The sequence below is a fragment of the Leucopleurus acutus genome, assembly GCF_964270905.1.
Source record: "Leucopleurus acutus genome assembly, chromosome: 17".
Classification (NCBI taxonomy): domain Eukaryota; kingdom Metazoa; phylum Chordata; class Mammalia; order Artiodactyla; family Delphinidae; genus Leucopleurus; species Leucopleurus acutus.
The window spans coordinates 40,047,213-40,119,301 of NC_139159.1; the positions used below are offsets into that span (position 1 = coordinate 40,047,213).

Sequence of the window (72,089 nt, forward strand, 5' to 3'; positions counted from 1 at the left end):
TCTGCTGTGAATTTCTCTGTCTTCTCATTTTGCTTAATTTACTGTGTTTGGGGTCTCCTTTTCGCAGGCTGCACGTTCATAGTTCTTCTTGTTTTTTGTGTCTGCACCCAGTGGATATGGTTGGTTCAGTGGGTTGTGTAGGCTTCCTGGTGGAGGGGACTGGTGCCTGTGTTCTAGTGGATAAAGCTAGATCTCATCTTTTTGTTAGGCAAGGCCGAGTCTGGTGGTGTGTTTTGCAGTGTCTGTGAACTTATTATGATTTTAGGCAGCCTCTCTGCTAATGGGTGGGATTGTGTTCCTGTCTTGCTAGTTGTTTTGTATGGGGTTGTCCAGCACTGAAGTGTGCTGGTCATTGGGTGGATTTGGGTCTTAGTGTTGAGATGGAGATCTCTGGGAGAGCTCTGGTTGATTGATATTAAGTGGGGCTGAGAGGTCTCTGGTGGTCCAATGTCCTGAACTCAGCTCTCCCACCTCAGGGGCTTAGGCCTGACACCTGGCCAGAGCACAAAGACCCTGTCAGCCACACGGCTTTAGGGAAGTGTGAAGTCTTCTGCCATCTTTCAGTAGGTGTTCTGTAGGAGTTTTTCCATATGTAGATGTATTTTGATGTATTTGTGGGGAGGAAGGTGATCTCCATGTCTTACTCCTCTGCCATCTTGAAGGTCCTCTCTACAATCATGTTTTTAAGTTTCTCTTTCTATTCAAGATCCTCATCATTTTATATGAATGTTTTTCTAGAGAGATCATGGCTATATAGACAGCTATGTTCCTTTTCAAAAAATTGGGTCTTAATTATTTGAATATGATAATCAACCTCCAGTTTCTTTGTTTCTTCATCTTGGATATCCTAGATCATGTGTACAGTAGTAGCTGTAGGCTTTTGGACTTCATCATGAGCAAACTTTTTATGAGCCTCTTGTTACACTCTTTATCTTGAGATTCATCAAAGTAAGTAACACTGCTGGTTCTGTAAGAATCTCTTTTTACATGAACATTTTACAACAAAGAGGAGTTACTTTATTAAAAGGATCTCATGCTCCAGAGGCTCTTGTGATGTCAAAGATCTAAGGGTTGACATTACTACATGAGAAAAAATACATGTTTATTAATGAGAAATAAAACAGTTTGTCAATTGATTGGGTAGTCCTCAATTTTTTATATTCCTCTTCCTTTGCTTCCTTCTCCTAATCAATTTCATTTATTTACTCAACAAATATTTCTTGAATGTTACAATGTCCTAGGCCTTGCTAAAGAGGCAAGTAAAACAGGCAGAGCCTCTGTTGTCAATGAACTGCTAATGATTCTCACAGTGGGCTTCACATTAGAATGATTGGGGTTTTGTTTTTAAAAAGATACACACCCAAAGATTATATCTGGGTCATCTGGGGTGGGTGAAGAGGCAGGTGGAATCTACTACTTCAGAGGGTCTGACAAAGGCAGTGTGTCACACTATAGTGGTCAAGAGGTAGAGGGTAGGAGATGGATGTGGTGGAGAAGCAGGAGTCTGAGCTCGGAGCAAACTCCCCAGAAGCTGCTACTTAAATAAAACTGTGTTTGGGCTTCCCTGGTGGCGCAGTGGTTGAGAGTCTGCCTGCCAGTGCAGAGGACATGGGTTCGAGCCCTGGTCTGGGAAGATCCCGCATACCGCGGAGCAGCTAGGCCTGTGAGCCACAATTACTGAGCCTGCGCCTCTGGAGCCTGTGCTGTGCAACAAGAGAGGCTGCAATAGTGAGAGGCCCGCGCACCGCGATGAAGAGTGGCCCCTGCTTGCCGCAACTGGAGAAAGCCCTCGCACAGAAACGAAGACCCAACACAGCCAAAAATAAATAAAATAAATAAAAAATTATTCTAAGAAAAAAAATAAAACTGGGTTTAACAAAACATTTATTCAGATTATCAAATGCAATCCTTTTTCAGGAACCCTCCTACACTGTTGGTGGGAATGTAAATTGGTACAACTGCTATGGACAACAGTATGGAGGTTCCTTAAGAAACTAAAAACTGAGCTGCCATATGACCCAGCAATCCCACTCCTGGGAATATATCCAGAGAAACACATGGTTCAAAAGTATACATGTACCCCAATATTCATTGCAATGCTCTTTACACTAGCCAAGACTTGGAAGCAGCTTAAATGTCCATTGACAGATGAATGGATAAAGAAGATGTGGTACATATATACAATGGAATATTACTCAACCATTAAAAATAATGAAATAATGCCATTTGCAGCAACATGGATGGACCTGGAGATTATTATACTAAGTGAAGTAAGTCAAACAGAGAAAGACAAATATGATACTGCTTATATGCAGAGTCTTAAAAAAATAATAGAGATGAACTTATTTACAAAACAGAAACAGACTCACAGACTTAGAGAACCAACTTATGGTTACCGGGGTTGCGGGAAAAGGGAGGAGGAGAGGGATACATTGGGAGTTTTGGACTGACATGTACACACTGCTATATTTAAATTAGATAACCAACAAGGACCTACTGTATAGCACAGGGAACTCTGCTCAATGCTCTGTAATAACATAAATGTGAAAAGAATTTGAAAAAGAATAGGTACATGTATATGTATAACTGAATCACTCTGTTGTACACTTGAAACTAGTACAACATTGTTAATCAACTATAATCCAATATGAAATAAAAATTAAAAAAAATAAAATGCAATCCTTTTTCAATTTTACAATGAGAGTCGGATATTAAAAAGAGCCTTTGAAGGACTTGTGCTTCATTCCAAATATATACTACAATTTGAAATCTGCATAATGTCTTATATGGTCTTCACGTTAGTTTTTCAAAGCAGGAAAAATGGGCCTCAAATGTCTATAGTAACATTTTCTTAATCACTTGAACCACAGATACTAATTCTTTCATCTCCTTTCTCTTGCAACATTTTGTTAGTAGAATATTTCATGCATCCAAATGCCATGAATTATTCACTAAAGGTTATGAACACACACTTCCTTTTTACTTGGCTATTTATATATAGTTTTCTAAGTCCATTGGTTAACTTATCATGTGACTTCAATATCATCACTTAGTTACAACAAAGATGGGATGACAGAGTAGAGTAAAATGACAGTGGTAAAAGCGTGAGAATTTTGAAATTCATCAGTATCATTGGCATGTATATTTCCTGAAACTTACTTAAAATTATATCTGGATAAAGTTATGAGTTGTGATGCTTCTAATCTGCAGCCATAATGTGGATCTGACTTCATTTTATTGCATGTTTAGAAGGATGGATGCATGCATGAAAAAGTCATCTAATGGTCTATTAAAACATTGATTTGTTTGATTCATTAATGCATAATCAAATGTATACTGTAAGGAACTACTGAAACATATTTCTTTGGCTATAATTCAAGAATGCTTATGTGATTGGAGAGAATTATTTTTCCAGGAGAATAAAGTTTAATAGTAATCAGATGTTCATTCTGGAAACACAAGGATAATAATCATATTTTTGGAAATGATATTCCAATGTTTGCCTTATATTGAGCCTGTTGTTTTTGTTGGTGCAGAACCACACTTATAACCACAATACATAGGGAAGCAAATCTTGCTTTTTTGTGTATTTTTAATTCTTCTTCTTTTACAGTTTGGCAGTTCTAGAAGCCAGAATGAACTTCCATAGAGAAGCCCAAGGACGTCATGGTAATACTTGTTCACTGTTCTAGCAACCTGAACCTAAGTGTAGGTCTGCTGTATCATACAGCTCTGTTGACCTGTGTTTGAGTGATACCCCCATTTGTGCAAAATGGCAGTGTTACTTACGCAAAAACATTTGAGTTCTGTGGCATATTCAAATCTGTGAGATTTTTACACTGAGGAGAGTGGTTTTAAAGACTTTTTGAATGTTGTACTATAGTCAATAAGCTATTAGGTAAATATATGAGCTATATTTCCTTCATTTAATTGGAGGAAGTGCAAAAGAGACATACTTGACAGTAGAGAGGCTGGTGAGTTTTAGAAATATTAAGTGGAAGAGAAAGTCAAGCTAAGAAAATATCCTGAGCTGGAAACTGACAGAAGGAAGAATGAATTAAATCTTGTCAATTCTTATCTCCTTGAATCTCTTGATTCTGTGTCCTTCCATACCTCCTCACTGCCATTGTTTTAGTTCTTTCATATTTTTATCATTTTATGTAGTTGCTCTTGCAGCCTCTCATCTTAAATCAATCTTTACCCTGAACTCTTCTTCCAGAGTCATCTTTCAGGATAAAAATCCAAACATATTAGTGGTGTATTCAGATTCCTTTATGACCTGATTCTGGTTACCTTTCCAGCTTCATTTACTCTTAGCATTCTAGGCTTCAAGAATACTTTTTTGGACTTTTCCTAAAACTGATATTCCTCCTTTCTCCCAGTCCTTTGTAAACTTCCTACCTTTAGTTACTATGACTAGAACTTTAAGACTTGGCTTTGACATCACTTCCACTAGCAAGTGTTCCCTGACAATTCCATACCTCCAATAAGAGGTCTGTACAATCCTCTTGTAACTCTTGCTAAGAGGCATTTTAATCAAGTACTGACTGGTGTGTCTCATCTCACTGGATTTAATCTCATGAAGACTAGGATTGTGTATTTTTAGTCTTTCATTCCCAGGATCCAATATAGTGCTTGACATCTACCAATTGCTTAAAACTAATGTGTAAAATGAATGAACAGGTAAGTGAATAAATAAATAACTAAGGAGTGAATGAAGGAGCCAGAAAGGAACGGGAAGATTTGGGAAAGCAAAGGGAATAAAAGCCCACAGTTTTATTTTTAATATTTAAATTTTTTCCTTTAATTATTTTAGTTAAAAATTTCTTGATATTTTTGATTCTGTCATGCCAGTTATAGTATCTTCTCCCTTGATTCAAACCAATAAAGAACACTTAGGAGATATATATATATATACACACACACACACATATATATATATATATGAAGTAGCAATCATATCCCTCATTTTTATCTTGTCCTATTAGAATCCTACACTATCTACATATCATTTGTTTTTTCTACATAAACCTTAATATAGAATTGATTGTTCAGAAGAAGATTATTAAATCTTTACTGGTAAAGTTATACTGTGGGGCTAGCAGCCTGTGAAAAGGCAGATGAGTGAGCTAAACGTGGTGGGAGACAGTCCCGGTATATAAGTCACAGGGCTATCTGCCTGGTCATCAAAGATTGCTCTTTAAAAAATAGAACTCTTGGGGCTTCCCTGGTGGCGCAGTGGTTGAGAGTCCGCCTGCCGATGCAGGGGACACGGGTTCGTGCCCTGGTCCGGGAAGATCCCACATGCCGCAGAGCGGCTGGATCCGTGAGCCATGGCCGCTGAGCCTGCGCGTCCGGAGCCTGTGCTCCACAATGGGAGAGGCCACAACAGTGAGAGGCCTGCGTACCGCAAAAACAGAAACAAAGCAAAACAAAACAAAACAAATAGAACTCTTGAAAGGCTAAGATCAAGAAAGATTCTGCATGTAAGAACATGCAGCAGATCCGTTTATTGGAAGTTGCATAGTTTGAATTTGCTTATTGCCTATGAAAGCTCCACGAATGGCAGATTAGTACAGTTGGGTAAATCCACGATCATGGAGTCTACTGTGATAAAGGTCAATTGGCTTAGCTCTGGTGTGACATTTTCCATGTGTTAGGCAAACTATAAAGCATGGTCCTGATAAAAATGTTGAAAAGAGAGGACGCAGATTCAGATAAGCATCATTTTCACTTCAATTTACTCCTAACCTAGTAATCAAGCAGATTAAAAAAAAATGAGGATGGACATAGCTTTTCAAAGGCTCCCCATTTCCTCTCCTCTCAGAGGAGCACCTAAAGTTCAGGGATCAGTGTGTTTAGCCCAGAGAGGAATTCACTATGAAGCTTGGGATCAAAGATGGCTTACTTGACTTCCTATAGGCTGGGGATGTGGCCATGACAGTGCACAAGTACTCAACTTACTACTCTATAAGACAATTTTTACTGCACCACAGTTATATACTTCTGGGGGTCTAGTTCTTGCTGTATCACCAAGGCTGGAATAGGTCTGACTATGGCTACACACCTGCCCAGGTATTTCATGAATATATTTTGTTATTTAAAAACTTTCCTTAGGTCAGGGAATAGGACAGATAAGCAGAAATTGACCTTGGCTCCTAAAACAAAACAAGCTAAGGGAAACTGTACTCATTATAGTTTTATTTTAACTGGGTTTTTTTGGTTATCCAATATCCTTACTTCCCAGTTTTCATTTGGGTATCTTGCTCTCCCCAAATCCTGCCCTCAGCTCTATGGTGAATGCTTTAAGAAGGAACCTGTAATCCTGTTTAGTCAGTAGAACTTTAAGACTCAATCTCAGACCCTTAATTGGCACCCTCTCACTCACTCTTTCTTACTGGCTTTGTACAGGGTGTGATGTGAGGCTGGAGCTGTGGTGGCCAATCTGTCAAGAGGATGAACCTTTTTGAGAATGAAAAGAAGAAAATTCCAATGGCAGAGGCAGAAAACCAGTATCTTGGTATCAACATTTGAGTCTTTATCCACCCAGTTCTACCTCTGCATTTGCACTTACACGGGTGGATAAATCCTGTTGGCTTAAGAAAGTTTGTGTTGAATTTTTGTCTTTTGAATCTTCTAGAGTTCTGATAACACAGCATGCTCAGTTGAAGAAGAATCAGTGGGTCTGGTTAATGCACAAAAGTGCCCTATGTGTGCAGTAAATATTTGTGGTCCTATTTGTGACCTTGCTTTTTGCCTTCCACCTAAGGCAGTAGTTGTACACTCCCACTAACCATAATCATATACATGCACTTCGTAAATGAGTGTGTCTCATGGTCTTTGTGACTCATGAATGTTACTGCTTGAAAGCTTTCAGGGTTTTAGGTGGCTCTACCTCCTATTAGTGCTGCTGTGTCCAGCAATCAAGGCCTCATCCCACTACAGAGGCAGCATATGTACTGGCGTGTGAAAACTCTAGCAATCGTATTCTGTGAGAGTCAGAGATGGTCCGAGTCATCTGAACAGTCCTCCAGTGCATCTGTCTCATATGCTGCATACGATTTGTGAGAAGTATCCCTCCAGTTTTCCTATAAAACTAACATCAGTGTTTACCTATAAACAGACACAGAAGTCACTGCCGACTGTACTCTGCTTTGTATACAATCCTATTATATAAAGAGCTCAAGCAGCATGTCTGTCTGCCTAGATGTGTGTGTTCTCCTTCTCCAGCTGCCAACCACCTAAATTATTCAGCAAACCCTGGTCATGCCAAGTTTTTAGTCAACAATGGAGATCTTGCCAAAGAGCTAATAATGTTAAAAAAAAAAAAAAGCAATGTTTGTGACAATTAACAGAGCCTGCAGCCTGCAACGCACGTTGGACTCATTTGTAAAGGAAAATTTAAATGATATGCTTCATTATAAATGGTCCCATGCAGCACATTGCTAATCAACCAAAGCAGCTTCTTCTTCTCCCCCCGCCCTTCTTTCCTATCTGATAAACCCAAATGGCAGCACTGTGTCAAGGCTCTTGGCCACTGCTTGCTGTAGCTATAAACATGGTGTGGTTACCTATCAGTATTCTAATCAGCTTAGCTCAAACTGAATAATTATCTCTAACATGGATGAATAGAGCACTAGCCTCTTATCTTGTCTATTAATAATCACAAATATAACTTCATGGCCAAATCAAGAGGTATGTTACTGTACCCCTGGGAGCCTGTTTGGGTAAAACCCCTGTGACTGCACCAGTCTAAGGAGTGCAGATGGGACAGTGAGCCAATAATGATGGGCTGACAGCTGCCAAACCCAGCAAGTCCTCCCCCACTCTTGGCAGAGAGAAAGACATTGATTGGGGAAGTGGGGCTGATTCTCCATACTAAATAACAATTATTTCTCAAATAATGTTTTGAGATAAAGGGAGAGGAAAGAGGACAGAAGACTGTTGCTGGATCTCCAAATTTCAGTCTCAGCGAAATAAAACTCCATAGCCCAGACCAGCCCAGCTAATGGGCAGCACATGAGCACCAGTTACCTTCACTTCTAAAGCATGTCTCTGTTCCTTCTGCTAAGACACCTCACATAACTAAATCCTTCAGGCCATTAAAATGTTTCATTTGTAGAAATGATCCCTCTGTAAGTTTGCCTTTTTAACACAAAGGGTCAAAAGTGTTTGTAAGAAAGGGCACAATAATATTTTTAGTATCTTATATTTTTTCTTCCTGTTTTATTGAGATATAATTGACATACAGCTCTGTATAGGTTTAATGATTTGACCTGATTACCACAATGAAATGATTACTACAATAAGTTTAGTGAACATTCATCATACCATATAGATACAAAATAAAAGAGAGAGAGAAAAATTTTTTCCTTGTGATGAGAACTCAGGATTTCCTCTCTTGACAACTTTCATATATAACATACAGCAGTGTTCATTATATTAATCATGTTTGTAGTCATTACATTCCCAGTAATCATTTATCTTATAACTGGAATTTTGTAGCTTTTCATGGCCTTCATCAAGTGCCTCCTTCCCTCACCCCCCACTTCTGGAAGTAATAAATCTGATCTCTTTTTCTATGAGTTTGTTTGTTTGTTTTTGAAGTATAATTGACCTACATCACTATGTTAGTTCCCTGTGCACAACAAAGTGATTCAATGTGTCTATATATTACAAAATGATCACCATGATTAGTCTAGTTACCCTCTGTCACCGTAAGATATTTACATAAGAGATTACATTAATATTGCCTGTATTCCCCATGCTGTACATTTCATTCCCATGACTCATTTATTTTGCAACTGGAATTTTGTACCTCTTTATCTCCTCCGTCCATTTCACTCACAGCACCCCACTTCTGGCACCCTTCTGTTTGTTATCTGTATCTATACGCCTGTTTCTGGTTTGTTATGCTGGTTCATTTGTTTTGTTTTCTAGATTCCACACATAAGGGAATCATATGTTATCTGTCTTTCTCTGGCTTATTTCACTTGGCATAAAACCCTCTAGGTCCATCTATGTTGTCGCAAATGGCAGGATTTCATTCTTTTTTATGGTTGAGTAATATTCCATTGTGCATATGTGTGTGTGTGTGTGTGTGTGTGTGTGTGTGTGTGTGTGTGTATAAAACTTCTTTATTCATTTATCTATGTGCACTTAGGTTGTTTCCATATCTTGACTATTGTAAATAATGCTGCAATGAACATAAGGGTGCATATATTTTTTTTGAATTAGTGTTTTTGTTATCTTCAGAAAAAAAGCCAGAAGTGGAGTTACTGAATCATATGGTAGTTCTACTTTTAATTCTTTGAGGAATCTCCATACTGTTTTTCATAGTGGCTGCACCAGTTTACCTCCCCACCAACAGTGCACAACAGTTCCTCCCTTTTTTTTTAACAGATTTATTTATTTTAGTATTTTATTTTATTTATTTATTGTTTCTGGCTGTGTTGGGTCGTCGTTGCTCTGCATGGGCTTTTCTCTGGTTGAGGCAAGTGGGGGCTACTCTTCATTGCAGTGTGTGGGCTTCTCATTGTGGTGGTTTCTCTTGTCATGGAGAACGGGCTCTAGGCACATGGGCTTCAGTAGTTGTGGCACGAGGGCTCAGTAGTTGTGTCTCGTGGGCTCTAGAGAGCAGGCTCAGTAGTTGCGGTGCATGGGCTTAGCTGCTCACTGGCATGTGGGATCTTCCCAGACCAGGGATCAAACCCATGTCCGCTGCACTGGCAGGAGGATTCTCAACCACTGTGCCACCAGGGAAGCCCAAGAGTTACCCTTTCTCCAACATTCTCACCAACACTTGTTATGTGTTGTCTATTTGATGATAGCCATTCTGACAGGTGTGAAGTGATATCTCATTGTTTTTTTTGTTTGTTTTTTTTTTTTTGTGGTGTGCAGGCCTCTCACTGTTGTGGCCTCTCCTGTTGCGGAGCACAGGCTCTAGATGCACAGGCTCAGCAGCCTGGCTCATGGGCCCAGCCGCTCCTTGGCATGTGGGATCTTCCTGGACCGGGGCATGAACCCATGTCCCCTGCATCGACAGACAGACTCTCAACCACTGTGCCACCAGGGAAGCCCCTCTCATTGTGGTTTTGATTTGCATTTCCCAGAAGATCAGAGATGTTAAGCATGTTTTCATGTGTCTGTTGGCCATCTGTATGTCTTCTTTGGTAAAATATCTATTGAGGTCCTCTGCCCATTTTTTAATTTGTTTTTGTGTGTGTGTGTGTTTGTGTGTGTCTGTTTTTTGATGTTGAGTTGTATGAGTTCTTTGTGTATTTTGGATATTAACCCCTTATCAGATATATCTTATCCCATTCAGTAAGTGGCCTTTTTGTTTTGTTGATGATTTCCTTTGCTATGCAAAAGGATTTGCTTTATGTAGTCCCAGTTTTAAATTTTTGCTTTTTTGTCCTTGCCTGAGGAATCAGATCCAAAAAAAATATTACTAAGACCAATGTCAAAGAGCATATTACATATGTTTTCCTCTAGAAGTTTTACGGTTTCAGGTTTTACATTTAAGTCTTTAATCTATTTTGAGTTTATTTTTGTATATGGTATGAGACTGTAGTCTAGTTTGGCTCTTTTATATGTAGCTGTCCAGTTTTCCTAACACCATTTATTGAAGAGGCTATCTTTTCCCCATTGCATATTCTTGCCTTTTTTGTCATGGATTAATTGGCCTTATAAATGTGTGTTCATTTCTGAGCATTTTATCCTGTTCCATTGATCTATGTGTCTGTTTTTGTGCCTATACAACAATGTTTTGATTACTGTAGCTTCATAGTATAGTTTCAAATCAGGGAGAATGATACCTCCAGCTTTGATCTTCCATCTCAAGATTTTTTTTAGCTAATTGGGGTCTTTTGTGTTTCCATACAAATTTTAGAATTATTTTTTCTAGTTCTGTGAAAAATATTGTTGGTATTTTGATAGGGATTGTGTTGAATCTGTAGATTGCCTTGGGTAGTATGGTTATTTTAACAATATTAATTCTTCCAATCCATGAGCACAACATATTCTTCCATTTGTTTGTGTCATCCTTAATTTATTTCCTCAATGTCTTATAGTTTTCTGAGTGCAGGTCCTTTACCTCCTTTGTTAGATTTATTCCTTGGTATTTTATTGTTTTTGACACAATTGGAAATGAGATTGTTCTCTTAATTTCTCTTTCTGATAGTTTGTTGTTAGTGTATAGAAATGCAACAGATTTCTATATATTAATTTTGTATCCTGCAACTTTACTTAATTCATTAATATTTCTAGTAGTTTTTTGGGGATACTTTTAGGATTTTTTATATATAGTATCATGTTATCTGCAAATGGTGACAGTTTTACTTCTTCCTTTCCAAATTGGATTCCTTTTATTTGTTTTTCTTGTCTGATTGCTGTGGCTAGTAGGACATTATACTTTTAAAAACAAGCTCTCATGTGCACTGTGGTGCCCCCCCAACCTTGCTTTAATTCATGTATGTCAATTTGTTTAAAGCTGTGGGACTTCTCCCCATAAAAATAATACTCATTGGTAAATTTATACAAAATCTGCATAAGAATTAAGGGGGTTGACAGTCTTTCTAAAGACCACTTGTGAATTCTTAAGGGGTCTAATAGGCACCAGCTTAAAAATACCTGGCTTAAACACAGAAACTAAACAACGAAGACTTCAAGAATAGAAGTAGAGCCCCTAATTGTGAAATGAACTATGTTTTCATAGAATTAGTTGGTCCATAGAACATTGTTAAATCAGAGTTCCTGTAAGACAATGAAAAGAGGGCTAGGACTTCCTATTCTGCCATTTTGTTGACACCATTCTCAGTGAACTGTGTTTTAAAGTAACAAGGCTAAGTTTGTCTTATAAATATTATTTTGAAAACTCTGTTGTGGCTGTGGGTCTTTTAACAGGCAATTGCTTTAGGTTATCCCCACAGAAGTCTATTTAACCCCAATAAATCCAAAATAGGGTATACACCCTGTGGACTCTGTAATCATTTTTGTTAGGCAAAAGGGTAGAGTGTGAAGAGAGACAGATGATTGTATTTGGGAAGATGGAAGTGGTTGAAGACATTAACAGAGAGTTTTCAGTGGCTTGCTGGGAGAAAAATCTAACAAGTGGGTTGAGGATAGAAAGAGGGATGAGGAAGTAAATGCAGATGGGAAAAAAAGACAATATGTTTTAATGTTGATGAGATGAACCAACAGAAAAAGAAAGATGATAATGCAGGGGAAAAAAAAGTATACTTGCAAGAGCAAAAACATTGACTATAAGGGGGCCAGGCTAGAATTCACATGTAGAAATATAAGGATTGTTTTAGATAGGAACAGGTATATTTTGTTCACTTCTTACAACTAATGGGAAAAATCCTATCTAGAATTACAGGATTTATGTGTTTCTTTATCTGTCAGCTTCAATTTCCTGGACTGGCTGAAACCTCTATAGGGGATTTAGTGATTGGTAGCTCCAAACTTGCATCTTTACAGTGTCTTGAGCATCCAAATTACAGATGATGGAAACGGAGAGAGAAACAAGCAGGTTCTTAACTTAAAAATAATAGAACAAGAAGGCAGTTCAGAAACCAGAAGTGACTCTGACTTCCACAGTGCTTTGCTAATCCTTCAAATTCCCATGCTAGTCCCCCATACCCTCCTAAAGCTTTCCCTAGGCAAGGAGAATTACCATTAGTTGCTGTGATTACTCTTTCTGTGAAAAGTTAAAGGCTTTGTACAACTCATTTCCAGGTTGAAGTTTATTGTGGAGAAATCTGAGGCTAACCTGAATTTCTCTCCCTATAGATGATTTGATCTTTTTGCCAATATGCATAAGGGAATCTTTATATTTGAAGTTTATCCTCTTTACCAGGATATGACCATTTGTATCATCTTTTCCCCAATCTGGGACATAGTGTGCTTTTTTTTCTATTTGAAAAGCATATTTTCCTGGAAATCTTTCTTTTGTAAAAACTTTGAAATATATTTTTCTATTTCATTTGTTGAGATTTCATATTTCAGGAATACCAATTATACATATATTGAATCTCCTTTGTCTCATTTGTCATACTTCATATCTATTATCTCTTTAAAAAAATTAAAATCTAAGTTCATTTCCATTTTTTTAAGAATTTTTATTTTACTTTATTTATTTAATTATTTTTGGCTGTGTTGGGTCTTCATTGTTGTACATGGGCTTTCTCTAGTTGCAGCGAGCATGGGCTACTCTTTGTTGTGGTGTGTGGGCTTCTCATTGCCATGGCCTCTCTTGTTGCAGAGCATGGGCTCTAGGTGCATGGGCTTCAGTAGTTGTGGCTCATGGGCTTTAGAGTGCAGGCTCAGTACTTGTGGCACAGGGGCTTAGTTGCTCAATGGCATGTGGGATCTTCCCAGACCAGGGCTTAAACCCATGTCCCCTGCATGGCAGGCGGATTCTTAACCACTGCAACACCAGGGAAGCCCCATTTCCATATACTTTTGTTCATTTTTCTCATTCCTAACTATCCATAGGTCTAACTGTATCATCAGCAGTGTTTGTTCTCTTTTGTGTTGCCTACAATAAGATCTTTGATTTTAGTTCTCACTTCCATTTCTTATCCTAGCTTTTGCTGCTTTGTGTTTATATATCCTTCATGTATTGCTTTATTTTCCTTTTCCTAAGCTCTTCTACTGAGTTTATGGAAAGATATTTAATCATGGTTTTTAACTGCTCAATGGTAATTTTTTTGTTTATATATATGTATGTATGTGTGTGTATACATATATATATATATAAAAAATGCTGACTGTTCTTTGCCATTTGTTTATCCTTTTATTTGTAATATTTGTATATAGATACTGCCTTGATAATTTTAATTAGTCATTTTTGAATTATAAGAATTCTACATGAATCTTTTATTTATAGGAGCTTCATGGAGGAGAGGGGCTAATGAGGTGTTCTGGGCTAATGTTCTTGGCTCATGCTCAAGATTCTCTTGTGTATGTGTATGTGTATTGGGGTGGGGATTGTCTTACTCTTTATTTATTCCCAGCCAACAAAAATATGCAACTCTAGGGCTGCTTGAAATTTAGAATAGCTTTCCTCTTTGATGTCTCATGTATACACTGGTTCCAGCAAAAATAGTCTGACCATACATTTCCTCATTCTGCTCAGCATTGCCTCCTTCTTTTCATGTCAGTGAAGTCCTAAACAAGTTACGAGTTGTAATCCATACATTCAATATCATTATCTCAATAAGTGTTTTTGCTTCCTTGTTTTCATCTTCAGGGTATTTTGACTTATTTTGGAGAACTAGCTCCTTCTTTCTTTGTTTGATATCAGTAGTTGCAAGTGACTTTCTGTTCCTCTACTTGATCTTTATCTTTGTCATTTATTATATTTGGTGCAATAGGCAACACTCGATTTTGTTTAAGATAGAGCTTGTGTTCGCACTCTTACTCCCAGAGACCCTTAAACTTATAAAAATAAAATTCCTTAGCACATATAAATTAAAAATCTTCTAATAGTTTTATATATAACATTGTATTTATTCTGACATCCTGAAGCCAGAAGTCAGAAGTAATTTCTTAATGCTTGTTTATTACAAGCATTGAGGACATTTACACTTGAACTAGAATCTCAAGGTTTTCCTAGTATCATGAAAAACTGATGGAAGAGAGATTTGGGCCAGGTGCACTTTCAATCTTTCTAAATTGACATCTGGCAGAAGCTAATTATATTCATCCATCCATTGTTCAGGATTATTTTGCTGAAAAAGAAAGAAACCCAAGTCAAAATATTTTAGCTAAAATGAGGGATTTGTTTCCTCACATGACCAGATTATGGGAAAGTGAGGAGTAGAGCTGGCTTTGTGGACAAATGGAAGTGGGGACTTAAGTACCATCAGATTTCCTTTTGCTTCATCTCTTCTCTTTGCTCCTTTATGTGTCAGCTTCAATTTCCTGGACTGGCTGAAATCACTTTAGGGGATTCAGTCACTTGTAGCTCCAAACTTGCATTTTTATAGTGTCTTGAACACCCCAAAGAAAGAGATTTTTTCTCCATCAGAACCAGTGTGAAAAATCACGTGGGAAATAATTCTGATCAAGCTGGCTGAATACTGGTTCCTGTCCCTTGCAGCTCTCATCCTAGCCAGGCTTTGCCTTGCCTATGTGTCCAACCTATGCACAAGAGAAGCAGGGTCGATGATTGGAAGAAAGAAGTGGGGAGGAAGGACATGGAAGGGCACAAACAATAGTCACTACACAAATCTAATTGTGATTACAAGGTACTATGTAGAAGTTTTTCACGTTGCCTTTCCATGAACAATGTTATATCATTTTTTAAAAAATACCTCTATTAGAGTATAATTGCTTTACAGTGGTGTGTTAGTTTCTGTTTTATAACAAAGTGAATCAGTTATACATATACATATGTCCCCATATCTCTTCCCTCTTGCATCTCCCTCCTTCACACTCTCCCTATCCCACCCCTCTAGGTGATCACAAAGCACCTAGCTGATCTCCCTCTGCTATGCGGCTGCTTCCCACTAGCTATCTATTTTACGTTTGGTAGTGTATATATGTCCATGCCACTCTCTCACTTTGTCCCAGCTTACACTTCCCCCTCCCCGGATCCTCAAATCCATTCCCTAGTAGATCTGCATCTTTATTCCCATATTGACCCTAGGTTCTTCTGACCTTTTTTTCTTTTTTCTTTTTTTTAGATTCCATATATATGTGTTAGCATACAGTATTTGTTTTCCTCTTTCTGACTTACTTCACTCTGTATGACAGTTTCAAAATCCATCCACCTCACTACAAATAACTCAGCTTCATTCCTTTTTATGGCTGAGTAATATTCCATTGTATATATGTACCACATCTTCTTTATCCATTCATCTATCGATGGACACGTAGGTTGCTTGCATGTCCTGGCTATTGTAAATAGAGCTGCAATGAACCTTTAGGTACATGAGTCCTTTTTTTTTTTTTAACATCTTTATTGGGGTATAATTGCGTTACGATGGTGTGTTAGTTTCTGCTTTATAACAAAGTGAATCAGTTATACATATACATATGTTCCCATATGTCTTCCCTCCTGCATCTCCCTCCCTCCCACCCTCCCTATCCCACCCCTCCAGGCTGTCACAAAGCACCGAGCCAATATCCCTGTGCCATGTGGCTGCTTCCCACTAGCTATCAACCTTACGTTTGTTAGTGTGTATATGTCCATGACTCTCTCTCACCCTGTCACAGCTCACACTTCCCCCTCCCCATATCCTCAAGTCCGTTCTCCAGTAGATCTGCGTCTTTATTCCTGTCTTACCCCAGGTTCTTCATGACATTTTTTTCCCTTAAATTCCATATATATGTGTTAGCATACAGTATTTGTCTTTTTCTTTCTGACATACTTCACTCTGTATGACAGACTCTAGGTCTATCCACCTCATTACAAATAGCTCAATTTCGTTTCTTTTTATGGCTGAGTAATATTCCATTGTATATATGTGCCACATCTTTATCCATTCATCCGATGATGGGCACTTAGGTTGTTTCCATCTCCGGGCTATTGTAAATAGAGCTGCAATGAACATTTTGGTACATGACTCTTTTTGAATTTTGGTTGTCTCAGGGTATATGCCCAGTAGTGGGATTGCTGGGTCATATGGTAGTTCTATTTGTAGTTTTTAAGGAACCTCCATATTGTTCTCCATAGTGGCTGAAACAATTCACATTCCCACCAGCAGTGCAAGAGGGTTCCCTTTTCTCCACACCCTCTCCAGCATTTATTGTTTCTAGATTTTTTGATGATGGCTATTCTGACTGGTGTGAGATGATATCTCATTGTAGTTTTGATTTGCATTTCTCTAATGATTAATGATGTTGAGCATTCTTTCATGTGTTTGTTGGCAGTCTGTATATCTTCTTTGGAGAAATGTCTATTTAGGTCTTCTGCCCAGTTTTGGATTGGGTTGTTTGTTTTTTTGTTATTGAGCTGCATGAGCTGCTTGTAAATTTTGCAGATTAATCCTTTGTCAGTTGCTTCATTTGAAAATATTTTCTCCCATTCTGAGGGTTGTCTTTTGGTCTTGTTTATGGTTTCCTTTGCTGTGCAAAAGCTTTTAAGTCTCATTAGGTTCCATTTGTTTATTTTTGTTTTTATTTCCATTACTCTAGGAGGTGGGTCAGAAAGGATCTTGCTGTGATTTATGTCATAGAGTGTTCTGCCTATGTTTTCCTCTAAGAGTTTGATAGTTTCTTGCCTTACATTTAGGTCTTTAATCCATTTTGAGCTTATTTTTGTGTATGGTTTTAGGGAGTGATCTAATCTCATACTTTTACATGTACCTGTCCAGTTTTCCCAGCACCACTTATTGAAGCCGCTGTCTTTTCTCCACTGTGTATTCTTGCCTCCTTTATCAAAGATAAGGTAACCATATGTGGGTGGGTTTATCTCTGGGATTTCTATCCTGTTCAATTGATCTATATTTATGTTTCTGTGTCAGTACCATACTGTCTTGATTACTGTAGTTTTGTGATATAGTCTGAATTCAGGGAACCTGATTCCTCCAGCTCCATTTTTATTTCTCAAGATTGCTTTGGCTATATGGTGTCTTTTGTGTTTCCATACAAATTGTGACATTTTTTGTTCTAGTTCTGTGAAAAATGCCATTGGTAGTTTGATAGGGATTGCATTGAATCTGTAGGTTGCTTGAGTAGTAGAGTCATTTTCACAATGTTGATTCTTCCAATCCAAGAACATGGTATATCTCTCCATCTTTTTGTATCATCCTTAATTTCTTTCATCAGTGCCTTATAATTTTCTGCATACAGGTCTTTTGTCTCCTTAGGTAGGTTTATTCCTAGGTATTTTATTCTTTTTGTTGCAGTGGTAAATGGGAGTGTTTTCTCAATTTCACATTCAGATTTTTCATCATTAGTGTATAGGAATACCAGAGAATTCTGTTCATTAATTTTGTATCCAGCTACTTTATCAAATCCATTGATTAGGTCTACTAGTTTTCAGGTAGCATCTTTAGGATTCTCTATGTATAGTATCGTGTCATCTGCAAACAGTGACAGCTTTACTTCTTCTTTTCCAATTTGGATTCCTTTTATTTTTTTTCTTCTCTGTTTGCTATAGCTAAAACTTCTGAACCTATGTTGAATAATAGTGGTGAGAGTTGACAACCTTGTCTTGTTCCTGATCTTAGTGGAAATGGTTTCAGTTTTTCACCATTGAGTATGATGTTGTCATATATGGCCTTTATTATGTTGAGGAAAGTTCCCTCTATGCCTACTTTCTGCAGGGTTTTTATCATAAATGGGTGTTGAATTTTGTTGAAAGTTTTCCCTGCATCTATTGAGATGATCATTTGATTTTTCTCCTTCAATTTGGTAATATGGTTTATCACGTTGATTGATTTGCGTATATTGAAGAATCCTTGCATTCCTAGGATAAACCCCACTTGATGATGGTGTATGGTCCTTTTAATGTGCTGTTGGATTCTGTTTGCTAGCATTTTGTTGAGGATTTTTGCATCTATGTTCATCAGTGATATTGGCCTGTAGTTTTCTTTCTTTGTGACATCTTTTTCTGGTTTTGGTATCAGGGTGATGGTGGCCTCATAGAATGAGTTTGGGAGTGTTCCTCTCTCTACTATATTTTGGAAGAGTTTGAGAAGCATAGGTGTTAGCTCTTTTCTAAATGTTTGATAGAATTCGCCTGTGAAGCCATCTGGTCCTGGGCTTTTGTTTGTTGGAAGATTTTTAATCACAATTTCAATTTCAGTGCTTGTAATTGGTCTGTTCATATTTTCTATTTCTTCCTGGTTCAGTCTTGGAAGGTTGTGCGTTTCTAAGAATTTGTCGATTTCTTCCAGATTGTCCATTTTATTGGCATATAGTTGCTTGTAGTAATCTCTCAGGATTCTTTGTGTTTCTGCAGTGTCAATTGTTACTTCTCCTTTTTCATTTCTAATTCTATTGATTTGAGTCTTCTCCCTTTTTTTCTTGATAAGTCTGGCTAATCGTTTATCAATTTTTTTTATCTTATCAAAGAATCATCTTTTAGTTTTATTGATCTTTGCTATTATTTCCTTCATTTCTTTTTCATTTATTTCTGATCTGATCTTTATGATTTCTTTCCTTCTGCTAACTTTGGGGTTTTTCTTTGTTTGTTTGTTCTTCTGTCTGTGATTGCTTCAGGAGTAAGGTTAGGTTGTTTATTTGAGATGTTTCTTGTTTCTTAAGGTAGACTTGTATTGCTATAAACTTCTCTCTTAGAACTGCTTTGGATTCATTCCATAGGTTTTGGGTCATTTTGTTTTCATTGTCATTTGTTTCTAGGTATTTTTTGATTTCTTTTTTGATTTCTTCAGTGATCTCTTGGTTATTAAGTAGTGTGTTGTTTAGCCTCCATGTATTTTTTATTTCTTACAAATTTTTTCCTGTAATTGATATCTAGTCTCATAGCGTTGTTGTCGGTAAAGATACTTGATATGATTTCAATTTTCTTAAATTTACCAAGGCTTCATTTGTGAACCAAGATATGATCTATATCGAGGATGTTCCATGAGCACTTGAGAAGAATGTATATTCTGCTGTTTATGGATGGAATATCCTATAAATATTAATTAAGTCTATCTTGTTTAATGTATCATTTAAGGCTTGTGTTTCCTTATTTATTTTCGTTTTGGATGATCTGCCCATTGGTGAAAGTGGGGTGTTAAAGCCCCCTAGTATGACTGTGTTACTGTCAATTTCCCCTTTTATGGCTGTTAGTATTTACCTTATGTATTGAGGTGCTCCTATGTTGGGTGTTTAAATATTTACCATTATTATATCTTCTTCTTGGATTGATCTCATGATCATTATGTAGTGTCCTTCTTTGTCTCTTGTAATAGTTGTTGTTTTAAAGTCTATTTTGTCTGACATGAGAATTGCTATTCCAGCTTTCTTTTGATTCCCATTTACAAGGAATAACTTTTTCCATCCCTTCACATTCAGTCTGTATGTGTTCCTAGATCTGAAGTGGGTCTCTTGTAGACAGCACATATATGGATCTTGTTTTTGTATCCATTCAGCCAGTCTATTATTTGGAGCATTTAGGAGCTGCTAACCTTATGGGGAATCCTTATGTGTTATTTGAAGTTTTTCACTTGCTGCTTTTAATATTTGTTCTTTGTATTTAATTTTTGATAGTTTGATTAATATGCATCTTTGTGTGTTTTTCCTTGGATTTATTCTGTATGGGACTCTCTGTGCTTCCTGGACTTGATTAACTATTTCCTTTCCCATATTAGGGAAGTTTTCCACTATAATCTCTTCAAATATTTTCTCAGTCCCTTTCTTTTTCTCTTCTTCTTCTGGGATCCCTATAATTCAAATGTTGGTGTGTTTAATGTTTTCCCAGAGGCTTCTGAGACTGTCCTCAAGTCTTTTCCTTCTCTTTTCTTTATTCTGCTCTGCACTAGTTATTTCCAGTATTTTATCTTCCAAGTCACTTATCCATTCTTCTCCCTCAGTTATTCTGCTATTGATCCCTTCTAGAGAATTTTTATTTCATTTATTGTGTTGTTCATCACTGTTTTCTCTTTAGTTCTTCTAGGTGCTTGTTAAACGTTTCTTGTATTTTCTCCATTCTTTTTCCCAGATTTTTGATCATCTTTACTATCATTATTCTGAATTCTTTTTCAGGTAGACTGCCTATTTCCTCTTCATTTGTTAGGTCTAGTGGGTTTTTGCCTTGCTCCTTCATCTGGTGTGTGTTTCTCTGTCTTCTCATTTTGCTTAACTTACTGTGTTTGGGGTCTCCTTTTTGTAGGCTGCAGGTTGGTAGTTTCTGTTGTTTTTAGTGTCTGTCCCCAGTGGCTAAGGTTGGTTCAGTGGGTTGTGTAGGCTTCCTGGTGTAGGGGACTGGTGCCTGTGTTCTGGTGGATGAGGCTGGATCGTGTCTGTCTGGTGGGCAGGTCCAGGTCTGGTGGTGTGTTTTTTGTTGTCTGTGGCCTTATTATGATTTTAGGCAGCCTCTGTGCTAATGGATGGTGTTGTGTTCCTGCCTTGCTAGTTGTTTGGCATGGCGTGTCCTGCACTGTAGCTTACTGGTTATTGAGTGGAGCTGGGTTTTGGCATTGAAATGGAGATCTCTGGGAGATTTTCACCATTTGATATTATGTGGAGCTGGGAGGTCTCTTGTGGACCAGTGTCCTGACTCGTCTCTCCCACCTCCATGGCACAGCTCTGACACCTGGCTGCAGCACAAAGAGCCTGTCCTCCACATGGCTCAGAATAAAAGGGAGAAAAAATAAAGAAAGAAAGATGAAGATAAAATAAAATAAAGTAAAATAAAATAAAGTTATTAAAATAAAAAATATAAAATAATTATTAAGAAAAAATTTTTAAGAAAAACACCCCCAGAAAACCAGAGAGCACCCTAGGTCAAATGGTAAAAGCAAAGCTATACAGACAAAATCACACACAGAAGCATACACATACACACTCACAAAAAGAGAGAAAGGGAAAAAAATATATGTATCGTTGCTCCCAAAGTCCGCCTCCTCAATTTGGGATGATTCATTGTCTATTCAGCTATTCCACAGATGCAGGGTACATCAAGTTGATCGTGGAGATTTAATCCGCTGCTCCTGAGGCTGCTGGGAGAGACTTCCCTTTCTCTTCTTTGTTCACACAGCTTCCAGGGTTCAGCTTTGGATTTGTCCCCGCCTCTGCGTGTATGTCGCCTGAGGGCGTCTGTCTTTTGCTCAGACAGGACAGGGTAAAAGGAGCCGCTGATTTGGCGGCTCTGGCTCACTCAGGCCTGGGGGATTCTGGGGTATGGATGCGGGGTGAGCCTGCAGCGGCAGAGGCCAGCATGACGTTGCACCAGCCTGAGGCGTGCCGTGCATTCTCCCAGGGAAGTTGTCCCTGGATCACGGGCCCCTGGCAGTGGTGGGCTGCACAGGCTCCCGGGAGGGGAGGTGTGGATAGTGACCTGTGCTTGCAGACAGGTTTCTTGGTGGCGGCAGCAGCAACTTTAGCATGTCATGCCCGTCTCTGGGGTCCTCGCTGATAGCTGCAGCTCGCGCCCATCTCAGGAGCTCCTTTAAGCAACGCTTTTAATCCCCTCTCCTCATGCACCAGGTAACAAAGAGGCAAGAAAAAGTCTCTTGCTTCTTTGGCAGCTCCAGACTTTCTGGGACTCCCTCCCGGCCAGCTGTGGCATGCTAGTCCCTTCAGGCTGTGTTCACGCAGTCAACCCCAGTCCTCTCCCTGGGATCCAACGTCCGAAGCCAGAGCCCCAGCTCCCAGCCCCCGCCCGCCCGGGTGGGTGAGCAGACAAGCCTCTCGGGCTGGTGAGTGTTGGTTGGCACTGATCCTCTGTGCGGAATCTCTCTGCTTTGCCCTCTGCACCCCTGTTACTGCACTCTCCTCTGTGGCTCCGAAGCTTCCCCCCTCCACCACCCACAGTCTCCTCCCGAGAATTGGCTTCCTAGTGTGTGGAAACCTTTCCTCCTTCGCAGCTCCCTCCCACTGTTGCAGGTCCTGTCCCTATTGTTTTTTTCTGTTTTCTTTTACCCTACCAAGGTACGTGGGAAGTTTCTTGCCTTCTGGGAGGTCTGAGGTCTTCTGCCAGAGTTCGGTAGGTGTTTTGTAGGAGTTGTTCCACATGTAGATGTATTTCTGATGTATCTGTGGGGAGGAAGGTGATCCCCGCGTCTTACTCTTCTGCCATCTTGAAGCTCCTCCATGTTATATCATTTATAAAATATCATAGTCAAGCTTCCTCTGCATACTTACACAAATTCGCAGGACAATTTGTGATTATCTCATACACACGTGACATAGCTATTTTATTGTGAGACAACAGAAAAAGCATAAATGTATAAATGTGTATTCATTCTGCTATTTCTCTATTACTTTTAAAAGTATTTAGACAGGGTAGTTTCTGGATAGACTGCCCATTAATTAATGGAGACAAAGGCTAAAGGGGTTCCTTTGTGAAAGGGATGCTTGGTTCCTACACATCTAGGGAAGTCCTTTATTAATTACACACATTTTATTTAGTTTACCTCAGTAGATAAGAATTAAACAGGAATAAAATGATTACACCACTCTGGGGTTGTGGGGGAGAAAAGCACTAATGCAAGAACCCACTCTGTTTAATTATCCAGGATAGTTGCCCTTCACTGAGACATCAAGGATATCAATGCTTTTTTGCACTATAAGAGCAAAAGGTGACCTACGGAATTTATAAACCATATTATCTTTCTTGAATCTCTTTAAGTATATTTCCAAAGTATTGATGTTTATATGAAATACTTTAATTTCAAAGTGTGTGACAAATCAGCTGCTAAAAGGAGGGATGATTGCCAGCTTTCAAAAGAAAGACATATTTCAATTTTATTTTATTTTATTTTGCTCTTTTCATGGCAGTGCAACTTCTTCCCAATCAGTTGTGGAGTAGTTTCATTCTGTTTATCAGGATAGTGAAAGTCTCAACATTTCTTTTTCCAGGGAAAAGAAGCTGGAAAGAAGTAAAATGAGCAATGTTTTCTTGTTCTTTTTGTGAATTTTATAGAGACAGTAACTTGGCACAGACCCATGTTTCCAACATCTTACCCCTAAGGAGCTAGTTAGTGTAAAAAAAGAGAAAAAGAAAAAGAAAAAAACCCACTTGGGCAAATGCAGGCCCCAATTCCATCTCTCAAAAACTGGAGGAGAGAAAACAGTCCATGTTTTATAGTGTATTACCTGCAAGTGCAGACGTGACTGTGGTAATCACACTTTCGTTGCCCACAGACTGTAAAATATTTATGGAGACAATGTGATTTGGGTCAAGACATTAAATAAAGTAAAAGTTGCTTTATTCAATATGTGATGAACAATATCCATGTTAAAAACCATTGGGAAAAGTGTTCAAATGAAAAAAATATTCTTAAAACAAATTAATCTGTTCAATGTTCATAAATGTTTTAAGAAATGCAGACAAACGAGTCTTGAAATCCATATTTATTGTACACAGTTGAAAAACTAATAGTATTTATTTAATCCAGAGGGGAAAGCAACTCAAAATTTGGCTTTAAATGGTCAACAGGAAATATTTTTCCTAAGAAATTACCAAAGTGTTTGTTGTTAACCAAGCTACAATAGGGTTATAACTCTTCTGGCAAATAGCTAATGTTATTAGTCTAACATTGATTTATAAAGAATAGGTTCCTTCCAAAACTGCAGAAAATCTTAAGTTCTGACTAAAAATACTGTCTAGATTGAAAGAATGTGTGTGTGAGAAGTGCAAAGCCGAGTGTTGACTTGAGACTTGTGTATTGCTCTGTCGGTATTATGCAGCAAATTAGGTAATATATTCACTCAAGGATATTATCTGGTGCTGATTAGGGTCAAACTGTGGGGTCTTGCTCTACTGGATCATTCTCTAATCTGTATTCATGATGAAAAAAAAAACCTTCATAATTTAAACAGAGAAGTAAAACACAGCTACCTAGTTTAATGGTCTTTATGAAATCTGCCCCTTGAAGCCTACGTTCTGGGTTAGTCAGTGAACTTAAGGTCAAGTTGATGGTGACAGTTTCACTCACTCACTCATTCAATGTTTGCTAATTATTTATAAATTCCTTCCTTGAGAAGAAACAGAGATATCCATTTTCACCAAAGCAAACTTCATATAGGTATGAATCCAAATTCAGTCTCAAGCATTATGCAAATGAGTGTACACTTTGCTTTCTTGTTTGTGTAAATGAAAGATGTGGAAAATCCTACATGACCCAGTTCAGATAAACTTGAGTCTAACTTCAAGGTAATATTAATAATAAAGCTGACATTTATTAATAGCCAACAAGATAATACATATTGGGCCTGTACTAACTGCCAGGCACTGTACTAGGTGCTTTCTTTAAGTTATTGAAGTGGTTTAAATAATTTTTGGCTTTGAGTAAAGAATAAAATGTAATATAATATAACATGGCAAAGAAATCTGTTTGTTTCTTCTGTTCTTTATGGGCACGAGGCTTTGTAAAGCATCACCAACTAATCATAGACATGATGCCTACCAGTGAGAAGGTTTCATGGAAGACTAAAAGAATATATGCAAAAATAGTGCTAAAATTATTAAAATCATTACAGTTCAAAGGAAATTGAAATGTTAAATGCCAATAATTGTCCTTTTAGTGGTACATTTCCTTCTCATTCATATAGCACTCTAGATTATGAAACAGACAAACTGAACATTAGAATCTGAGGTTGGAAAATGAAGGGTTAAGTGAAAATAAATTTTTATATTCTACTTATAAAAATATTTCCTATCCCAAATGCTCCATGTGCTTATGGTTCTTCCAGATCAATTAAAACAGAAAGAACAACAAATAAACTAATATCTTTAATTTTTTTTGACAGTCTTTTTCTATTCCAGTGGTTGGTTCACCCTGACACTTGCTTTTATACAACCTGTGAGCTAATTGCGGTTTTAAATTTTTTAAACGGTTGGAAAAAAATTTAAGAAAAATAATACTTAATTACATGTGGAATTATAGAAAATTCAAAGTTAAGTATCTACAAATAAAGTTTTATAGGAATACAGCCATGCTTATTCATGTACATATTATCTATGGTGATTTTGTACTATAATAGCAGAGTTGTGTAGCAGCAACAGGGAATGTAAGACCCCAGAAGCCTAAAATATTTATTAACAAGACCATTAAGAAAAAGTTGGCTATCTCTATTCTAACCCAATAAAATGATAGGCTCATTGCTAACTTGTACTAAGTCCAACTAGTTGTTTGAGACCCATCTTCAGTGCAACACACCTGCTTGTCAACAACTACGAAGGGTTTGATATTTTACTCATAAGCTTGAAAGTTTGCCTGACACATTTCATGAATACAAGTAGAGGACATGAAATTCCTGGGTCAGGGACAAAAGACAGTTTACTACTCAGCATTAGCAGTAGTCAGAGTATCAGCATTTCTGAGCTGGTTTCCCAAGCCCCAAAGGGTCAGATGATTACTGCATACAGAGTGCGTGGGTTGAATTGCAGGAAAAGAACTCTGAGCTTGAAGATCTGGAATCTTTCATACTTGATAGTAGGTATGCCTGCATTTTGCTCCAGAAAAGAATGCTATCTATATCCTCCAAAGCCATTTACACTACAATCATCATTGAAAACAAAGGAACAATGGTAAGTCAGTGCCTCACTTGCAAGACATGGAGAAATACAAAAGAGTTATTCTGAACCATTTCCAACACTGATTATTTATGTTACCTTTAGTTATGAAACCAAATAAATATTGCAAAACTGTTTAGGAAAATAACTGAAAACTCAGAATTGTACTTGAAAAGCTTCAACAATGCAAATACTTCTAATTTTTTTTTTTTTTTTTTTTTTGCGGCACGCACCCTCTCACCACTGTGGCCTCTCCTGCCACGGAGCACAGGCTCCGGACGTGCAGGCCCAATGGGCCCAGCCGCCCGGCAGCATGTGGGACCCTACCAGACCGGGGCACGAACCCGCGTCCCCTGCATCTGCAGGCGGACTCCCAACCACCACGCCACAAGGGAAGCCCCAATAATTTTAATTTTTTTTTTTTTTTTTTTTTTTTTGCGGTACGTGGGCCTCTCACTGCTTTGGCCTCTCCTGTTGCGGAGCACAGGCTCCGGACGCGCAGGCTCAGCGGCCATGGCTCACGGGCTCAGCTGCTCCACGGCATGTGGGATCCTCCCGGACCGGGGCACGAACCCGTGTTCCCTGCATCGGCAGGCGGACTCTCAACCACTGTGCCACCAGGGAAGCCCAATAATTTTAATTTTTATCTATAATTGTTAAAAGTCATTTAGATAGGTAACACAAAATGGGAGATTGATTTTTTTTATCATTTTGGGAATACACATTCAGGCCTGTATAGCTCAAAATCAAATCTCTCATTCTTTCAAATATACAGTAAGCTGTACTGTTTACTTTATAGTGGAATTGTTTACCTTCTCTGTGGTTTGATTTTCAGAATGGAATTTTATTATTTGATAGAATTTAGCAATCTTCTGAAATTGTGGTTTTAAAGATTACTCATGCTATTGTGTTTTCCTGTGGCTATTAGAATTCTCATGGAAACGTTTCATTCCCTTATCTCCAAAGTAGAAATTCATTGTTAGCTCACTGTTTACCAGCAGTTTGCAAGGGCACTAAACTATAGCCCTAGACTGGAATCCATGATCAGGGAAGTCAGGCTGTCAAGGAGGCTGCATCAGAATCATAAAATTAGAGAAGAAACATCTTTTGAAAGTACAATGCACTCCTTCACAAACACTGGCTTCCTTCTACCAGTTTCTGTCTTAGAAGGTAAATCATCTTGAATTCAGAGAGGTAAATGTTATTAAGGGTTTGACGAAACAGCTCTGGGAATCCAAGTCCATTTAAAGAAAGTAACGTATTATCTTCTAAATATGTTGAAAAATAAGTTAAGAATTTAAAATAATAGAATGTGGCTTTGCTAAACATGTTATCTTCTTGTTGTCTAAGGATCAGTCGTTTCTGAATGAGCCAGTTGGACAATACATTTTGTATTCCTTTCGATTGGGCTGTCCAAAGACTCTAAAAGACTGACTGCTTTGGGATTTGCTTTTCTCGAATAGACATCAGTAGGGTATAACCCCAAACTGTTTTATTTATACATATATTTTTTTCTTTTTTGCCAGCATTTTCTTTTCCAATTAATTATTACTAGAAGTAAATACAACAATTTTTAAAACAAATTAGTCTCAATCACAAATAACATACTATCAAAATGTCCTTTTAAAATGGCTGTTTTACTTTATTTTTACTGAAAGTGAAAAAAAAGAAAAAGAGATGTTACAAACTGAAACTGCCTGAAGTCAGGTAATTGGTGAGGCAAATACTTTTTTTCTCATCACTGTTACTGATTGAAGGCAAGTTTTGAGATGTTTTAAATCACAAAGCCTTTAAGATATACTGAATTAAATTTTTTGGATCACCTTGGTGACAGTGCTCTGAAAGGAATTTTACATCATCAGTCCCCCCAAATTTAGTGGTAGAAATAGCTTCTGATCAGTTCTTTGGAACACTGACAGGTGAGAAGTGAAAGTGAGACATCTGGGACACCATATTTAGGTAGTTTTTTAATCTTGAAGTTGTGAAATGTCATTTATACATAACATCTTGTATTTTGTGGTAATGCGACTTTGGGGTAGTATTTTCCAGTTAAATACACTGACCTCCTCCAACTCCCAGAAATCCTGCTCCTGACAGATAGCAGAAGTTGGATGACTATAGCTTCATGTATTTCACTTTCCAAAAGGTAGACAGTATTCTTTTTGTTTCCTTCCAGATTTATTGAGATATAACTGACACATAGAACTGTATAAGTTTAAGGTGTACAGCATAATGATTTGATTTACATACATCATGAAATAATTACCACAATAAGTTTAGTGAACATTCATCATTTCATATAGATACAAAATTAAAGAAATAGAAATTTTTTTTCCTTGTGATGAGAACTCTCAGAATTTACTCTCTTAGCTTTCATTTATAATATAGTGTTAATTATATTTATCATACTGTACATTACATCCCTAATACTTATATATCTTATAACTGGAACTTTGTACCATTTGAACTACCCTCTCCCCCACCTCCTCCTCTGGAAATCACAAATCTGATCTTTTTCCATGAGTTTGTTTGTTTTTGAAGTATAAGTGGCTTCCAACACTCTGATAGTTCCTTGAACACAATATAGTGATTAGATATTTCTATACATTTGAAAATGATCACCATTATAATTTAAGTTATCTGTCACCACAGAAGAATGTTACATAGTTATTGACTATTTTCCCCACACTGTACATTTCATACCAGTCACTTATATTGGAGTAACTGGAAGTTTGTACCTCTTAATCTCCCTCACCTATTTCTCTCCTTCCCCAAACCTCCTCCTCTTTAATTATCACCTATTTGTTCTCTGTATATATAACTGTTTCCATTTGTTCATTTGTTTTTCTTTTTAGATTCCACATATAAGTGAAAACATACAGTATTTTTCTTTATCTGTCTAACTTACTTCACTTAACATAATACCTTTTAGGTCCATCCATATTATTACAAATGGCAAGATTTCATTCTTTTTTTATGGCTGAGTAATATTCCACCACATCAATCCATCTATCTATCATCTATCTATTTAATCTTCTTTATTCATTTATTAATTGATGGGCACTTAAGTTGCTTCAATATCTTGGCTATTGTAAATAATGCAGCAGTGAACATAAGGGTGCATATATCTTTTCAATTTTTCTTCCAATAAATATCTTGAAGTGGAATTGTTGGATTGTATGATACTTCTATTTTTAATTTTTTGAGGAACCCATACTGTTTTCCATAATGGATGCTCCAACTTACAGTCACACCAACAGTGAACAAGGGTTCCCTTTTATCCACATCCTCATCAACACTTCTTTTTTCTTGTCTTTTTTGATAATGGCCATTCTAACAGGTGTGAGGTGATATCTCATGATGATTTTGATTTGCATTTCCCTGATGACTAATTATGTTGAACATCTTTTCATGTGCCTGTTAGCAATCTATATATCTTCTTTGGAAAAATGTCTATTCAGGTCCTCTGCCCATTTTTTTAATCAGATTTTTTTTTTTTTTTTTTACTGTACGCAGGCCTCTTACTGTTGTGGCCTCTCCCGTTGTGGAGCACAGGCTCCGGACTCACAGGCTCAGCGGCCATGGCTCACGGGCCCAGCCGCTCCACGGCATGTGGGATCTTCCTGGACCGGGGCACAAACCCATGTCCCCTGCATTGGCAGGCGGACTCTCAACCACTGCGCCACCAGGGAAGCCCTGTTTTCATTTTTTGATGTTGACTTGTATGAGTTCTTTGTATATTTTGTATATCAACCCCTTGTCAGGTATATTATTTTCAAATATCATTTTCCATTACGTAGGCAAGATTTTCTTTCTGTTGATAAGTTTCTTTTGCTGTGAAAAAGGTTTTTAGTTTGAGGTAGTCTCACTATTTTGCTTTTGTTTCCCTTGCCTGAGGAAACAGATCGAAAATAGTATTACTAAGACCAATGTCAAAGAGTGTACTGCATGTATTTTTTTCTAGGAGTTTTATGGTTTCAGGTATTAACTTAAAGTCTTTAATCCATTTTGAGTTTATTTTTGTGGTGTGAGAGAGTTGTCCAGTTTGGTTATTTTGCATGTAACTGTCCAGTTTTCCCAATACCATTTATTGAAGAGGTTATATTCTTCCTATTGTATATTCTTGCCTCTTTTGTCATAGATTAATTGCCTGTGTAAATGTGTGTTCATTTCTGAACTATTCTGTTCTGCTCTCTATTCTGTTCCATTGGTCTATGTGTCTGTTTTTGTGCCAGTACCACACTGTTTTGATTCCTGTAGCTTTGTGGTATAGTTTGAAATCAGAGAGCATGATACCTCCAGCTTTGTTCTTCTTTTCAAGATTTTTTTTTTTTGGCTATTTGGGGTCTTCTGTGTTTCCATACAAATTTTAGAATTATTTGTTCTAGTTCTGTGAAAAATGCCATTGGTATTTTGATAGAGATTGCATTCAATCTGTAGATTGCCATGGGTAGTATGGTCATTTTAATAATATTGATTCTTGCAATCCATGAGCACAGTATATCTTTTCATTTGTCTGTGTCATCTTTAATTTCTTTCCTCAATGTCTTTTAGTTTTCTGAGTACAGGTCTTTTACCTCCTTAGTTAGATTATTACCAGGTATTTTATTCTTTTTTATGAGATTGCGAATGGGATTGTTTTCTTAACTTTTGTTTCTAATAGTTCATTGTTAGTGTATGGAAATGCAATAGATTTCTGTATATTAATTTTGTATCCTGCAAATTTACTGAATTCATTGATGAGTTTCAGTAGTTTTATGGTGACATCTTTAGGATTTTTTTATGTATAATAATGCATCATCTGCAAACAGTGATAGTTTTACTTTTCTTTTCCAATTTGGATTCCTTTTATTTATTTTTCTTGTCTGATTGCTGTGACTAGGACTTCCAATACTCTTTTAAATAAAAGTGGTGAATGTGGGCATCCTTGTCTTGTTCCTGATCTTAGAGGAAATACTTTCAGCTTTTTACCACTGTGTATGATGTTAGATGTAGGCCTTTATTATGCCATACATGGCCTTTATTATGCTGAAGTATGTTCCCTCTATACCCCTTTTGTTGAGAGTTTTTTTTTTTATCAAAAATGGATGTTGAATTTTGTCAAAATCTTGTTCTGCATCTATTGAGATGATCATATGGCTGTTATTCTTTAATTTGTTAATGTGGTGTATCACATTGATAGATTTGCAGATATTGAAAAATCCTTGCATTCCTGGGTTAAATTCCACTTGATCATGGTATGTAATCCTTTTAGTGTACTTTTGGTTCCAATTTGCTAATATTTTGTTGAAGATTCTTGCATCTATGTTCACCAGTGATATTGGCCTGTAATTTTCTTTTAGTGCTGTCTTCATTGGGGTTTTGTACCAAGGTGATGCTGACCTCATAGAATGACTTGGGAAACCTTCCTTCCTCTGCATTTTTTGGAATAGTTTGAGAAGGATAGGTGTTAACTCTTCTCTAAATGTTTGGTAGAATTCACCTGTGAAGTCTTCTGGTCCTGAACTTTTGTTTTTTGGGCATTTTAAATTACTGATTTGATTTAATTACTGATAATTATTCTCTTCATATTTTCTATGTCTTCCTTATTTAATCTTGGGAGATTGTACATTTCTAGGATTGGCTCATTTCTTCTAGGTTACTCATTTTATTGGTGGATGATTGGTTGTAGTAGTCTCTTATGATCTTTTGTATTTCTTTGGTGTTGGTTATAACTTCTCTTTCATTTTTGACTTTGTTGATATGGACCCTTTTTTTTTGATGAGTCTGGCTAAAGTTTTGTTAGTTTTGTTTGTCTTTTCAAAGAACCAACTCTTAGTTTCATCAGTCTTTTCTTTCTTTTTCTTTTTTTTTAGTCTCTATTTCATTTATTTCTGCTCTGATCTTTATGATTTCTTTCCTTCTATTAACTTTGGATCTTGGTTGTTCTTTTTCTCTTCCATTTAGGTGTAAGGTTAAGTTGTTCATTTGAGAATTTTCATGTTTCCTGAGGTAAGCTTGTATTGCTATTAATTCCCTCTTAGAACTGCTTTTAACACTTCCCATAGATTTTGGATCATTTTTTTCGGTTTTTATTTGTCTCCAGATGTTGTTGGATTTCTTCTTTGTTTTCTTCAGTAATGCATTTGTTGTTTAGTATCATATTGTTTAGTCTTCAAGTGTTTGTGTTTTTTGCAGTTTTGTTCTTGTGGTTGATTTCTAATCTCATTGTATTTTGGTTAGGAAAGATGCTTGATATAATTTCAGTATTCTTAAATTTACTGGGACTTGTTTTTTGGCCTACCATGTGATCCATCCTGGAGAATGTTCCATGTATAATTGAGAAGAATGTATATTCTGCTGCTTTTGGATGGAAAGTTCTACATGTGTCTATTAAGTCTATCTTGTCTAATGTATGTTTTAAGGTCAGTGTTTCTGTGCTGATTTTATGTTTGGATGGCTTGTTCATTGCTGTAAGTGGGGTGTTAAAGTTTCCTACTATTTTCGGGTTACTTTTAATTTTTCCCTTTATGTCTGTTAATATTTGCTTTATGTATTTAGATGGTCCTATGTTAGGTGCATATATATTTACAATAATTATATTTTCTTCTTGGATTTATCCCTTGATCATTATGTAATGTTCTTCTTTGTCTCTTTTTATAGTCTTTGTTTTAAAGTCTATTTTGTCTGATGTATGTAGTGCTATCCCATCTTTCTTTTCATTTCCATTTGCATAAAATATCTTTTTCCAACCCTTCATTTTCAGGCTGTGTTTTTCTTTAGATCATTAATGAGTCTCTTGTAAGCAGCATATATATGAGTGTTGTTTTTGTATCTATTTAGCTACTCTATGTCTTTTGGTTGGAGCATTTAGTCCATTTATATTTAAAGTAATTACTGATATGTATGTACTTATTACCATTTTGATAATTGTTTTTACTTTGTTTTTGTGGTTCTTTTATTTTCCTTTCTTCTTCTTTTGCTCTCTTCCCTGTGATTTGATGACAACCTTTAGCAATAATGTTTGGATTTTTTTCTTGTGTGTGTGTGTGTGTGTGTGTGTGTGTGTGTATCTAGTATAGATTTTTGGCTTGTGGACACCAGGAGTTTATATATAGCAATCAATATCTATTTCTATATCTATATGGTTATTTTAAGTTGCTTATCTCTTAAGTTCAAATGCATTTTAACAACCCTTTATTTTTACTCCCCACCCTACCAATTTACTGTTTGTGACATTAAATTTTACATCCTTTTGTTTTGTGTATCCCTTAACTACTTATTGTGGATATAAAAGATTTTACTACTTTTGTCTTTTAACCATCCTACTAGCTTTATAAGTTGATTTATCTACTACATTTACTGTATATTTCCCTTTAACAATGAGATTTTTCCTTTCATAATTTAATATTTCTAGTTTCAGCCTTTTCTTTTTAGTTTGGAGAAGTCCCTTTAACTTCTTGTAAAACTGCTTTGGTGGTGCTTTTAGCTTTTGCTTGTTTGTAAAACTTTTAATCTCTCCTTCAAATCTGAATAAAGCCTTGCCAAGTAGAATACTCTTGGTTGAAGGTTTTTTTTTTCTTTCTTTCATCACTTTAAGTATATTGTGCCACTCCCTTCTGTCCTGCAGATTTTCTACTGAAAATCAGCTGATAGCCCTTTATGAGTTTCATTGTACACAATGTTGCATTTTCCTTGTTGTTATTAATATTTTCTCTTTATCTTTAATTTTTGTCATTTTAATTATGACGTATCTTGGTGTGGTTTTCTTTGGAAACCTGTTCGGGACTCTCTGTGCTTCCTGGACTTGGATGTTTGTTTTCTTTCCCAGGTTAGGAAAATTTTCAGCTATTATGCCTTTAAATATGTTTTCTGCCCCTTTCTCTCTCTCTTCTTCTTTTGGGACCCCTATAATGCCAATGTTAGTTCACTTGATGTTGTCCTAGAACATCTCAAACTACCCTCATTTTTTTCTTCTGTTCAGCTTAAGTAATATCCACTACTCTGCCTTCTTGTTTGCTGATCTGTTCCTCTGTATCATCTAATCTACTCCTTCTTCCTTCTAGTGTATTTTTTATTTCAGTTATGTATTCTTCAACTTTGATTGGTTCTTCATTACATTTTCTAATGCTTTGTTAAAAACTTCTAACTTCTTACTCTGTTCATATAATCTTCTTCCAAGTCCTTTGGACATCTTTATGATCATTGCTTTAAACACTTTATTGGGTAGATTCCTTCTCTACTTCACTTAGTTCTCCTTCTGGGTTTTATCTTGTTCCTTCATTTGGAATACATTTCTCTGTTGCCTCATTTTGTCTTATTTGCTGTTTTTATTTCTATGTATTTTTATGTAGATTGGTTACATTTCTTGATCATGGAGGAGTGGTCTTATGTAAGAAATGTACTATGGGGCCCAGCAGCACCCTCACCCCTGATTATGAGAGCTATATATTTTGGGGGTGCTCTTTATGTGGGCTGCATGTATCCTTCTGCTGTGGCCAGGCCAACTCCTGTGAGAATGCTGATAGGTGTGGCTGGGCCCTGGTCCAATTTGTTGTCAGGCCTTGCCTTGTGTGGAGACTGCCTGCTGCTGGTGTGTGGGCCTGGATCCTGGCACTAATAAGCTTAAGGAAGGATTTCAAAATGGCACTTAACAGCATTAGTGTTCTTGTGGTGGGATGAGCTTCTCAACATGGCTGCTGCCAGCACGTATGTCCCCAGGGTGAGTTTTAATTGCATCCTGCCTCACTGGGAGGCTCTGCAGGATCACCAAGTGGGTATGTCCCAGATTCCTTTCAGATTACTGCTGCCCTGGGTCTCACAGTGTGTAAGATTTTATGCATTCCTTTTAAGAGAGGAGTTTCTATTACTCATAGACCAGTGGCTCTCCTGAATGTAAGTCACACTGGCCTTCAGTGTCAAATATTCTGGGGGTTCCTCTTCCTGGTGCCAGATCCCCTGGCTGGGGAGCCTTATGTGGAGCTTGGATCCCTTGCTCCTTGGGGAGAACCACTTCAATTGTAATTATTCTGCCCTTTGTGGGTTGCCTACCCAGAAGTGTGGGTCTTAACTATATGTGTCTCTGCCCCCTCCTACCTGTTTTATTGTGGTTCCTTCTTTATATCTTTAGCTGTAGAAGATCTTTTCTGATAGTATTCAGGTTGTTCTCATGGACAGTTTCTCTGTAAATACTTACAATCTTGGCTTGCCTGTGGGAGGAGGCGGGCTCAGAGTCTTCTTTTACTACCATTTTGGCCACTTAATAAGAACAGAAGCTATTCTACCTAGAGCTTGCTGACAGCATCTGAAAATTCTTTGTCACATATTTTATTGGAGGGAAGTCATGTTGAAGTCAGTATTGACATGGAGAGAGTCTCAGCAATTTATGGTTTTGATATTCATTTTTGCTAGGGTTCTAAATATTACACATTATTTCCACCCAGAATACACTATACTGGTATATCATGATATATGGCAGCTTAACCATTCCAAATGGATTCTATTCTAGCCTTAAAAGTTCTATCATTTGAAGTTTTAAAATGACTTACAGTTTTAGTTTTCAGTTTCACATTGAAAATTCTAAGATGAACAGTGATTTAAAAAATATTTAAATTCTGCAGAGACACAGACAATATTTTCTTAATAAAACATGAGTTGGTGGATTTTTTTCCCATTCTTAGCTAATTTTTCAAGACAAATCACTCTACCTTTGAAACTGTATGCTCATACCCACCGGGTTAAAATAAGGCAAAAGATGATTAATTAAGATCCTTTAGCTTAGCTTGCAGAACAATAGGAAAACTACAGATGAGAAAACAGCTTGCTGACATCCTCCTTTGATTGAACATCACTCAGATGTATTTAGGGACTAGAATGATCAGTGAATTTTAGATGTCATGGGATGAAAATTTACTGCATTAAACACATGAAACCCCCCTGAATTTACACATACAACCCATGAAGAGACATGAAAGACAGTTGCACCTGTTCAGAAGACACTTAAAACTTCTCTTTACCCTCCTACCAATCATTTCTTAGTCCCAACACCCTCTTATTCCCTCCTTCCACAATAAATATCCCACACAAAACATGATTGAGGAGAGAGAACTGAGCCTTGCCTTCTGTCTCTTTGCTTGGCCACTCTACATTAAATCCTTTTCTCTCTGAAAAAGAATGTTGCCTTGGTGTTTGAACTTTCCATTGCACAGCATGAAATGAGCCCACTTGCTCAGTTACACCTTCCAAGAAGTAGCTAAAACTGTATGTTTATCTTCAGAGTACTTGAATGCTGGGGATTTGACATAGAGATGTTTGAGAAAAGCAAAGAAAAAGGCATGAATGTAGGAAATATTAGGACATATTCATCCAAGGAGTTTAGTATGATTGGAGCATAAAGTCTGTGTGTGAGAGAGAAATAAGACTTGAAAAGTAGCCAGAGGTAATAGCTTGAATCATTTTATGTTGAGAAGTGATTTGATCACTTTTAAGTTTTAGGAAGCTTAAACATGCTGCTGTTGTGTGAACAACAGACTGGAAGGGTGCTAAGCAGATGAACTGGAAGCTAACTGGGAATGATTTGTAATAACTATGGCATGAATCAAGGTAGCACCAGTTAAAACAAACTGTGGAGCTTCATATGAAGGTACTTAGGAGATAGAATGAATGGGTTCCATAACTGATTAGATGTGGGTGTAATAGAGAAGGACTAAGATGAATCCCAGGACAACTAATTGTACAGAAGTTCCATTAACAGATATGGAGGACACCAGAGGATAATCAATTTGAAGGGAAGATTATGTTATACTTTGTGGAGCATCGGAGTATAGACGTCCAGGCTGAAAAATAAAATGGAATTGAGGAAGTGTCAGTCAGTTCTGCTGCAGTAACAAACATCCATAAAACTTAGTGACTGAAAAACAACAGTTTTATTTTCTGCTGATGTTACATATCTCTCTAACTCTTACTTAAATGCATCAGATAAAGGAGACTTTATCAACTAGAAAGTGACTGGTCCTTGAACAGGAGAGAACTTTGTATCAATAAAATTGCACACTGTCTTTTAGAGACTTCTGCCTGGACATCACACATGTCTATTCTGGTTAAAGTTATACTGGCCAAAGAAAGTCACACAGGCATGTGTAACTTCAAAGGAGTAGGAAAGCACAATCATTCATATATATGCCTAGAAGAAAAGAGCAGAACCAGAACATTGATGGAAAGTAACATAAATTGGGAACCATCAATAATAAGTGTTATTTGACGATATTATAGTAGATAAAATCAGCTCAGGGATTATATATATTTTGAAAATAAAAGAAAGCTAAGAACAGAATCCTGGGGTACACCAACATTTAAGTACAAGAATTCATAATAAAGGTGACTATAAAAGGAGACATCAGAGATCTGGGTGAAGAATCACTACAAAAACTTTAGTAAAACCATCAACTAGAATTGACAAAGCAATTTCACATACAATATCATTTTAAAATCCCCATTAAGTATTTTGAGACTCTAGGAAGTTGAGTAATTAAGTTTTGTTCTATGGAATTGAACCTATTATTCCTTCCAATATTATCCAAGTGACTAACTCTTTAGGAGACTATGGAAAGTATGTAATCATTAGTAGGACAATGAAGCTTTTTTTTTTTCCAAAACAATATTAAAAAGGAGGCTTAACAGAGGTAAGAAAGCATTGCAAATCCTGTGTTCTATGAATGAAAACACCTAGTAAATAAAGAAATATGCACAAGAAAGTGACCAGTGCAGGGCAGAGTCTTGGCTGTCACTTCATCTGTATATGGGTAGATTTTACAATGATGGTAACTTTTCATTACTATTTCCTTAAGATAACTTCCCAGAAGTGAAATTGTAAGGTCAAATAATTGCATATTTTTAATACACATGATATCTCATGTCTATGAAGCCTCCAGAAAAATTATATCCATCTATGCTTGAGTCAGCTGGGTATAAGAGTGCTTATTCTTGAATTGTTGTAATGTAATTGTTTACATTTTTTCAAACTATAAATAATGTTAGATAATGTTTTGTATAACTTTTTACTTTTCATTTCTATTGAGGTATGACATTTATATATATGCTTTTATTAATCTGTATTTCTTTTTCTTATTAATGAAATTCCTGTCATATTCTTCTCTGATTTTCTTTTGGGTTTCCATCTTTTTTTCTCATTGATTTTTTTTCCTTCCAGTTTTATTAAGATATAATTGATGTATAGTACTGTATAAGTTTAAGGTGTACAGCATAATGTTTTGACTTACATACATCATGAAATGATTACCACGGTAAGTTTAGTGAGCATCTATCATCTTATACAGATACAACATTAAAGAAATAGAAAAACAAAATTTTTGCCTTGTGATGAGAATGCTTATGATTTACCCTCAACAATTTTCATGTATAACACACAGCAGTGCTAATTACATTTATCATGTTGAACATTTTTTCTTGCTGATTTTTAAAAGCTTTGATAAATATGTAGCATATGTGTCAAATATATACATATAAAAACTGCCTGTATGTCCAATAATAGGGTATTTTAAAATTTAATTTTGGTATAAATTTTCATACCTTTACCCAAAATATGTTGAACCCACAGGTTTTTGGATATTCAGATAGATGTTGGGGATAGCACAGTGAATAAAACAGACATGGCCCTGTCTTCATTGATATTATGACCAAGAAAGGTAGACAGACAAGAAGCAACTAAGCTAATAAATGAAGTTTATTATTGTGACAAGTGCTAAGAAAGAAATGTGAGGATGAAAATAACTGGAGGTTGAAGGACAGTTCTTTAGATAGTATCATCAAAAAAGATTTTTTTGAGTTGATGATATTTAAAATCAGAGCTGTTGGATGAGCAGTGGCATACAGTCAGCATTCCAGGTTGAGAGAACCCCCTGTACAATGGCTCTGTGGGGAAGAGACATTTTAAAAAGACCCATGTGGCTGGAGTGTGGTGCATGAGGGGGAGGAACCAAGCAATAAGGCTGCATGAGTGGCAGGAGTGGATTACCCAGGGCTTATAGGTCATGCTGAGTTGATTGGATTGTATTCCAAAGCAGTGAGGAAGTGATTGAAATGTTTTACAAAGGAAATAACATGATTTTATTTCCATTTTAAGACAATCACTCTGGTTGATCTGTATAGAATAATAGAAGGGCAAAGAATAAATTTAGCGTGTGTGTGTATCTATTATAGAATGTTGTATCAGTTAACTACTGCTGCCTAGTAAGCTACCCCCAAATCTATTTGCTTAAAACAACCACCTCTCAAAGTCTATAGAGAGGTCTGACGGGAAATTCTGTTGACTTGGATCCGTTTGCTACAAATGTGCTGCAGTCCACTGGCCTAAGCAAGTCACATGGCCAAGCCGAGGGTCAGTGTGTGAAGGTACAAGAACAAGAACGAACACAGGATGGCATGAAAAATTTGGACCATATATTCAATCAATTTAACACAAATTTCTGTAAGTGAAAAGGTACACTATACTAAGTGATAACAATTATATATAAAGTTATATGTGTAATGTAATATTTTAAAGAAAAAAGCTACTTGAAAGATATACAGTTGATCATTGAACAACACAGGGCTCCAACTTTCCTTGAAGTTGAAAATCCATGTAAAACCTTATAAGCCCTTTGTATCCATGTTTTTGAATCCTCAGATTCATCCACCATGCATCCTATAGTACTTTAGTACTTTAGAACTTTAGAACTAACTTTAGAATGTTAACTGTGATTATCTCTGGGTAGTGGGATGTAAGGTGTTTGAATACTTTATTTTTCTGTATTTGAAAAATTTTCTGCATTGAGTTTGTAGTAATTTTATAATAAAATGCTATTTCAGAATTCTAGACAAAATCTTTGTTTTATCATAGAGAATGGAGATGAGGGAATAAAGAAGAAGAAAAGAGAGAAATTGAGTTTATTTGTCACAGTAATCTCAGAGGTCAACCTGTATCTTGATCACATCCTAGCTCCCTAATCTGTCAAATAAAGCTAGCTAACTGTAGGTATTGTTTTATTATGTCAGCTTCTCATTTCTTCTAGGTAGCCCTAGAAGAACCTGCTCAACAAATATTTTCCTTGCAGAGCAAAAGAAGTCCCGAACATTCATGTCATCTTCTACCTCTCTCTGGCAGAACCACAGTTCTGTTATTTTCTGATTTAAGTGTAACAAAACAACTCTTGGATGGATGCACCATGGATAGTATCAACATAAAATTTTCCACTATTTATGAATCAATTTATTGATTGTTTTGTTTTGATTGCATTGTTTTGTTATTGATTGCATTGTTTTGTTCTCAAGTTCCCCTGTACTTCACCCACTAGTGTCTGGAAATGACATTTCATGTGAGGAGAGGCTGGTCAGTATATAGTGAGAAGAGTATGGTCTCTGGGGTAAGAAGGTCTGTATTTGAACTGTTTGACCACATGGACAACTCATTTTATCTCTGAGGTGTCAATATCCTTATTTGGAAAAAAAGGGATAAAAGAATAATAATACCATCTACATATGGCTACCCAGAGGAACAAAAGTGATACCATATGTAAAAGTCCTTTTTAAACTGTAATGCTTTCAAAATGCTTAGTCTCTTTTGGTACCATCTATTACTTGAATTAAACATAGACATTTTTGTTGTCCTCTTTTGAAAGTCAGATAGCTCTGAGAGGAATAAGATCTTATGATAAATGCACCTATATAATAATAAAGTCTTACTGTCAGAGAAGAAAAAATAAATGTTCCATAACACATTGAGTTCAAAAGTTGAGGCGAGAAATGGTTGAGTCAAATTTTAAGTGTTTTAAAGTGTGCCTAAGACTGCCATCCATTTTCTTGATCAAAAACTTGGGGTGTTGAGGAGAGCGTGTTCAATAAAAGGGTTTATTATTATCAATGGATTTTAAATTGCTTTCAAGAAAATTGTTCTTGATCAAATTTGCCTTGCCTTATAGTTTAAAAAATGTAAATATAGCAGCTGCATAACACAGGGAGATCAGCTCAGTGCTTTGTGACCACTTAGAGGGGTGGGATAGGGAGGGTGGGAGGGAGAGCAAGAGGGAGGAGATATGGAGATATATGTATATGTATTGCTGATTCACTTTTTTATAAAGCAGAAACTAACACACCATTGTAAAGCAATTATACTCCAACAAAGATGTTTAAAAAATGTAAATATCAATGGGTTTAGCAACAAATAATCTTTATAAAATAGATATTATTAAGTATATTTGAAGGCAGTTAAGTCAAACAAGAACATTCTGTATTTCGACCTTGTTCTAGGCATAAAGGAAACTCCAGGATCCCTGCTATTCCCATCAGTTCAGATGAAGTGATTGATTTCTTTTCAGTTGAAATGAAAACTTGTTTAAATATTTTGAAAATTGTCCAGACAATCATAACTTTCAAGCTATCAGAGAAAGCAGAACTGTGACAAGAAAAATAGTACTGAATTCAGTTGTCCTATCATAGGTAACTGTGTGCACTTTTGTTGTCATGGGGCAGAAGTGAGAACAGAAGTAATATTGATGATTAAACATGTGAACTGCTGATCTAAATCCAAATGAAAACTTCTTGGGTGAAGTTGCAGAAAGGTAGATCTTTGGCAAAAATTAACTCTACATATGGGAAGTTCACTACTGAACACCTCTTGCACTAAATGAATGTAGTGTCAACACACTGTTCCTGGTCACTTGATATCCACTGAGCTCTCTTTTTGGCCTTGTTATTTATGAGCTTTGTGATCTAGGTTCAGTATTAAATTTCTGAAAAACTCATTTTCCTCTTTTGCAAAATTTCCTTTATGCCATTACAAAAATACACTTTATTTAGTGTCTATACACCAGGCAAATGACATACATTATATCTTTTCATTCTCAAAACAGTACTACGAGTGAAACTGAGGCAAAATAGAAAATAAACAACTTGCCCAAGATCACATAGCTGATAGGTGGGGCAATCTTAATCTAAATCTAGTTTTCTACCACTTCACACTGCCCATCAGGATATGGCATAAAATAAACACTCCCCAAATGTTAAATCTCCTCTCTTTGTTCCCTCCTACAAAGTACTATTGTTATTGAGATGAGAAGAACCTAGGGGTAAGATAGGAATAAAGACACAGACCTACTAGAGAATGGACTTGAGGATATGGGGAAGGGGAAGGGTAAGCTGTGACAAAGCGAGAGAGTGGCGTGGACATATATACACTACCAAACGTAAAATAGATAGCTAGTGGGAAGCAGCTGCATAGCACAGGGAGATCAGCTCGGTGCTTTGTGACCACCTAAAGGGGTGAGATAAGGAGGGTGGGAGGGAGGGAGACGCAAGAGGGAAGAGATATGGGAACATATGTATATGTATAACTGATTCACTTTGTTATAAAGCAGAAACTAACACACCATTGTAAAACAATTATACTCCAATAAAGATGTAAAAAAAAAAAAAGAGATGGACTCTCAACTAGATTTTCTGTGGAGAAAACCTGTGAGGGTAAGAAAAAAACAAGACTTTCAGGAATCTTTCAATACTTTCAGTGGCCCACTAGGCAGTCTGGTAGATAAAAAATGCTTTAGTGATGGGAAGAGATGACAGGAGAGATGGAGGAAGTGAGGGGTGAAGAGAAAGGCAATAGAAAGACGTCATAAAGATTATGGGGGTTAAGGGGGATGGTCAGGGATAGAAAAAGGTTTTAGCAGGAGCTTTGAGTTTGAAATTCTAGGGGAAGAAAGTAGTGTCTAAGGAGAAAAATCTAAGAAGGTTTTCTATGTGAAGTACTGTGTGAAACTACTACAGTGCTGTTTAAGGAGGTTTCTTTTAGTGAGATGTTGTGCAGACACTGGGCCAGGCTATTTATGCAAACTTCCTGCTTCAGGAAAGGGTCACTGCATGCTCATAACCATTGTCTGCAATACCCAAAGAAGTGTAATCAAGAAAGAACTGTGGGGTCATGGAAGAGCAGCGAGGAGAAGAGGAGAGTCCAAGTCTTGGACTTAATTGCTAGAGTTAAGTAATATATTCCTTTGTATACTGGAGGTCATAATATCTGTCTCAAAGAGATGTCAGGCTTAGGTGAGCTGATAGTGTGTTATAAACTATAAAAGCTTCATGAAAGACTTCCCTGGTGGTGCAGTGGTTAAGAATCCACCTGTAAATGCAGCAAACATGGGTTCGATCCCTGGTCTGGGAAAATCCGACGTGCCTCAGAGCAACTAAGCCCATTGGCCACAACTACTGAGCCTGGGCTCTAGAGTCTGTGAGCCACAACTACTGAAGCCCATGCACCTACAGCCCGTGATCCACACAAGAGAAGCCACCGCAATGAGAAGCCCACGTACCACAATGAGGAGTAGACCCCTCTTGCCGCGACTAGAGAAAGCTCATGCTCAGCAATTAAGATCCAATGCAGACAAAAATAAATAAATAAGTTAATTAAAAAAAAAAGCTTTATGAATGTAAGTTGTGATTATTATACAGCACCTAGATTTGTTAGCTCCCAAGAAGTTCTATGATGAGCAAGGACCACCTTACTAAAATGCACATTTAGATTTTTCTCTTTCTTGGAACTTAGTGGCCTTCTATAAATTAGTAGGTGTTAACATGGTTCTGTCCTAGATGAGGTTTGGAGAGTCAGGAATTTTGGGGAATTGTACTTTAAGAGTAGGTTCTGATGATAAGTTAGACAGCAGTGATCATATTTTCTAAATCGAAATTAAAGACATATGATCAGACAACAGGACAGAGTATTTCAAATAGTATATATCTGGAAAAATCTAAGATCATTGGTCACCAGAACTATAAACTGGCATTTCTAGCAAAGATGCTCCAACCTCTTCTTCTTCAAGGTCTTTGATGAAGGGCAAAATTCCAATTTTATGAAGAAGTGCACTGCAAGTCTTTTAATTTTCCCTTCTGCACCCAGGGGGACAAATAATTAGCACTTTCCTAGGTCTAAATAGGAGAACAGAGCCCAGAAATTCTACTATCAATGCTAGCTTACTAGGAAAAGACATACTTGTGCCATGCATCGTTAGGGATTATAACAGATTAGCAACTAAATTTGAGTTAATTAAAAATAATCAACTATAATAAGAAGAGAGTTTCCAGAAAATTACCATATTGATCAAGTTGACAGAACAAATTTTGGAGGCCCAATGCCAAGTATCTGAATAAGCTCATTAAAATTTAAAATGTTACAGAATTTAATTAATTTTATTAATAATGACCATAAAAATACATAACAAATAAATAGCTAGAAAGAGTTTAAGCTTGAGAGTCTATATAATAATACAAAACTTAAAACATAAAATATGACATGACTTTTAAGAAGTTAGGATTGAATGTGAAAGTTGAAGATTAGAAAAAGTGAAAATAACAATGTTTGACAATAAATGTATGATGTGCTATGAAATACTTGAATGGGGACCTAAACTTTGAAATAGATAATACTGTATTTTGAAAAATAGATTATTTTAAATCAAGGGCTACAAGGCTTGCCACTAATTTATTTAGAGGGAAAACCTATAAAAATGAATCAGTGTCTTGTATAGTTATAGCTTGGTTGGATTTTAGATCTAGTTATAATCTACTTTAAAGGTTTTTAAAAAATCTCTTAAAACATTGTCATTTGAGAAACTCCTAATTTATCAAAGTGAGTGTCTTCTTAGCAAAATAAAATGTTTATTGCATGAAGCTTTCAGGGTCTTTAGATGAATGAAAGTAGATTTTGTAAAATGGATTACCTGGTCTAGCTCCCAAAATTATCATAAAACACACTGGATGACACAAATTAACCACAGTTAAAATGTTTCTACCGGTGTGAAAATTAATAATCTATATTTCATTTATCAGATTTATTTGTATACAGCTATTTCCCAAAATGATTTATGATAGCTGTTTGTTTTCTTGAACATTGTTGTCTGCTCTCTTGTTTCAATTTTGTGACTTCTGTTCTCTGTTCAATAAAAAATATACATGGGAAAGGTTGATTGAGAAACAACCTTTCTAGGAAATAAAGGCAGAATCCAGACTTGGAGGATAACCTCTGCCAAAAGTCATAAGCAAACTTTTCCTTCAACCCATCAGCTCTGAGCTCACTCATAATCCATAAAGTGAAGATATCCATCACTCAGCTAGGCAATACCTACACCAGTGGGAGGATGAGAGTTTTGACAATAAACTCCTAACTATGATAGAAGTTAGGTGCCCAAAGGAGAAAAAGACAAACACAGGCCCAGGGCTCCTTAATAAGGTATTTCAAAAACAAGATGAATAGTGATATAGAAATTAGAACTCAATATCATGAACAGATAAACAGTTCTCATTCCTTCCAAGTTGTCTAGGTGATTTGCAGAAGACTGGGGAATTACTTGATTCCCCTTTACTTTCAGGAATAGATGAGGTAATTAAAAATCTTCCCCAAGAGAAAGTTCTTGGCCCTGGTGGAGCTACAGGAGATTTCTATAAAACCTTTGGCTTAGCCCTCTCTGTACATTTGCTTGACAAGCTCAATCACTTGGGGGACTCAGGTGGGTTCATCCCTGCCAGCCCTTACATCCAGATTATCTTAATTGCTAAAAAGGATAAAGATACAGAAAACTGTACCACATCTAGGTTGAAACCCCTGATTAAAGTGGATATCAACTCTTGGAAAAGATCCTGATAGTTCTCATCATTATTTGAAATCTGGGGCACAGTAATTAGGCAGTCGCTTGGGGATGGGTCATTCTTTGCATAAAATGATTATTGTTTTACCTGGATAACAGTTTCTCTCAGAATGACAGGGCACTAGCAACCCCATTTATCATTTTTCTCCTAAAGGACAGTTTTAAATTTTGGGCAGAGCAGTGAGTATCAGGGATGTACTATAAGCTCAGCAATCCAAGGTCTTCATTATTTAATGATATGTCTTTTGCTTGTGCTCCAAATGAGTAGGATAATCTCTGTTTTGCTATTTCTCAATGTTCTCAGAGCTGAAGTGGGGAGGCTGGTGTTACATTATACTATTAGCCTGTTGCTACACACACACACACACACACACACACACACTCACACATGGAGGTGTGGAAGTGAAAGTGATAAATTAAAAAACATCTTGCAGTATGATTCCAGCTATATGACATTCTGGAAAAGGCAAAACTTTGGAGATAGTAAAAAGATCAATGATTGCCAGGGGTGAGGGTGAGGGACAGATGAATAGTCAGAGCACAGAGAGATTTTAGAGCAGTGAAACTGTACTGTATGATACTATGATGGTGGATTCATGCTACTATATATGTGTCTAAACCCATAAAATGTACTACACCAAGAGTAAACCCTAATATAAACTATGGACTCTGGGTAATAAAGTTGTGTTGATGTAGGTTTAGTGGCCTTCTACATCTGTAAACCTACATCTAGTGGGGGATATTGATAATGGGGGAAGCCATGCATGGATTGGGGCAGAAGGTGTATGGGAAATCTCTATACTTTCTGCTCAATACTGCTGTGAACCTTAAACTGTTTTAAAAATTAAAGTCTTAAAAAATACCTTGCAGGAAAAAAATATTTTTGGTTCTTAAAAGTACAAGTAAGTGGTGGTTGAATAAATGAATTATTTAATAAAGGAGGGTAGGTTTTCAGCCTTCAAAATTCCTGCCTCTACTGTGGTATTCAGAACACTGCTTTTTATATCCACTCTAGAACAGCCAACACCTGGTAGAATTGTCTCTGTATCTGAGATTTTATTTTATTAATTTAGGTTGTGCCAGGTCTTAGTTGTGGCATGCAGACTCTTTGTTGCAGCATGTGGGCTCTTACTTGTGGCATGCATGTGGGATCTAGTTCCCCAACCAGGGATCAAACCCGGTGCCCCTGCATTGGGAGTGCTGTGTCTTACCCACCGGACCACCAAGGAAGTCCCCTGAGGTTTTAAAGTTCATGCCCAATCTAGGACGTTTAGCAGGGGGGTGGGGAGGGGCTACTGTTAGGCAGTTCTGTGTACCAAGTGGTCAAATGTTCTCAACTGTGTTTTCAAAAGTTGTGGTGTTTTGTTTTAAAACTGGAGTTAAAGAATGGTATAGAAATGTGAGTGGGAGGGAAAAGAATAATCTAACAACAGTAAGAAAAGACAATTGCCACCAGCAAAATTATTAAAAATACATGACTTTTCTCAATTGTGAAATGCCTATGACTGTCATACCACCTGGGGTTAAGACTTGACATATTTCAGTACCTAAAATATATCTCATCTTGTAAGTGTTTTGGGGAGAATTCTCCAAGGTAAAGCACAAAATGCAAGGGGAGGAAGTCTCGCTTAAAGAAGCTTTCGTTAGGAATTTGGACAGTGAGCCATGTGATATTCTTTACGAAACTGTCCTTCAGATTTACACCAAATGAGGTGTCAAGTAAGTAAATGTAAAGATAATCTCAATCTTCTGGGTGGTTACCAAATTTTCCACATCTTAGCTTGTGAAGGAATTATCATAGGGCACTGCTCTGAATTCCAAAAGTGGAGGGCTTTGTCTGAAGCTCTGTAGATTAATAAATTTGGTTCCAGAAACAATATAAAACTTCTCTAGTTTGAGGACATAGGAGGCTAGAGTGATTAATAAAATAAATATATTTTTAAAAGTGGATTTGGTATCACAGTCCAAATTCCCTTTTTGCTATAATCTTCAGATTTTAATTATTTGTGTAAAGCCAGCTAGATATAAGATATAACTGGGCACAAAATAGACAAGGACCCCAATCTCAAGTGTGTATGGTGCTCAGAAGTTGAGGCTTCCAACTAGAGGAAAGGCTCTAAGGTGAGAGTTGGGATGGTAAGATCAAAATCAGAGTATTAATCCAGAGAGCCAGTAAGGGAGTGAGAGCCAACATAAACACTCAAAATGAAAGTGGCGTTTGGAAAAGTCACACTAAATGGAGAGAGGGTTTGAAGGAACCAAGAAAGGAGGAGTAGTATAACTAGGATGGAATGTGATATGAACCCAGATGAATTTTGGAGGTTCAGGACTTAACTGAAATACTGGGCTCATTTAAGCATTCAAAGCAGGGTGAAAAGTAGACTTTTCATATAATAATAAGAAAGTACTGTGAGGATAGTCAAGCTTGGGAAGAGGCCTGTCTTTTAATTCCTCTTATATGTTCCCTATTTTCCCTTCTGATCACGTGGTAAGTAGTTTATTCCACGGATTACCCTGTGAATATTTGGGAGTCATGGGATCTTGTCCATTTATATAAAATCAAATATGAACTGCCTTGTCCTCATGCCTTTTATATTCAGTCTCTTTCTATTGGACTCCAGTTTGTATATTGCTTCCAGGAGCTCTCTGTCACAGTGCCACTTGGCTCATGAATTTACAGTGACTTCCTATTTCTTCAAATCCATTATGCAGATATCAGGATCTCCATTAACCCCAATGTATTTTTCCCAACTCATATCTCACTCTTCCTACAGGGTCTTCTATTCTAACAAGGGAAGTAATTTTCTCTCCTCCAGTCCTTACCTATTCTCTTATAATTCTTTGTATTTTCTATCCTTCAAACCAAAGTCTCCACTTCTTTCAAAGCTCATATTAGGGTTCACTGGGTATAAGAAGCATTTGCTTATTAAGTTTACCTTACTTAAACTTTGGTATTTTATTTTATCATAATATATACTCTCTTCAACTTGCATATAGCCTTAGAATTTTTTCCAAGTTGACTCATATATGTGTAGGTTTCTGCCCTAATTACATGGTAAATTCCTGGGCAACATATTTTACTTCTTTTATATTCTCTTTGAGCCTCAAAATGGAAGCTTGAATACATAGGAGGCACTCAAGTAATGCTTATAAAACAGATGATGACATCCCCCTACTGTGACTCCCTATTATAGAGTAATAAGAATTGGTTTTGTAATAGAGCAAATGTTTAATTTTTGTGGTTTTTAATTAATAGTGTATATAAAATTCCATAATTTATATTACTCAGAGTTACAGTGCACTGTGTCTTAATATGGGAATTTTAGGGTAAATTATTTTACATTTATAAACATTTCTACCTATTCCATTTATTTGGGGTGAGAAAGAGTTAGGTTGCTGCTTTGGTTGGTAGTGGAGTACCAGAGAGATTCAAATAAAATTGGACTGCTTATTAGCACAGGTACATTTTAGGTTCAATCAGCAGAGCACAGTTTTCCAAAGCTAGGTCCATGGGTAGAAGGAGCAGATGTTAATCTGTAGAATCCTACTACAGGCATATAAGTAGCTATATAGGTATTATTATAGGTATAAGTACACAGATAGTTATATAGTTAGCAGTTAGTTTATATTAACTATAATATAACTATAACTATATTAACTATATATATTATATTAACTATATTAACTATATTAACTATATAACTATATTAACTATAACTATATTATAGTTAATATAAACTCCTATAGGTAGTAGTGAGTAGAACCTTTATTTCATATACAGCTGTCTTATTTGGCATCAAATCTTTGGTTAGGCAAAATGTTGTTGTGTGGTCTTTTATCAATGTCACTGAGATTCTAATAACTTTTTAAGGATGACTTGTTCTATGCCCCAGATCTTATTTCCTTGTGTTTCAACCCAACAGTGAGTATTCTATTGACGACTGTTCTGCATACTGAATGGAGAGCGTTTTGTTTAAAAAGACCTATTTTTCTTTCAAACCAGTGGGGATATCATGTGCCAGATGGTTAATTCCCATGAGTTAATGAGTGTACCCACACACTTCATGATTTGAAATATCCTGCGGACATGTCCTTTGGTGAAAGGATTGCTAGATTTTAATTTACATCTGTATAAAGTACATATTTGCTTTTTTTCTGCTGATACCTGGAAAAATAAATTTTTATTCATAATGCGTGAAATATATGCCGTTTTATTTATATAGTCCTCTGATGTTTGTGACTTAAATAATTTACAGAAATATAAATTCTGGTCACACTTTAAGATTACATTTTAATTATCAATTGCATTTAAATTAGAGAGTGAGAACACAGCTTTCTGATGTATGTGTGAAGGGTAATAGTGGGCAATATTCAAATGAATAATTCTTGTGTCCCTGTGTCAATAAGATTTATATTTTTAACTAATGAAGGTTCTTTATCACATCTAATTAATGGGTTATTAATTTATAGCTATTTAAGATGAAGGCGATTCTTGTAAAGCAGTAATGCTAAAATGTCCAAAGATTGGCAAAGGTAGAAAATAACATTTGAATCTGCTTTCAGAAAAGCCTAAAATAAAATTCATCAGTACATTAGATATTTTCAAGTAGTTGGGTAAGGATAGTTGATCCATATAGCTGAGTTTATATAATAGTTTATGCTGTAGTGATTCCAGGATATAAAGGCTGAACATAAAAAACAAATTCATAATAAAATATTTATACTAACAAACAATATATTTATAGGTTTTTAAACATAAAGAATAAAATATTTTTATAATACTCTACAAATGACTGTAATTTGTATATGCAACAAAATTATATGGGTTATTAGCAGCCTACAGTCCATGGTGCTGACCACAACCTCTGTAGCTAAGCAAAATACTCAGAAGTTTCAGGGCTTCAAGGTAAGACAGATAGCCCATCTCTAGGTGCTAGAATCACTTCAGGTTTTTTATACTCTGTCTCAATTTACAATAACTTGGACTGGCATAACTCCTTCTTTTGTTAGGTGAGAATGAGGGAGACATCATTTTCTCATTGGGCGATACACCAAAATTTACTCAGGGGATTGACCAAGCAATCAAGTCATAAGGTTGCTGGTAAGAGGATTTCAGGTAACCAAACAACTGATAGGGCTCAATGAAAGCAATAGCTGAACAAACAAACAGATGAAACAAAATCTTGGGTATTCCTTGGGTAAGTAGTTGGGATGTGAAGTTCTCTCATTATTTTACATGTTTAGAACAGGACAAACTCAAAATTTTGAAAAATAACTTTGTATCCTGTGTCTTACATACTAGAATGTAAATACTAGGAAAGAGAGAATTTGGGGACAAATTTACAGTGGGAAACTAAATACAATGTAATAGAACTTTTTTTTCTGAGAAAAGGAGCTTAATAAAGTGATTAAGTAGTCCTCCTAGCATTTCAACATAGACACACTGAGGCAGGATCAAGATGGTAGAGAATGAAGACTGTGAGCTCACCTCCTCCTAGTTTTGACACATCAAAACTACAAGTAAGTATATAAAAAGTCTCTCTGAGAATGATCTAAAGACTAGCAGAATGGCTATTCTACAATTAAGGATATATATTAAAAAAAAAACACTGAGACAGGTAAGAGGGAAGAGAAGGAATTTAGTCAAGACCCATACCCCCAGTAGGCAACACAAAGTGAAAGGAGATATCTCAAACTTGGAGGTCCTCCCTAAGGAGTGAGAGGTTAGAGTCCACTATGTGCACCCTAGCCCTGAGATCAGTACATGAAAGACAACTCCCCTCTAACTGGTTTTGAAAACCAGCAGGGCTTAAGACCAGGAGAGCCAGAGGACTGTAGAAAACTAAGAATCTACTCTTAAAAGGCACACACACAAATTTACTTGCTCTGAGTCCCAGCACACAGGAATCAGATTGAAAAGTGCTTGACACTCTAGCCAGCCTTCCATGGCTATTCCAGCATGCACCCCAGCCCACACTAGGCTCTGGCTCCAACACCACTGCCAAAGTAGTGGCTCCCAGCACACTCTGGGAAAAGCCCCAGCTGGTGCTGGGATTTGGCTCTAGTCACCTTCCATCAAAGCAGCAACCCTGGGTGCACCCCAGAAGAAGCCCCAGCCTGTGCCAGGCTTTGGCTTTAACCCCTCCAGCTCCAGATCTCTTCCCCAGACACACCAAGGTGGTGGCCTTGGCATGCACCAGAAAAGGCCTCAGCTGGGGCTTGCTTTAGCTCCAGCATTCTTTCTAAAGCCACCAGACACACTCAGTGTACATAGCAATGCTCCTACACAAGGACACATCTTCAAGACTGGGATAGGTAACTGTTTTGTCTAATTTATAGAGAAAAACACAAAAAGTCAAACAAAATTAGAAAACAGGAATATGTTCCAAGTGAAAGAGCAAGATAAATCCCCTGGGAGGGGGGCAGGGGGGACTAATGATATGGAGATAAGTAATTTACCTGATAAAGAGTTCAAAGAAACTACTACAAAAATATTCACTGACTTGGAAGAAGAATTGAGGAACACAGTGAGAATTTCAACAGAAAAATTTTTAAAAAGTACTTATCAAAGTTGAAAAATACAATAAGTAAAATGAAAAATAGGTTAGAGGTAATCAATAGCAGATTAAATGATACAGAAAAATGCATAAGCAACCTGGAAGAGAGAATAGCAGAAATCACCCAATCAGAACAGTACAAAGAAAATTTGAAAAAATGAGGATAGTTTAAGGGACTTTAGGGACAACATCAAGAATATTAACATTCATATTACAGTAGTTCCAGAAAGAGAAGAGAGAGAGAAAGGGGAAGAAAATATATAAGATGACTTAATGGTGAACAATTTCCCTAACCTGCACTAGGAAACAGACATCCAGGTCCAGGAAGCACAGAGAGTCCCAAACAAGATGAACCCAAAGACATCCACACCAAGACATATCATAATTTAAGTGGCAAAATTTAAAGTTAAAGAGAGAATTTTAAAGGCAGCAAGAGAAAAACAAAGAGTCACATACAAAGGAACTCCTTAAGGCAATCAGCTGATTTTTCAGCAGAAACTTTGCTGGCCAAAAAGGAATGGCATGATATAGTTAAAATACTGAAAGGAAAAATACCTACAACCAGGATATCATTCAGGCAAGGTTTTCATTCAGAATTAAAGAGAGATAAGAGTTTCCCAGACAAGAAAAACTAAGAGTTCAACACTACTAAACTGGCCTTACAAGAAATGTTAAAGGATCTTCTTTAAGTGGAAAATAATAGGCCATAATAAGAAATATGTTTATATGCAAAGGAAAAATATCTTGCCGGTAAAAGCAAATATATAGCAAAGGCAGTAGATCAACCACATAAAAAGCTAGTAGGAAGATTAAAAGATAAAAGTCATAAAATCACTATAACTGCAGTAAGCAGTTATGGGATACATAAGAAGACGTAAAATATGATATAAAAACATAAAGTTGGATGGGGGAGTAAAAAATGTAGAGCATTTAGAATGTGTTGAATTTAAACAACTATTGGCTTAAATATATATGTATATTTACATATGCATATATATATATATATTTTAAATCTACATATAGATATAAACATACCTCATGGTAACGAAAACCCAAAAACCTACAATACATACACACACAAAAAGAGAAAGGAGCCCAAACATGACATTAAAGAAAATCATCAAATCACAAGGGAAGAGGTTAAAAAGAGAAGAAAAGAACAGAGAAGAACTGCAAAAACAATCAGAAAACAAGTAACAAAAGGTCAATAAATACACACTTTTCGATAATCACTTTAAATGTAAATGGACTAAATGCCCCAATCAAATGACACAGGGTAGCTGAATGGATAAAAAAGAAGACCCATCTATATGCTGCCTACGAGAGACTCACTTAAGAGCTAAACACACACATGGACTGAAAGTGAGGGGATATAAAAAGATATTGTATGTAAATGGAAATTAAAAGAAAGCTAGCTGGGGTAGCAATACTCCTATCAGACAATGTAGACTTTAAAACAAAGGCTATAACAAAAGACAAAAGGGCATTACATCATGATAAAGAGGTCAATCCATAAAGAGGATATAGCATTTGTAAACATATATGGACATAATACAGGAGCATCTAAATACATAAAGCAAATATTAACAGACATAAAGGGAGAAATTGAAAGTATGTAATAATAACAGGAGACCTTAATACTCCACTTACAAAAATGGATAAATCATCCAGACAGAAACTCAATAAGGAAACATTGGCCTTAAGTGACACATTAGATCGGATGGACTTAATAGACATCTACAGAACATTCCACCCAAAACAGCAGAACATGCATTCTATTCAAGCACACATGGAAGATACTCCAGGACAGATCACATGCTAGGCCACAAAACAAGTCTCAATAAATTTAAGAAGATCAAAATCATATCAAGCATCTTTTCCAACAACAATGTTATGAAAGTAGAAATCAATATCAGGAAGAAAACTGGAAAAAACCTCAAACACTTGGAGACTAAACCACATGCTATGAAAAAACAAATGGGTCAATGAAGAAATAAAAGAGAAAATCAAAAATACCTTGAGATGAATGAAAATAGAAACACAACTTTCCAAAATCTATAGGATGCAGCAAAAGCAGTTTTAATAAGGAAGTTTGTAGCTATACAAGCCTACTTCAAGAAACAAGAAAAAATATCAAATAAACAACTTAAATTTACACTTAAAGAAATTAGAAAAAAAACAAACAAACAAAAAACAAAGCCCAAAGTTAGTAGAAGAAAGGAAATAATAGAGATCAGAGTGGAAATAAATAAAATAGAGATCAAAAACAATAGAAAAGACCAATGAAACTAACAGCTGATTCTTTGAAAAGGTAAACAAAATTGATGAATCTTTAGTCAGACTCATATCAAAAAAAAAAAAAGGGAGAATGCAAAGAAAATTAGAAATGAAAGGAGTTACAACTGATGTCACATAAATACAGTCATAAGAAAATACTACCAACAGTTATATGCCATTGAATTGGGCAACCTAGAAGAAATGGATACATTTCTAGAAACATACAATCTTCCATAACTGAATCAGGAAAAAATAGAAAATCTAGTATTGAAATTGAATCAGTAATCAAAAAATTCCCAATAAACCAAAGTTCAGAACCAGATGGCTTCACAGGAGATCTACCAAACATTTAAAGAGAAGAGTTAACACATATTTTTCTCAACCTAATTCTAAAAAATTGAAGAGGAGGGAACACTTCAAACTCATTCTTTTTTTTTAAACATATAATTTTTAAAATAATATATATTTTTAAATTTTCTTTTCTTTATTTATTTATATCTTGGCTGCTTTGGTCCTTTGTTGCTGCACAGGGGCTTTCTCTAGTTGTGGTGAGTGGGGGCTACTCTTTGTTGTGGTGTGAGGGCTTCTCATCATGTGGCTTCTCTTATTGTGGAGCAAGGGTGCTAGGACCACTGTCTTCAGTATTTGTGGCACACAGGCTCAGTAGTTATGGTTCATGGGCTCTAGAGTGGAGGCTCAGTAGTTGTGGCACACAGTCTTAGTTGCTCCACAGCATGTGGGATCTTCCAGGACCAGGGCCCAAAGCCATGTCCCCTGCACTGGCAGATGGATTCTTAACCACTGCACCACCAGGGAAGTCCCAAACTCATTCTACAAATCCAGCATTACCTTGATAATAAAACCAAAGACCCTACCAAAAAAAAAAAAAAAAAAAAAGAAAGAAATCACAGGCCAGTATCCCTGATGAACATAGATGCAAACATTTTCAACAAAATATTAGCAAACCAAATTCAACAATACATTAAAAGATTCATATGTCACCAAGTGGGATTTATTTCAGAGATGCAAGGATGGTGCAATATCCACAAATCAATCAATGCAATACACCATATTAGCAAAACAAAGGATAAAAATCACATGATCATCTAAATAAATGCAGAAAAAGCATTTGATAAAATTCAACATCCCTTCATGATAAAAAAAAAAAACTCTCAACAAAAATGGTATAGAGGGAACATACATCAATATAATAAAGTCCATTTATGACAACCCTACAGTTAACATCATACTCAATTGTGAAAACATTATGGAGTTTCCTCAAAAATTAATAATAGAACTGTTACTGGGGCACCAAGACTGCTGCTGTGTAGATGCTACCTGGTGGTACTTTCTGCTGCCACTGCAGCAGGCCCCTCTCTGAAGAGTGCAGCCCTCCTCAGTCCAGGGGTATTACAGGCAACAAGGATCTTTCATACAGGGCCACCAAGTCTTGCCTCTGTACCACCTCTTCCTGAATATGGAGAAAAAGTTCATTTTGGGCTGATCCCTGAGGAGTTCTTCCAGTTCCTTTATCCTGAAACTGGTGTAACAGTAACCTATGTGCTCAGAACTGGGCTTATCTTATATTTACTTTCCAAAGAAATATACGTGATAACCCCAGAGACTTTCTTAACCATATCAACAATAGGATTGCTTGTCTATGTAGTTAAAAAATATGGTGTCTCTATTGGGGAATTTGCTGATAAACTCAATGAGCAAAAAATTGCCCAACTGGAAGAGGCAAAACAGTCTTCCATCAAACAAATCCAGGATGCGATTGATCTGAAGAAGTCACAGCAGGCACTGGTTCAAAAGCTCCATTACCTTTTTGATGTCCAAAGGAATAACATTGCTATGGCCTTGGAGGTTACTTAATGGGAATGGTTGCATAGAGTATACAAGGAGATAAAGAATCACCTGGACTATCATATCTCTGTGCAGAATATGATGCGTCAAAAGGAACAAGAGCACATGATAGACTGGTGGAGAAGCATGTGGTGCAGAGCATCTATGTACAGGGGGAGAAGGAGACAATTGACGAGTGCATTGCACATCTAAAGCTGCTCACAAAGAAGGCTAAAGCACAGCCAGTTCTGTAAATGCATCTATCCCAACTGAGAGACCTAGAAATAGTTGACTGACTAAATGGAAACTAGCCTATGTGACAGAATCTTTGTATATCGCTGTCTACTGAAGTTAGAGTTGACCTTTCTTAAAAATGAAAAGTTTGAGTTTCATATAATGCGAGAAATAAAACAGTCTATTGGCCAGTAAGATGTTTCTCTCATCCTTCTTGCTCTGCATTGAATTGTTCCATGATCACTTCTGAATAACCAGTTTGCTTTGAATAAAATTTGGTACTGGACTAAAGATTATCAAGTTATAGTTTAAATTTTTAATTAATTCAACCATCTTGCAATAAAGTGACAGTTGAAACAAACAAAGAAATAGAACTGCCATACAAACCAGGAATTCCACTCCTGGGTATTTATCTGAAAAATGAAAACACTAATTTGAAAAGATAATGCACTCCTATGTTCATTTTAGCAATATTTATTCAATACAATAGCCACAATATGGATGCAACCTAAGTGTCCATTGACAGATGAATAAATAAAGAAGATGTGGTTATTATTAGCCATAAAAAATAATGAAAGTTTACCATTTTTGACAACAAGGATGGGCCTAAAGGGCCTTATTTATGTGAAATAAGTCACACAGAGAAAGACAAATACTGTATGTTTTCATTTATATGTGGAAATTGAAAAACAAAACAAACAAATATAATAAAACAGAAAGAGATTCACAGACACAGAGAACAATCTAGTAGTTGCCAGAGGGTAATGGGTGAGCAGATGTGTGAAATCGGTGAAGGGTCTAAGAATTTCAACCTAACAGTTATAAAATAAATAAGTCAGAAGGATATAGTGTAAAGCACATAATAATAGGGTAATAACTTTGTATTTTTCATAATCTATAAAAGTATGGAATCACAGCTTTGTACACCCAAAACTAATATAAGATTGGCAGTTAACTCTACTTCAATACAAAAAAGAAAAAAAAAAAAAAGAAATCAATTCAATAAATCACTTAAAAAGAAGGCAAAAAATACATAGACACATTAAGGGTGTACTAAGGGTGTTTAATAAGATAAAGTAAAATCAAATAGCATTTAAACAAAAGTATAAGAAAAGTCTTCATGTTAAAAAAACTTAAAATTATTAAATGTCATTCAGAGTAAAATAAATGAAGCTAGGTTTTTTGGTATCCATTTAATGTTGGACTTTAGAAAAGATTCGTTAATAACTGGCTGAGGAGATAAAACTAGAAGCCATGTGGGTTTTTTATTCACAGATATTTATCATATCATGTAAGAATCAATTCAGATATCTGCAAAGAGAATACATTATGATGTCAAAGCTTTTTTCATATTTTTACTTTGTATTTAAATCCAAAATCAGATAATGGATACATCACACCAAAGAATTCATTTCTCGCTGCAGTCTGGCTATTTTGCTTTGATATTTTCAACTAGCTTATTCTTCCTGTATTACATTTTACTTTTTCTTCATCTTTTTTTTTTCACATCCGTACATTTCTCTTTTTTTAATTGAAGTATAACTGATTTACAATGTTGTGCCAATCTCTGCTGTACAGCAAAGTGACTCAGTTTTACACACATAGACTTTTTAAAAAATATTCTTTTCCATTATGGTTTATCCTAGGAGATTAGAAATAGTTCCCTGTCCTATACAGTAGGACCTTGTTGTTTATCCATTCTAAATGTAATAGTTTGCATCTACCAACCCCAAATTCCCAGTCCATCCTTCTCCCTAATCCACATTGTACATTTCTTTGCTTCATTCAGTTCAATTTGCTCTGCTAATGTCTAGAAAGAATATTATAACTCAACCTTAGTGTAATAGTTTATAACCTCCTGATTTTGTGATCTTTTTAAGGACTGTTACATTGACAAGTAAATTATACTTACATCAGCCAATTGTATGTACTTATGTGCTTCAAATTTAACTTTATCACTAGTTGTCAAATTCTCCCGTGACCTTTTTAATGTTCCAATGTATTTGGCAATGTATGTTTTTTATTGACATTTCAATTTTGTTTTGCAGCATGCTAAAGTTACAAGAAAACAAATGACTGAAAGTTAAACCTGATTCAAACCAGGCTAAAGTTAAGTTTCAGGAGTGTTTGGGAAGACCTTATTTTTGTTGAATGGGTTGACTTCTGAACCCTCTAGGATCCAGAAACATTCAATCAAGATCTGGATGTTGAACTTTATTTGGAAGGACGTAAGAACAAGGACAGGAGATCCTCACAAAACAAGTCCAGAATTTAGACTTTCTTTTCACTAACTCTATGTTTTCATTTTTTGTTTTATGGTCAGTGAATGAAACCCCAAATCATTTAAACATTTTTTAGTTAATATGTAACATTTTCCTTTTTAGTATGTAACATTTTCCTTTTTAGTATGTAACATTTTCCTTTAGTGAGTTAATTACAATTTTGCTTAATTGTTTTGTTTCTTATTTCATGCCCAATTCATCCCAGATGCTATAAGTTGCTCTTCACAACTTTGTTTACCTTGATCTCTCCTATTTTCTCCTGTATCTACTACCAGGCATGATGCCTACTAGATACTCTTTTTTTTTTAACATCTTTATTGGAGTATAATTGCTTTACAATGGTGTGTTAGTTTCTGCTTTATAACAGAGTGAATCAGTTATACATGTTCTCATATTTCTTCCCTTATGCATCTCCCTCCCTCCCACCCTCCCTATCCCAACCCTCTAGGTGGTCACAAAGCACCGAGCTGATCTCCCTGTGCTATGCGGCTGCTGCCAACTAGCTACCTATTCTATGTTTGGTAGTGTATATATGTCCATGCCACTTTCTCACTTTGTCACACCCTACCCTTCCTCCTCCGCACATTCTCAACTCCATTCTATAGTAGGTCTGCGTCTCCATTCCCATCTTACCCTAGGTTCTTCATGACTTCTTTTTTTTTCTTAGATTCCATATATATGTGTTAGTATACAGTATTTGTTTTTCTCTTTCTGACTTACTTCACTCTGTATGACAGACTCTAGGTCCATCCACCTCACTACAAATAACTCAATTTCGTTTCTTTTTATGGCTGAGTAATATTCCATTGTATATACATGCCACATCTTCTTTATCCATTCATCTGTTGATGGACACTTAGGTTGCTTCCATCTCCTGGCTATTGTAAATAGAGCTGCAATGAACCTTTTGGTACATGACTCTTTTTGAATTATGGTTTTCTCAGGGAATATGCCTAGTAGTGGGATTGCTGAGTCATATAGTACTTCTATTTTCAGTTTTTTAAGGAACCTCCATACTGTTCTCCATAATGGCTCTATCAATTTACATTCCCACCAGCAGTGCATGAGTGTTCCCTTTTCTCCACACCCTCTCCAGCATTTGTTGTTTGTAGATTTTTTGATGATGGCCATTGTGACCGGTGTGAGATGATATCTCATTGTACTTTTGATTGGCATTTCTCTAATGATTAATAATGTTGAGCATTCTTTCATGTGTTTGTTTGCAGTCTGTATATCTTTGGAGAAATGTCTATTTAGGTCTTCTGCTCATTTTTGGATTGGGTTGTTGCTTTTTTGTTATTGAGCTGCATGAGCTGTTTGTAAATTTTGGAGATTAATCCTTTTTCAGTTGCTTCATTTGCAAATATTTTCTCCCATTCTGAGGGTTGTCTTTTCATCTTGTTTATGGTTTCCTTTGCTGTACAAAAGCTTTTAAGTTTCATTAGGTCTTATTTGTTTATATTTGTTTTTATTTCCGTTCCTCTAGGAGGTGGGTCAAAAAAGATCTTGCTGTGTTTTATGTCAAAGAGTGCTCTGCCTATGTTTTCCTCTAAGAGTTTGATAGTGTCTGGCCTTACATTTAGGTCTTTAATTCATTTTGAGTTTATTTTTGTATATGGTGTTAAGGAGTGTTCTAATTTCATTCTTTTACATGTATCTGTCCAGTTTTCCCAGCACCACTTATTGAAGACGCTGTCTTTTCTCCACTGTATATTCTTGCCTCCTTTATCAAAGATAAGGTGACCATATGTGGGTGGGTTTATCTCTGGGATTTCTATCCTGTTCAATTGATCTATATTTCTGTTTCTGTGCCAATACCACACTGTCTTGATTACTGCAGCTTTGTAGTATAGTCTGAACTCAGGGAGCCTGATTCCTCCAGCTCCATTTATGTTCCTCAAGATTGCTTTGGCTATATGGGGCCTTTTGTGTTTCCATACAAATTGTGAACTTTTTTGTTCTAGTTCTGTGAAAAATGCCAGTGGTAGTTTGATAGGGATTGCATTGAATCTGTAGATTGCTTTGTGTAGTAGAGTCATTTTCACAATGTTGATTCTTCCACTCCAAGAACATGGTATATCTCTCCATCTATTTGTATCATCTTTAATTTCTTTCATCAGTGTCTTATAATTTTCTGCATACAGGTCTTTTGTCTCCTTAGGTAGGTTTATTCCTAGATATTTTATTCTTTTTGTTGCAGTGGTAAATGGGAGTGTTCTCTTAATTTCACTTTCAGATTTTTCATCATTAGTGTATAGAAATGCCAGAGATTTCTGTGCATTAATTTTTTATCCTGCTACTTTACCAAAGTCATTGATTAGCTCTAGTAGTTTTCTGGTAGCGTCTTTAGGATTCTCTGTGTATAGTATCATGTCATCTGCAAACAGTGACAGCTTTACTTCTTCTTTTCCAATTTGTGTTCCTTTTATTTCTTTTTCTTCTCTGAATGCTGTGGCTAAAAATTCCAAAACTATGTTGAATAATGGTGGTGAGAGTGGGCAACCTTGTCTTGTTCCTGATCTTAGTTGGAATGGTTTCAGTTTTTCACCATTGAGGATGATGCTAGCTATGGGTTTGTCATCTATGGCCTTTATTAAGTTGAGGAAAGTTCCCTCTATGCCTGCTTTCTGTAGTGTTTTTATCATAAATGGATCTTGAATTTTGTTGAAAGCTTTCTCTGCATCTATTGAGATGATTATTTGGTTTCTCTCCTTCAATTTGTTAATATGGTGTATCACATTGATTGATTTGTGTATATTGAAGAATCCTTGCATTCCTGAAATAAACCCCACTTGATCATGGTGTATAATCCTTTTAATGTGCTGTTGGATTCTGTTTGCTAGTAATTTGTTGAGGATTTCTGCATCTATGTTCATCAGTGATATTGGCCTGTAGTTTTCTTTCTTTGTGACATCTTTCTCTGGTTTTGGTATCAGGGTCATGATGGTCTCGTAGAATGACTTTGGGAGTATTCCTCTCTCTGCTATATTTTAGCAGAGTTTGAGAAGGATAGGTTTTAGCTCTTCACTAAATGTTTAATAGAATTCGCCTGTGAAGCCATCTGGTCCTGGGCTTTTGTTTGTTGGAAGATTTTTAATCACAGTTTCAATTTCAGTGCTTGTGATTGGTCTGTTCATATTTTCTATTTCTTCCTGATTCAGTCTTGGCAGGTTGTGTGTTTCTAAGAATTTGTCCATTTCTTCCAGGTTGTCCATTTTATTGGCATAGAGTTGCTTGTAGTAATCTCTCATGATCTTTTGTCTTTCTTCAGTGTCAGTTGTTACTTCTCCTTTTTCATTTCTAATTCTATTGATTTGAGTCTTCTCCCTTTTTTTCTTGATAAGTCTGGCTAATGGTTTATCAATTTTGTTTATCTTCTCAAAGAACCAGCTTTTGGTTTTATTGATCTTTGCTATTGTTTCCTTCACTTCTTTTTCATTTATTTCTGATCTGATTTTTATGATTTGTTTCCTTCTGCTAACTTTAGGGTTTTTTTTGTTCTTCTTTCTCTAATTGCTTTAGGTGCAAGGTTAGGTTGTTTATTCATGATGTTTCTTGTTTCTTAAGGTAGGATTGTGTTGCTATAAACTTCCCTCTTAGAACTGCTTTTGCTGCATCCCATAGGTTTTGGGTCATTGTGTCTCCATTGTCATTTGTTTCTAGGTATTTTTTGATTTCTTCAGTGATTACTTCATTATTAAGTAGTGTATTGTTTAGCCTCCATGTGTTTGTATTTTTTACAGATCTTTTCTTGTAATTGATATCTAGTCCCATAGCATTGTGGTCGGAAAAGATACTTGATACAATTTCAATTTTCCTAAATTTACCAAGGCTTGATTTGTGACCCAAGATATGATCTATCCTCGAGAATGTTCTATGAGCCCTTGAGAAAAATGTGTATTCTGTTGTTTTTGGATGGAATGTCATATAAATATCAATTAAGCCCATCTTGTTTAATGTATTATTTAAAGCTTGAGTTTCCTTATTTACTTTCATTTTGGATGATCTGTCCATTGGTGAAAGTGGGGTGTTAAAGTCCCCTACTATGAATGTGTTACTGTCGATTTCCCCTTTTATGGCTGTTAGTATTTGCCTTATGTGTTGAGGTGCTCCTATGTTGGGTGCATAAATATTTGCAATTGTTATACCTTCTTCTCTGATAGATCCCTTGATCATTATGTAGTGTTCTTCTTTGTCTCTTGTAATAGTCTTTATTTTAAAGTCAATTTTTTCTGATATGAGAATTGTTACTCCAGCTTTCTTTTGATTTCCATTTGCATGGAATATCTTTTTCCATCCCCTTACTTTCAGTCTGTATGTATCCCTCGGTCTGAAGTGGGTCTCTTGTAGACAGCATATATATGGGTCTTGTTTTTGTATCCATTCAGCCAGTCTGTGTCTTTTGGTGGGAGCATTTAATGCATTTACATTTAAGATAATTATCGATATGTATGTTCCTGTTCCCATTTTCTTAATTGTTTTGGGCTTGTTATTGTAGGTCTTTTCCTTCTCTTGTGTTTTCTGTCTAGAGGAGTTCCTTTAGCATTTGTTGTAAAGCTGGTTTGGTGGTGCTGAACTCTCTCAGCTTTTCCTTGTCTGTAAAGTGTTTAATTTCTCCATCAAATCTGAATTAGATCCTTGCTGGGTAGAGTAATCTTGGTTGTAGGTTTTTCTCCTTCATCACTTTAAATATGTCCTGCCAGTCCCTTCTGGCTTGCAGAGTTTCTGCTGAAAGATCAGCTGTTAACCTTATGGGGATTCCCTTATGTGTTATTTGTTGTTTTTCCCTTGCTGCTTTTAATATATTTTCTTTGTATTTAATTTTTGATAGTTTGATTAATATGTGTCTTGGCATGTTCCTCTTTCGATTTATCCTGTATGGGACTCTCTGTGCTTCCTGGACTTGATTAATTATTTCCTTTCTAATAATAGGGAAGTTTTCAACTATAATCTCTTCACATATTTTCTCAGTCCCTTTCTTTTTCTCTTCTTCTTCTGAGACCCTTATAATTCAAATGTTGGTGTGTTTAATGTTTTCCCAGAGGTCTCTGAGACTGTCCTCAGTTCTTTTCATTCTTTTTCTTTTTCTGCTCTGCAGTAATTATTTCCACTATTTTATCTTCCAGGTCATTTATCCATTCTTCTTCCTCCATTATTCTGCTATTGATCCCTTCTAGAGTATTTTTAATTTCATTTATTGTGTTGTTCATCATTGCTTCTTTCCTCTTTAGTTCTTCTAGGTCCTTGTTAAATGTTTCTTGCATTTTCTTTATTCTATTTCTAAGATTTTGTATCATCTTTACTATCATTATTCTGAATTCTTTTTCAGGTAAACTGCCTATTTCTTCTTCATTTTTTAGGTCTGGCATGTTTTTACCTTGCTCCTCCATGTGCTGTGTGTTTTTCTGTCTTCTCATTTTGCTTATCTTACTGTTTTTGGGGTATCCTTTTTGCAGGCTGCAGGTTTGTAGTTCCCATTGTTTTTGGTGTCTGTCCCCAGTGGCTAAGGTTGGTCCAGTGGGTTGTGTAGGCTTTCTGATGGAGGGGACTAATGCCTGTGTTCTTGTGGATGAGGCTGTATCTTGTCTTTCTGGTGAACAGGTCCACGTCTGGTGGTGTGTTTTTGGGTGTCTGTGGACTTATTATGATTGTACAAAACCTCTGTGCTAATAGATGGGGCTCTGTTCCTGTCTTGCTAGTTGTTTGGCATAGGGTGTTCAGCACTGTAGCTTGCTTGTCGTTGAGTGAAGCTGGGTCTTCACCAGAGATGGAGATCTCTGGGAGATTTTCGCCATTTGGTATTATGTGGAGCTGGGAGGTCTCTCATGGACCAGTGTCCTGAAGTTGGCTCTCCCATCTCAGAGGCACAGCATTGACTCCTGGCTGGAGCTCCGAGAGCCTTTCATCCACACGGCTCAGAATAAAGGGGAAAAAGAAGAAAGAAAGAAAGAAAGAAGGAAAGAAAGAAAGAAAGAAAGAAAGAAAGAAAGAAAGAGAAAGAAAGAGGATAAAATAAAATAAGATAAAATAATAAAGTTATTAAAATAAAAAATAATTATTAAGAAAAAAATTTGTTAAGTTAAAAAAAAAAAAACAGGTGGATAGAACCCTAGAACAAATAGTGAAGGCTAAGCTGTACAGACAAAATCTCTCACAGAAGCATACACATACACACTCACAAAAAGAGAAAAAGGGGAAAAAATAATCTATCTTGTTCCCAAAGTCCACCTCCTCAAATTGGGATGATTTGTTGTCTATTCAGGTATTCCTCAGATGCAGGATACATCAAGTTGATTGTGGAGATTTAATCCACTGCTCCTGAGGCTGCTGGGAGAGATTTTCCTTTCTCTTCTTTGTTCTCACAGCTCCTGGGTTTCAGCTTTGGATTTGGCCCGACCTCTACGTGTAGGTCGCCAGAGAATGTCTGTTCATCGCTCAGACAGGACAGGGTTAAAGGAGCAGCTGATTAGGGGGCTCTGGCTAACTCAGGCCGGTGGGAGGGAGGGGAACGGTTGTGGGGTGAGCCTGTGGCGGCAGAGGCCGGAGTGACGTTGCACCAGCTTGAGGTGTGCCATGCATTCTCCCGGGGAAGTTGTCCCTGGATCCCGGGACCCTGGCAGTGGCGGGCTGCACAGGCACCCGGGAGGGGAGGTGTGGATAGTGACCTGTGCTCGCACACAGGTTTCTTGGTGGCGGCAGCAGCAGCCTTAGCTTCTCATGCCCGTCTCTGGGGTCTGCGCTTTTAGCCGCAGCTTGCGCCTGTCTCTGGAGCTCCTTTATGCAGCGCTTTTAATCCCCTCTCCTCGCGCACCAGCAAACAAAGAGGGAAGAAAAAGTCTCTTGCTTCTTCAGTAGGTTCAGACTTTTCCTCGGACTCCCTCCCAGCTAGCTGTGGTGCACTAACCCCCTGCAGACTGTGTTCACGCCGCCAACCCCAGTCCTCTCCCTGCGCTCCGACTGAAGCCCGATCCTCAGCTCGCAGCCCCGCCCACCCCGGCGAGTGAGCAGACAAGCCTCTCAGGCTGGTGAGTGCCAGTCGGCACCAATCCTCTGTGAGGGAATCTCTCCGCTTTGCCCTCCGCACCCCCGTTGCTGTGCTCTCCTTCACGGCTTCGAAGCTCCCCCACTCCGCCATCTGCAGTCTCCGCCTACGAAGGGGCTTCTAGTGTGTGGAAACATTTCCTCCTTCACAGCTCCCTCCCACTGGTGCAGGTCCTATTCCTATTCTTTTGTCTCTGTTGTTTCTTTTTTCTTTTGCCCTACCCAGGTACGTGGGGGAGTTTCTTGCCTTTTGGGAGGTCTGAGGTCTTCTGCCAGTGCTCAGTGGTTGTTCTATAGGAGCAGTTCCACGTGTAGATGTATTTCTGGTGTATCTGCGGGGAGGAAGGTGATCTCTGCGTCTTACTCTTCCGCCATCTTCTTACTCTTCCCGATACTCTATCTTTTTGATGACCTATAGTTGCTATGTCTCACACAGAGACAACTCACACATAAACATTACTATAAACCGAAACATGGATTGCACACTACAGATTTTGATTTGTGTTTTTCCTTTAATTTTATTAATTTTGGAAAATAAAAGTAATGGATGTTTTTGATTTGACGGTTCTAGTGACTACTTGTGCTGTAAGCGTTTTAGAGTTGCACTGTTCAAAACAGTAGCACTAGCCACATGTGGCTATACAAATTTAAATTTAATTAAAAGTAAATGAAATTTAAAATTCATTTTTTTCCAATACACTTGCCACATTTCATATGCTCAATAGCTACATGTGACTATTAGCTACTGTATTGAAGAATGCACATTATAGAAGATTTTCCATATTGTAGAAACTTCTTTTGGACAACGTTGCCTTAGAATGCTCTCTTAGAAGAGCACCCCAAGTAGACTATTGCAGAATGACAAAAATTCCTTCCTTTTGGATTTCATATTGCTTGAGGAAATTTCTGCTACTTCAGACATGCAATATAGGCACAATCATTCCTGGCACTAAGTGGATCAAAATGACCTTAAATTGACTGCCACCAAAACCACAGAGTAAGATTAAAACGCCAGGAGTTATATCTGTCAAAGGACTTGTAGTGGCTCCCTTGGTTCTTTTCCTAACTGTTTCAGTAATGCACCAATGTTTTTATAGATTGGCCTGGCCTATTTTTTGTTTTTCTTTTTTTTCTGGACGTGCAGGCTCAGCAGCCATGGCTCACGGGCCTAGCCGTTCCGCGGCATGTGGGATCTTCCCGGACCGGGGCACCAACCCATGTCCCCTGCATCGGTAGGCAGACTGTCAACAACCTCACCACCAGGGAAGCCCCTGGCCTAGCCTATTTCTATGAGATTACTGTCGGACAATGGAGAATGTCATACTTATAGCAAGTTTTCTGGGTATTCTGTCCTCAAATAGAGACAAAAATCACTGGGAATATTGAGAGTAGATACCTCATCCCTTATCCCTCCTCTTTTAGTTGTCACAAGCAAGTGTTCAAAAGGAAGTGTTCTGGTATCTGCATGTCATTGCTTAAGGAGAGATACATTTTCCAGTTCAGATTTATATCAGAAAGTTATGCTTCCTGCCACAAGGAGATTTAAAGACTACACCGTCCCTGCATCACAAAGAGAAAAAAGATCACCCAGAACCCAGGAGCAGATAACAAACAGATCACTCTAATTAGAACAAAGAGATGCAATATCCCAGAAATAGAGCCCAACCACCTCTGGGCAGTAAAAGGAGTGAACCTTTAAGAGACCTCTTGTTCATGTTTTTAAAATGAAACTTTAATAAATTATACATGATGACTAAGATTAAGGGCCTCCATATGAAAGAATGACTTTCTGTCATAGACCAGTAAAGATCTAGAAAAGTGTGGGATATTAAAAAATAAAAAATGGAGAACGATCCAGATAGAACCAGAACATGAGCTATTTTTTTTGCCATACTGCTGAGGAGTTTTCACCAGTTCTGCATGAAGAGGAAATAGAAATTGTTATCAGAATCCCACTGTTTCGCTGATTATATTTATAGAATTTACCATTTTCAAAATGTGTCTGTAACACTGTTAAGTGGCTAAGGAGAAAGTTTCCATTGTAAATAAGTTTAGGAAGCAATGAGTTAAATAAGATTAAATAAATTGGAAAAATAACTATAAGACTTCTCAAGACTTTCACCATGCTAATGTGTATTGTGATTCTCTAAAAGGCTGTGGGAGGGAAAAAGTATTTCTTACGCTTTTGTAATAAGTATTTGGGATTTTAGGTAAAGCCCCCTTGCAGAGGAAAATTGCTGTAAGTAGCTTCATATTATAAAGAATAGCTACTAAACACATTGTCACAGAACTTAAGGGTGACATTATGATAATAATGATGCTGATGTAAATATTTATAAAGTGAGTACTTATAAAACTCTCAGAACAGTGCCTTGCACATAGTAAATGCTCAGAAGTGATAGTTATTATATTATTTGGGGACTTGATGGGCTGTGGGAGATAGAAAACACATGGACACACTCTTGATCAAGCAGAAGCACGGATGCTGTATAAATCTCAATGACAGGAAGTCAAAAATTGTGAAGTGTTCTCACAGGGCCTGGAGGATTGGTTCATGTCTTATCCCCTCCCACATGTGAGACTGAGTGATGGTCCTGGATTACTCAAAGAGCCAAATGTGGAATGGTGGTTGGTGGTAGTGTTGGGGGTGGAGGGAGCTGGCTGATGAGGAAACAAGCTAGAGGCTATAACTAGAGGTGAGCCAAAACCCTATGGAAGTGGTAAACCTTAAAATTCAAATTGAATTCATCTCTTGACAGCAGTGAACAAGATTTTCTTACTGATTTTAATATTGGGGCACAGTGAGCATGCCAGAATTTATTTATCCAATGTTGAAATAGCAGGAAAAAAGTCAGATACAATATCCATCGTTTTGTAATCTGACTTATCAGTTACTACTGTCCTTGAAAAGATGTCTGCTCAGGACCATATCTCTCAGGCCTGAGTCTCCCTAGCTGAGTCTCTTTAGGTAGGATGTTTGGTGAAGCACGTTTTGATTAAGACAAATTTTACTGGAGAGGAATAGGCCAGGTCCTAACAAGTGAAGGTTTAACAAGTGAAAGAGAAGGATTCCAAAGGAATTCAGTCCTTGAAGAAAGGAATTTATCAGAATTCAGAAGGTTGAGAATTGGTTCCCAGAATCTACTTCTCTTCTTTTCTCCCTTGCTAGTCCCCAATGGTACTTTCCCCTTGCTTTCAGAACTATCACACACCTCCATTCTAAGACCACTCCAGCAGAGACCTTGGAATTGATGGTGGTCAAAATTGACTCTGGGGAAATAAAAATGAATTATAAATATAAAAGATAAGAGATTCCCAATCAACTTAAGAAATGAAAATTAAAATAAGGAGATAACTAGATTTTAAGCACATGAAAAGATATGTTCAGAATACTTTCCAAATGAGGGCAAACTTATTGTAATAAGAATTTTATTGTAACATTGATTTTTTGAGTAAGTCTCAAGACATAAATGATTTAGGTTTTAGGTTTTTTAATAAACAAAAAATATAACATTGTTCCAATAAAGATAATGATAGTTTGGAATTTAAAAATGTCATGAGCACTGTAAAAATGAATGCTGCAGCTGCTTCTATCACTCTCACATGGATAGTCTTTGGATAAATGGTGGTAAGTCCTGTGTAGTCTCTAAAATTGTCTTGATCCCTGTATCAGTTATTTGTTGCAGCATAACAAACCAGCCCCAAACCATAATGGCTGAAAACTTCAACAAGTTATTACTTGTGTTAACTGGGCAGTCCTTTTGCTGTTCTTGCCTAGCTCACTCATGAGGCTTCAGTCAGTTGGAGGATCGGGCTAAGTGGCTGGGATGGTTGCAATAGCTAGGACTCTCTCTCCATGTTCTTGTGTCTCTGGAATCTTCACAGCATGGGGGTCTCAGCTTCTGCAAGGGCAGAAGCTGCAAGGTCTTTTCAGACAGACGCTTGGAAGTCACACAGCTTTCCTTCCACCACGTTCCATTAATCAATGCTAGTCGCAAGGCCAGTCCAGATTCCAAGGTAGGGGAATTAGATCCCACCTCCTCATGAGAAGAGTGGCAAAGTCACACTGCGAGGGGGCCCATGTCTAAGGAAGAGAGATTTGTGGTCATTTTTGCAAATAATCTACCACAGCCTCTTAGCCATCACTGAGGAGTAAGAAGGAGACTTAACAAGAGAGGGATAATTATTTCTAAGGAATAATTTTGCCTCTGTTCACCCTTAAAACCTGGAACTTTAGACCTTTGGCCTAAATGCTGACTGTAATTTTTATATTGATGTATAAATGTTAGAACTGTACTATACATCTGTATTTGGGAAGTAGATAAATTTCTTCAAAGTTTGTGCTGACTTTTTATTCATAAACTGACTTTCAACTTTGTAATTTATAAGCTTAAAAAGAGTAGTCCCCATTTATTTTGCCCTCTTTCCAAGATATAATCTTTGTAATCATCAAAGAAGCCAGCGTATTTTAATTCTAAAATTGTTTTAATTATCTTATTTAATTATGTCAACATTGTTGACATTATGAGCTTTTGAATTGTGAATTCAATAAAGCAAAATACAGTTGATGTTTATATTTTAATTCTTTTTATTGTTTGCATTCCAAATGGCCAAACAGGCTGCAAAGACTGACAAGTTTCTTGCACCTGTGTCTGCATTTCTTCAAAAGTCAGGATACCAAATAGAATAATTTGTTGATAAATAGAAGGCTTTATTTCTGGGTTTCTGGGAAAAAAATCACCATAAATCTGATCATGAAATCCACTAGATTATCATTTAGAAAGTCTTTTGTTATTGGTCATAGACCCTCTTTTTAAGTTCTCCCTCTCTTCTTTTATTCTCCTGATGATAAATAGGTTGAAATCAATTATTAGTGTGTGTGTTTGTGTATATATCTATGAATTTCTGAGGGAAAGGAGAGAGACAGAGACACAGATAGAGAGAAAGAGAGACAGAGAGAAAATGAGAAAAGTTGAAGGTGCTCTACTCATCCCACATGTTTTGACCTCATTCTTGTTTTGTTTACATTCTTCTTGCTTTCTGGAGACCATGATGCTTAACTCAATTGTTCAATTTTGAGTCTCCAAAATCTCCCAAATTCCCCCAATTCAGTGGCTTTCATTGTCCTTTTTGGAAACACCTCTGATTATTTTTAAACATTTTGGAAAATTGTACACTGATATGTAACTGTCCAATGGGATGAGAAGGATGATGGTGATGAAATTGTTTGTCTCAATATTTATTGAGTACCTCCTTTATTCCAGGAACTTGCTAAATATTGAGGATACAGAAAAAGAATACATCGTGTAAATTTCTCTCAAAGAATTCTTCATATCAGGAGTTGGTGAACTTCTTTTCTGTAAAGGGCCAGGTAGTAAATATTTTAAACTTTGTTGGCCATAAAGCCACAGTCACAACTACTCAATTTTGTCTACATATAGTACAAAAGCATCCTGAGAAAATACATAAATGTGTTGATATGACTGTCTTCCAATAAAACTATATTTACAGAAACAGATGGTGAACTGGATTTTGCCTCTGAGCTACAGTCTGATGACCCCTGTTCTATATAATTGAGGCACATAAAATTTAAGAGCAGTAAAGTGTTATAAGTAATGTGCTAGTAATAGGTACAGGGGCATGAAAGAGAAAGTGCCAGTTCTCTGGGGTAGAAGTGGTTAGAAGAAACTTGGTATAAGAAACAAATAGGTTTCTGTCAAGTATACTAGGAAAAGAACAGACAAAATAACATTTCCCAGGAACTACAAGTGGTTTGGAATGACTGGGTCACAGAGCATAACCACCATGTTATTATGCCAGTCATGAAATTTTTAAGCTCAAGGGAATTTTAAAGTTTCTCTACCCAATTACTCATCAATTCAGTGATACTTTTACAACATTCCAGAAAGAATTTGTGAAAATGACATGTAGGGATCAGTAGCACTACATGCTTTAAACCTTATGTATATCAAATATCTATTAAAACAAATATCTTTACATCAAACAAATAGTTAAAGCACAGCTGATAGCTCATTTATTTCAAGCA

General features: G+C 36.7%; 1 pseudogene across 1 annotated transcript; it reads left to right on the plus strand.

Moving 5' to 3' along the window:
* Positions 1-34,814: 34,814 nt before the first annotated feature.
* Positions 34,815-56,740, plus strand: LOC309973996 (ATP synthase F(0) complex subunit B1, mitochondrial-like; annotated as a pseudogene). Its single transcript has 2 exons — positions 34,815-34,831; positions 55,937-56,740. The product of its transcript is annotated as an ATP synthase F(0) complex subunit B1, mitochondrial-like (transcript).
* The last annotated feature ends 15,349 nt before the right edge of the window (positions 56,741-72,089 follow it).